This window comes from Empidonax traillii, unplaced genomic scaffold (assembly GCF_003031625.1).
Source record: "Empidonax traillii isolate 1590-97213 ecotype Southwest subspecies unplaced genomic scaffold, ASM303162v1 scaffold284:size1552100, whole genome shotgun sequence".
Lineage (NCBI taxonomy): Eukaryota > Metazoa > Chordata > Aves > Passeriformes > Tyrannidae > Empidonax > Empidonax traillii.
The window spans coordinates 433,037-503,384 of record NW_020955477.1 but is presented as its reverse complement, the minus strand read 5'-3'; the positions used below and the strand labels follow the sequence as shown (position 1 = coordinate 503,384).

At 46.8% G+C, this 70,348-nt stretch overlaps 2 protein-coding genes across 7 annotated transcripts in view; one reads left to right on the top strand and one right to left on the bottom strand.

Annotated features, from left to right (window-relative positions):
• ATIC (5-aminoimidazole-4-carboxamide ribonucleotide formyltransferase/IMP cyclohydrolase) overlaps positions 1 to 7,744 on the top strand; it is a 20,422-nt gene extending 12,678 nt beyond the window's left edge. Inside the window, exons 13-16 of the mRNA XM_027890352.1 lie at positions 817 to 909; positions 5,861 to 6,043; positions 6,800 to 6,955; positions 7,409 to 7,744. Coding sequence (XP_027746153.1) covers positions 817 to 909; positions 5,861 to 6,043; positions 6,800 to 6,955; positions 7,409 to 7,528 — 552 coding nt within the window. The 3' untranslated portion in view covers positions 7,529 to 7,744. The remainder of the gene's footprint in view (positions 1 to 816; positions 910 to 5,860; positions 6,044 to 6,799; positions 6,956 to 7,408) is intronic.
• Positions 7,745 to 9,801: 2,057 nt separating this feature from the next.
• FN1 (fibronectin 1) lies at positions 9,802 to 62,606 on the bottom strand. 6 transcript variants are annotated; one of them, XM_027890360.1, is made up of 46 exons: positions 62,426 to 62,606; positions 62,065 to 62,193; positions 60,444 to 60,581; positions 58,602 to 58,733; positions 58,336 to 58,473; positions 55,906 to 56,064; positions 54,311 to 54,511; positions 53,701 to 53,880; positions 52,037 to 52,213; positions 51,227 to 51,379; positions 49,269 to 49,397; positions 47,538 to 47,681; positions 45,643 to 45,764; positions 44,242 to 44,419; positions 43,950 to 44,126; positions 42,244 to 42,372; positions 42,043 to 42,132; positions 41,310 to 41,504; positions 39,682 to 39,954; positions 36,843 to 37,109; positions 35,182 to 35,276; positions 34,677 to 34,845; positions 34,314 to 34,400; positions 33,381 to 33,572; positions 30,768 to 31,040; positions 29,564 to 29,746; positions 28,194 to 28,283; positions 27,374 to 27,643; positions 26,866 to 26,982; positions 26,327 to 26,491; positions 25,505 to 25,660; positions 24,681 to 24,794; positions 22,738 to 23,007; positions 20,746 to 20,933; positions 19,584 to 19,671; positions 19,242 to 19,418; positions 18,959 to 19,048; positions 18,570 to 18,749; positions 17,935 to 18,024; positions 16,632 to 17,098; positions 15,943 to 16,081; positions 14,440 to 14,604; positions 13,197 to 13,322; positions 12,525 to 12,631; positions 11,871 to 11,981; positions 10,616 to 11,484 (listed from the first exon to the last, which is right to left on the bottom strand). In XM_027890360.1, the coding sequence occupies exons 1-46, from the start codon at positions 62,580 to 62,582 to the stop codon at positions 11,410 to 11,412; spliced, it is 7,452 nt and encodes a 2,483-aa protein (XP_027746161.1). In that variant the 5' UTR covers positions 62,583 to 62,606; the 3' UTR covers positions 10,616 to 11,409. The 6 variants fall into 6 exon arrangements, with proteins under 6 accessions (XP_027746157.1, XP_027746161.1, XP_027746159.1 ...); XM_027890358.1 differs by lacking the exon at positions 30,768 to 31,040 and having other exon boundaries at positions 16,632 to 16,863; positions 16,999 to 17,098; XM_027890356.1 differs by lacking the exons at positions 10,616 to 11,484; positions 30,768 to 31,040 and adding an exon at positions 9,802 to 10,574.
• Between the last annotated feature and the right edge of the window lie 7,742 nt (positions 62,607 to 70,348).

The window sequence follows — 70,348 nt, the reverse complement described above, 5'->3', positions numbered from 1 at the left end:
CTTAAAATATTCCAATGAGATTTGACTGGCTTTTATCAAAAATGCAGTGAACTTCCTGGACCAAGTATACTTGGGTAAATCAGGATAGTTTTCCTTTGTTTTGATCACTTGGATAAATAAGAGGACTTTTCCCATTATTTCAGACTAGCAAAATGTTTGTATTTCTTGTCAATAAGGAGCTACTGTGTGCAGTTTCTTGTGGTGAGGCAGCCATGGGTGATCCATCGTGATCTCTTTCTGACTCACTGTTTACATCACCTTTCACTGTTGTGTAAACTCTGGCCTGGCTGATGTTGCTCATCATTTAGAGTTCAACACCGTCAGAAAGTTTTCAGTTATTTCTTTGTCTCTGATCTCGCTCTCATTAAAAAAACAGATGTTAATGAGTACATGATTAGTCATGGGCTCAGAAGCGAGTTCAGACATTGAGGTAATAAAAGTCGTTTTAATAAATTAGGAATGGAACTTGAAAATAATACTTAATGCAGATTTTGGGAGCTATTCTAATTGCTGTGGTCCTGCTTTTTGCCTGTGAGCACATCTGATGATAGTGAGTAAGGACAGAGGACTTCACAGCCTTAGAGCCAGTGGTCGAGCCCTCCTGACCTGGTGAGATTGAGTCTTACCCCTGAGAGCTGAGATCAGCTGCCAAACCAACCATTTATAGCATTTAATCTAAACCAAATTTGCTGGTAATTGATATTTTTAGCTGCCTCGTTCCCCTCTCTCTGGTTCAGTAGTTGTGGAGGCTGGGGGGTTTAGCATCTGGCTGCTCCTGGCTGTCAGGGTGGTGCTGACAGGGGTGTTCTGTTCCAGCTGCCCGAGGCTGCCATCCGAGACCTGATCGTCGCCAGCATCGCTGTCAAGTACACCCAGTCCAACTCCGTGTGCTACGCCAAGGACGGGCAGGTAACCGAGCCAGTCCCGCCTCCAGCCTGCTCAGGGCAGGCTGGGAAAATCCTCCAGCACTCAGGAGGCTGCTGAACAGGCACAGAGGAGCTGCCCCACACAGAACAGTAGCAAAGTGTTTGTTCTGTGGGGGGCTGGTTCAAAACCATGGTGTCATCTTTTCAGGGCTGGCTCTGTCAGTGATGGGGTTGGAAAAGCTCTTCCCTGCTCCTACGAGTCTGGCCTTGAGTCATTTCTTCAGCTACTCTGTTCGCATCGTTTTTCTGAGGGCATGTACATACGTTGTAGTTCATGTAGAGCCTTAGGAAGTTACAGTAGTTTCAACAGCTAGATTCTGACTGTCCAAATGCTTCTTACTTTTATTTTCAGTTTTTACTTAAGAAGGATGGGATATGTTTGGGGGTTTTTGGGGCATTTTAAATATTCTGTCCTCCCAGATTTTTTTTTTAAAAGCTCATTCTCCTAATGCTGCTGTTTAGCTGGTTGTCTGCTCTCCACGTTAATTTTTCCACAGGCCTGGATTATTTAAAAAAAATACAGAGGAAAAAAAAACAAAGAGTGTTTTTGATCTTGAGCTTTAGCACATCATAAATCAGCCAAGTGGATCAGAGTGAACCCTCCAGACAGAGACTGAGAATGAGCTGCAGTGCTCTCCTCATTGCTTTGGTGCTCATCTGCATTTGCCAGGCTGTTGGTGCAGGCTGGGAACACGGCAGGGCTGTCTCACAGAACTTCCTGGGGTCGTGTGCTGTGTGCTTCTTCACAATGAGTCTCTGGAGATCTGCCATTTCTCTGCTATTCAGCTTCAGGGTTGTTTTGCTTTGAAGTGGTTCTCTGCACTCAGGAGTGTTGGATCTCGTAGCCCCAGAACAAAGGTGTCTCTCTGCTCCTTTTCCCTCATTCCAGCAGCGATTTCCCCGGTGCTTTTTGCAAGTCTGGGCTTAATGTGGTGCTGCAGATGTGCCTGAAATGTGCGTGCTGATGCCTGTTCCATATGGAAGGGACAGGGCAGGAGGGAGGGGTGGGAAGCAGTGTGAGCAAGCAGGGATTCAGAGTGTTTTGCATATTTACAGGTGTCGATTTTAACCAAATACAAACGTGGGTTGTCTTGGTTTGCTGTGTACCTGACTTTGTTAATAGTAAAGAGCAACAGCTCTAACAGTCACCTGCTCAGGGAGGTGGTGATTTCAGCACTGGGGGACTGAAATCAAAGCTCAACATCTTCCTTAAGAAGCTCATTACAGCCCAGGGATGGAAAGCAGAAATCCAGATTAAATACTTTTCCAGGGTTTGACCTGGTTTGGGCTACAGGAGCCCAACCTGGGAAAGTCCTTCTTGCTTTCAGTTCCATTGCTTTTGGTTTTCCAGGGGTTATTTCAGCCTCACAGCATCCCTGTTCCCAGCAAAACTCTTGTGTGTGAGACATCCAAAATGTTTCTGGCAGCTTGACTTTGTTGGGTTCATGAGTGGATCAGCCACTCTAGCAAGGCAGTTGTGTTGGTGAGTTCTAGGGAAGTGTGGAGTGGGAGGAAGCATTTCTGGACCTGAGTGTCACTTAATTTGCAGGAAGGCAGCTGCCACTAATTGCAGTAAACACTTCCACTTGTTCTCTCTGACTTTCAGCCTGTAACATGTTGATCTACACTTGCTTTAATGATACCATCATGTTTTAAATTAGCAATTTAAAAATATTCTTTCTTTATTCTCTGCACAGTAGGATAAAACAAACCTGTTAATTTACCTTACACTTTCCCAGTGACTTCATTGTTTGTTTGTCTTCCCAATTGTCAGGTCCTTCATTAGATTTTTATATTTCCAAATGTATTTAGGGTTTTTGTTTTCACGCATTATCCAGGCTAAATCTGAGCAAACCCAAGCCAATCTGGATCATTTTGCAAGGATCCTTTGGGCATTAATCCATCTCATCCTCTCTGTGCTGTTGCACAGCATCCAGCTATGGAGTATGTTTGACTCTCTTATGAACCAAAATATTTTGGTGAAGTAGTTCTCAATTTTCACCCAAGATTTTTTTTCTATTAAGTGGTTTATTTTTTTTATTTCTACTGACCCTGTATTGCTGTCTCTTTTCACTGCTCACACTTAATAGGCTCTGCTTAAGCACTTTGGGATTCCCAGGAGATGAAACTCTGAAAGAAACGTAATTAATTTTTGTGTAGAAAACAGGGGGAAAGATTGCTTTGTGGAGGGTTTTGAGGTTTCAGCTGTGGGGTAAGGGCAGGCAACCTTGGAGGAAGGGAGAGAAGAGGTGTAGGAAGAAGGATTTTTCACTTCACAGGAAGTGGAAAAGGCAGAGAACAGGTACAGGCCAGTGTGAAGGGACATTCAGGTACAAGATTGCGTTAAGCAGAAGCTCAACCTGCTGATTTCTCTTCTTGAGATCAGAAATTCCAGGCTGGATTGAAGAATCTTCCCCAGCAGTGTTCCACCAAAGCCTGTGGTTTTAACAATGGCTTTAAGCTGACAGAGGGCAGGGCTAGATGGGATATTGGGAAGAAATCCTTCCCTGTGAGGGTGGGGAGGCCCTGGCACAGGTTGCCCAGAGAAGCTGTGGCTGCCCCATCCCTGGAAGTGTTCATGACCAGGTTGGATGGGGCTTGGAGCAACCTGGGATAATGGAAGGCGTCCCTGCCTAAGGCAGGGGTGTGGAACGAGATGAGATTTAAGGTCCTTTCCAACCCAAACTATTCTATGTTCTATGCCCATATTTTTCTATCAAAAAAAAAAAAAAAAAGATTTTTCTTTCCCTGGATCAGCATTTTCCAGTGAAATGCATGTTCTTCCTACCAGCGTGTTCTTCCTGGGCTGTAACTGTGAACTTCCTTCTGGAACAACATGTGCTCCTCAGAGGGAGGCACAGAGAAGCAGCTCTTTTCTTCTCTTGCCTGCTAAGCTGTTGTGATAAAACGAGGTCCATGTGTTGCAGACAACATCTCTGTCGATTCGGGGATGCCTGTAAAGACTTTACAGGATACATCACTTTGATCGGCTGAATTACAAAGTTCCTGCCATTTTGGAGTTGTTGGATACAAGCCAGAGTTCAGTTATGCATCTTTTGACAAAATTTAGGTCACAAAAAATGTGAAATATTCTGAGTGGCTCACAGGAGAAAGGGAAAGGCTCTTTTTGAGCATCTGCTCAGGTACTGACAGGTGGGACAGCACCCTGTTCCATCTCAAAAGTGTGAGGCCACAGGTCACGAGGACGAGAGGAAGATGAGGCATCATTCTGGCTGGGAAAGGGCCCTGGACATCACAGTTTTTAGAAACTTGGGAATGTTTCATGGTATTTTGGCCCCTGCTACTCTCTGGTACCAGTCTGTTACTCTCTACCATCTGCATCCCCAGCTAAAAATTTCTGCTCTAGCCCAGCCTGGCTTGCTAGTCCCCCTCTTAAGGGCTGAGTGGCAGTGAATGGTGTGCTGTGTGACACAGCCAGCCTCTCTTTTGTCCAGGAAGAGAGGGTAACCTCAGTGGATGAGGGAATCCACCAGGGTGCAGCTGGTACCGAGCTGCTTTGAGGTGCAGGGTCCCCTGCAAGCTCAAGGGTTTAACTGGGTGGATGTGAGAGCAGAGGTTGGATATCAGGAGAGTTTGTTGGGAGGAGGGTGCCACTAACCCATAAGAAGCTGTGCATCTGTTCAGTATTTATGGCAGCACCGGCATCCTTGTGGGTTTGTTACTCACTGATGACCTCAGTTATGGCTGAGCAGATTATGTTTGATAGCAGCCCAAGGCTCTCATTTGCTCCTTGGGGGAACTGTGTCCAGCAGCTTGTTTAATGGTTCTGGTAAGAGGTGAAGTCACTGTGTCCTGGTGAATGGGAAGACAAATGATTCATTCCTTTGAGGGCAGCCTTCCACTTACAGCTTTACCATCTGTCCCAGTCTGAGCTGGAAACTCTGAGGTAGCACCAGCAGCCTCAACACCACGTCCCTGGAGCAGCCCCCATGAGAACAGGCTGGTGAACAGTTCAGCTGTGGCTTCACAGGAGCAGGAAATGGAGAGAGACTTGTTTTCTGATTATCTTAGCACTTAAAAAGCCTCTACATATTTTAATCTATACTGTACCTGAGAATACACATCTGATGAGAGAGAACTCCAGAGAAAGTGCCCGATAAAAGCAAACAGAAGCTGAGCAAATAACGTATTTTCATAGCAGCTTCCTTGAGGAAAAAACCACTCTGTGATTTTTGCTTCCTGAAGCAAAGGTCTGTTTGATATCGAGGACAAGTGCTATGAAATAAGGTTGGCAGCAGCTGTTTTAACACTCCTGGACTCTGGCAGGTGGCAGTGTGGGAAATGTGTGGTAGCCCCCAGGCCCTGACAATTCCTGGGCTGTAATGGTGCCACTGACCGGCATTCCTGAGTGAGCAGTGGATTTACTTTCTCATCAGCCTTGACAGACAAATTGCCCCCTCACCAGTGCTCTCTCAGCTGACCTGTTTGAGCTGTGCTTGCCTGGCTAACCAGGAGGGATGGTGGTGTTTGGGTGACCTGGGCTCACACATTAGTGCTCTGACTGAAGTGCCCTTTTCCAGCTCTTGGCAGTCACGTTTGTTTCTGTGACCTTCAGGACTTTGCTGTGCCTTAAAACCATAATTGTCTCACTCTCCTGAGGTTGACAGCATGACTCTGATGGCTGGGGCTGTGTTATTTAGAAGGGTGAAAGAACGTGGTGTTTTGAGAGTGACTGTGAGCTCAGCAGAGTTCTGTAAGTCAGCAGTGCGGGGAGCTGGCCCTGTAACCAAATATACAGGATAAGGGATGCAGGTATTTCCCAAGTTTTCCTCACTAATTACCTACACTGTTTGTCCCCTTTGATGGGGAGCAGCTGATTTGTGGGATGTCTTCCCTAATGGCTTGGCTGGAATGCAGCTCTGAGTGGTGTCTGTGCAGCGAGGTGAGGTTGTGTTTGCATCCCTGTGCTCCAGGTCATCGGGATCGGGGCCGGGCAGCAGTCCCGGATCCACTGCACTCGCCTGGCCGGGGACAAGGCCAACAACTGGTGGCTGCGGCACCACCCGCGCGTGCTCTCCATGAAGTTCAAGGCGGGAGTGAAGAGAGCCGAGATCTCCAACGCCATCGACCAGTACGTCACCGGCACCATCGGAGAGGTGAGGGCCGGCCGAGAGCCTTCCCCGCAGCTCCAGCCTCTGCCAAACAAAGGCTTTTCGCAGGACTTAAGCCTGGCCTGAGTGTCGTAATAGAAGATGGCTCTTCCCAGCAGTGAGGATGGGTTAAACCTTCAGCTGATGTTCCAGCCCTCCCTGATCTGCCAGTGGCACCTTCTCACATGGAGCTGTTTGCTTGTGTGGGATTTTGGATTGTCAGAATCCTTCTGACCTCCCCCTTTACAGGCAACAGTTAGACAAGAAAATAGTATGTCCTTTTTAAGTATCAAAAGCCAAGGCCTGGATTGTGACCTTGTGAATCATCTCTGTGAGCAGTTTAAGGGGGCAAGAACAGGAGCAGTTGCTGTTTCAGAAGGTGAATCATAAACCAAGCTGCCGTTTGCCATGTGTTAAGTCATCTACCAGACCCTGTTTGTGTGTGCTGGCATTTACCATGCTGCTGGCAGGCCAGGCAGAGCATCTTGGAATTAAAGGGGGGAGAAGGAACGCTTCAAGCCCTGATGTGAGGAGGGGGAAGGAAAGGAGTTAAAAGGATGCCAAAAGAGCTGATGGTGGTAAAGTGTTCCCAGTTTGAATTTTAAGCCCCCTGGTGTGAAGTTCCCAGCAGCAGAGCTGTGGAGCAAGAAGTCCAGCTGAGCTGGGTGTCGGGGGATGCCGTGGCTCATCCCCGTGGTGTCCCTGGCAGGGGAATGCCGGGAGCCCCCGGCCCTGGGGCTGAGCTGGGTTTTGTTCCTGCAGGATGAGGACCTGGTGAAGTGGCAGGCCTTGTTTGAGGAGGTGCCCAAGCAGCTGACAGAAGCGGAGAAGAAGCAGTGGATTGCCAAGCTGTCTGCTGTGTCCCTCAGCTCCGATGCCTTCTTCCCTTTCAGGGATAACGTCGACAGGGCTAAGCGGGTAAGTCGTGGCAGGGCTGGGATGTTTTGGGGGGACTCCAGGCAATGGCTTCTCCTTTTCATTTTGTGTGGATTGCTGAGGAAAGTCCTCACAAGTCCCTTTTGTGGGAACTGCTGGAGAAAGTCCTGGACTGCTGACTAGGATAGCACATCCTGGGAAGAGTGTTCCTGGCTTCACATGGACAGTAATTATCCAGCCATTGTCAGTTTGCTCATTTCGGATGAACAGAGGATTAAAGTTTATTAAACCATTTAGGAATATCAAGACAAGGCCTGTCACCCTTTTAGTCTTTATTTCTGAGTGGTGAACGTCCTGCTCCCTTGAGGAGCAGCTTTGGGCGATGGAAGCCTTTGTTTGTTTGGTGGGATGCGGGTGAAGGACTGGGGCTGCCAGCTCCTTCCAAGGGGGATTTTGGTATTCCATCCTCTGACCCTCTCCCCTGTGTGTGTGCAGAGTGGAGTACAGTTCATCGCTGCCCCGTCCGGCTCTGCTGCTGACGACGTTGTGATCGATGCCTGCAACGAGCTGGGGATAACCCTGATCCACACCAACCTGCGGCTGTTCCACCACTGAGCCGGGGCTCAGTCCGCTCTGGTCACACCCTCACCAGCAGCAGGGATGGAATATCAGTGCCTTAACTGGGAAGTACCGGCAGTCTGTGCTTAGCAGGGGTTGGTCAGCTCTGCAGAGAGGTCTCTGCCCATCTTACCAGAGAAGGGAGCACTGGAATTGCCTTCCAACGTAGAAAATTGGTGTCTTTTGCAAATAAACTTACGGTTGTCAGCTGTGTGCAGTGGTCTTGTGCCATCCAAATACTGTGTCCTTGGGAGAAAGGTGTATTTCTGCAGTAGATTATAGCCCAGCCTTTATTAATTCATAGCCTGGCCTGTGGGATGGTGTGAAAGCCTGGCTTCTGCCCAGCTTCTCACTGGGCTGATCAAAACCTGTGTTACACTGAACTGAGGTGGCTTCTTGTTTTTTTTGAGTCAGCAGGTAGTTTTCCCCAGGTGCTTCTAATCCATTATCCCCTTTCCCCGGGAGGAGAGGGGAGCAGGTCTTTGTGTGAGGCAGTCTGGGGCTCCGTGCATATACCAGGAGTTCAGATCAGAGTTCACACAGGACAAGTAGAGGATTCTACCATCTTTTTTATACTTTAGGAGTTGGGTTTGGACTCTTTCTTCCCCAGAGGAGTCAAAACTCTTCCTTACATGCCTTTTCTGTGGTGATGTTTTGGCTGTAGCTGGCACATCCCCTGCTGTGTGGTTCTCTGGGGAATCTCTTAGTCCATTCTTTGCCTGCATCTTCAAAAGCACTGGCTAAAACAGTGACTGGTAATAAGAACCTGGCAGCTCCTGGTCTGTGTATTCCCACTGACTCTTTGTTTGCTGTCCTTAGGGCACTGGTTAATCTACTGATGGGAGTTAATAGGTACTAACCTTCCAGGTGAGATCTCTGCATGAGATAGTAAATGTCTCACTAAGGTGATGTCTCTCTGGGGCCTATCTGAGCATACTTGGCGGGGTGATTTTGCCTCCTGCTGTGCCTGTCATGAGGATAAAGGACATGTAGGAGTTGTCCAAGTGGGGGAATTGCACCCAATTGTCCAATGTCCCAAACCAGTGCCCTTGACGACCCTGCCTCAGTGGTCTGGATGAAGGCTGATAAAAACCTCTGGTCTAGTTCCAGGTGTGAGGTGACTTCCCAGGAATGCCCAGGGAGTGCCCTGTCACTTGAGCTGCAGTGGCAATTTCAACCAGCACAAAGCCTTCCCCTGGAAGGAGAGTTGCCCTGCAGCTCTGAGAGTGGTTCTCTGTAAGAAAGGGCTGTGACGGGCCATAGAGTCCCTTATGAAGCTCCCAAAGCATGGAAGGAAATAGGGGAGCAGGGAGGGATCGTTCTTGCTCTTGGCAGGCAGTAGTAGAAGATTTTTTTTTTCTTATTTATTTTTTCCCTCCAGCCACCCCAGGACTCCTTCCTGGAGTACAGACCCTGACTGTGGTTGTTCCTGGGCTAGTTACCTTGGGGCTCAAGTGGATTGTGGATATAAATCAAGCCTGTTTTAAAGGTTCAGCTGCTGTTCTGTGGCCACTCCATGCAGTAGGGCCTGGGGGAAGGATGGGAACCCTCAAAAACCTTGGTTCCTTGTGCTGCTGGTGGTTTCTAGAAGGAGATGTGTCACTGAGACCTCTGATCTCACAGGTACCACGCCCTCTGTGCTGCACTCTGCTAGTGCTTTTCAAATGGGGCTGAAAACAGATGTAGCTGTGACAAAATACCCAGCACTGCACTACTGAATGTTAAGAATAAATTGTCAGCAATGTAAAAAAAAAAAACCCAGAAATTATCAACAGGGTAAACCTTTGTGTGCTTTAAGACACGGACAAGCCTCTGCAGGGAGCTTGGGTAAATGGGCTGTTTAAATCATTTTATCTTGAAATGGTTCCTGGGGGGAAGGGGAGATGTTTGCTGCTGTTACAAGAGCTGTGACACTGGAGCGCAGAGATGAGGTGGATTATGACTCCTTTTCTGCTGGGCAATTCCTGTGTGTGAATGAATGAATTAGTGACAAAGTGACTATAAAGTTTGCAATTTGTCTCTGGTCCAAAATATGTAGCTCTCACTTGGGAAAACCAAATAGCAATCTAGTTTAATGGGAAAGTATTCTTCTGTGCCTCTCTGTCTAGGCAGTTTTAGATTTCCTGTATTTTAGGGGCTCATTTGGCTCTGGAAGAGTAGTGGGACAGAGCTGATTGCTGCTGCAATCACCACGCTCTGTAAATGTTTGGGTTGTTCTATGAACAGCAATCCCCGAAGGCACCTGGCAGGTGTGTTTCTCATGTCAAGGAGCCAGATTCTCTTTTCACGTGATGCTTTATTCGGTGAATGCAGAGAATCCCCTGCCCTGAGCAGTACAGTGCGTGTGCAGCGGGGCGGGAACGGGGCTGAGCGATCGCGGCAGGACCTTCCCTGCCCCGGCTCTGCGTTTGCAAAGGCTGGACAGGCAGGGGCAGCAGCGGCAGCACAAGCAAAAGGGACTCACTGCTGACTTGGTTTGCTCTAAAGAAGACTGGCTTTGTTTTAAAAAGGGTGTGGAGGGGAGTTTCATTCACCTCCCTCCCCGTCCCATGAGGTAGAAGCACAGGAGATGGGAAAGGAGCCCCCAAGGCACAGGCAGGGACACGGGTGGTGCCTGTCCCCTGCTGGGCTCTGAATCCTTGAACACATCAACGTCACAGGTTGGGACGGTCTCGCTCCTTTTGGCAACTCAACCACTGAAAGCTTATTTAATTCCAGGTATGAAGGTGTCTGGCTGGATTAGGACCATCTCTACCTCAGTTCATGTGCAAAGCAGGGACTGTTTTCCTTTCCCCCCCTTCCCGCTGTTGCCCCAAAGCAAGCCTGGACCTACTCACTGTCTTTGCGCTCTACAGGGGCAGGGGGTGCAGCTGCAAGCCTTTAATTAACGAGCTGCTCTACCAATATTCTCTTGAGGTTTACTTCATGCTTCCTTGGGGCGTTTGTTCCATCTTGTGTCAAGGCACTGTTACTCCAGCTCTGAATAATCCCGCTCAGAATAATCCCGTTCTGCATAATCCCGCTCTGCATAATCATCTTCATCCTAAATTCCATGGTAGCAGAGAGAATCACTTAAACTATATGTCTGGTTTGTAAATCTTTTTATTAAAAGAGTTGTTTTTTTTTCTTTTCCACAGTAGTAAAGCTTTGGCACTTACAGTATAAAAATAATCACTGATCATAATTACACCAAATTCCTCTTTGTCAACTGCATACTAAGTGTCCTCAGTACATTTTATTCCCATATAAAAACACTTGAAGGTCAGGGGAACAAAACTGATAAATAACAGTATGAGATATAAAGATACAGCTAGAAAAATACTAGGATCATCGAGAAAGGATTAGGACTGTGCATATTTTAAATATCACAGTGATTGGATTTGCTGTTCCTATCTTATTGCTGGCTGCACGCTTATGTGAAAGCAGAAGTGTTTGGTGGACTTTCCTATCCCTAAACCTCAGTAATGTTGTACTCAAATGTTCTTTGCATAGCATGGGAACCTTGAATTTCTACACCCTCCCTCATCCTCAATATTTTGATCCCCCACCAAATTCGTGATTTAGCACCTCTCCCCCTCCTTTTTTTTTTTTTTTTTTTTTCCCTCCTTTAAATTTGAAAATATTGACTGGCATTCAACACCTTGGGCAGAACCAAGACAATCGCTATCAATCATGAGAAAAGTCTGAAACACTCCAAGAGTGGCGCTTGGAGAAGCTGTGAGTTGAGCTTAAGCTGGGAAAATGGCTCCAGAGCAGAGGGCCATTCTCAGAAGATGCAGATTTGCTAGCATCCCTCCAGTTTGGGTGGTGACCGTGGCACATGGGTATTTATGCTTTGGTTTGTCTGTTGCCATTGCCGCCGGGAGTGTCGCTCGCTGTTACTTTCCCCGTGGCTGCTGTGTGTCTGCCTGTACATCTAAGGGCATGAAACACTCAATGGGGCAGTTGACGTTCTGTCGGGAGGGAAGGAAATTGGTTAGTGCTCCATCCCGGGAGGACGGACACGGCCCTGCCGCGCTTTGGGCTGGGAATCGTCGCTGTTCGCTTTTCCCAGCGCAAAGCGCGCGGTCGGCTCACGGCAGCAAGGGAAGGCTTGGGAATCTCTCCATGCACTACCACCTCGGAGCATGCAACCGGATCCTGCGCTCAGTGTGTGTGGAGGGGTGGGGGGGGCTCATGCAGATGTGCTGTGCAGTGCTGGCTGGCTCAGTGCCCTCATGCACCCCTGGCCGAGCAGAAGCCGGAGCTGCTCTCACCCTCGGCTCTGCACGGACCCCCCAGAGCTGTGCCAGACACCAGGCTCACGGTAACACAGGGCAGAGAAGGAAAGGGTACTCACGGTGTTCGTGGCCTGGTGGTATCTCTGTGTAAACTGTGTGTAGGTGTGGCCAGCAGAGCCCTCGGGGGCCACCTCCACGCTGGGTCTGCGGCAGTTGTCACAGCGCCAGCCCTGCAAGGACACAACGTACCCGTCAGACCCCACTGGTAGGGGGGCAAGGAGCTGCCAGGACTCAGAGAATCACTGAATGGGTTGGCTTGGAAGGGACCTTAAAGATCATCTCATTCCAAACCCCTGCCACAGGCAGCAACACCTTCCACTATCCCAGGTTGCTCCAAGCCCTGTCCAACCTGGCCTTGAACACTTCCAGGGATGGGGCAGCCCCAGCTTCTCTGGGCAACCTGTGCCAGGGCCTCACAACCCTCTGAGGGAAGAATTCCTTCCTAATATCTAATCTAGATCTACCATCCTTCAGCGTAAAGCTATTAATTCATCCACACTCCTACATGCGCCTACAGAGCCACCAACACCAGTGAGGCTGCTCCCATCTTATACCATGCAGCAAATACTTAAGCTCTCCTATTAATTATTTTTCTTATATAGGCCTGTTTTGGCCCTTTCCATGACCTAAAACCCAGCAGTCTTAGAACTGCACTCCAGCACAGCCTCTCTCTCCATTCCCTACGTTCAGCTTGTCCCATCCCTGCTCCTTACCTGCTGTCCTCCGTAACAAGTGCAGGAGCAGATGGCCCCAAAGTACTCCTTCTGCCACTGCTCTCCAACCTGGTACATCTTCCCATCGTCATAGCACGTGGTCTCATCTGTGGAGGAACAGGCAGAGCTCACTGTGGGGCCTGTGCTTGGCTTTAAGCGTTCTCAGAGCAGTTGGTGATGAGAGGGGAACCCACGGCCAGTGCTCTCATCAGAGGCTCACGGGTGGGCAGGGGAACAGCAGTCCTTTTACAGCTCTTCAGACACTTTTAACTAGAACATGAGGCTATTGCCCTCACAAGAGCAATGCACTTTAAATCCCAGCATGAAGTCCAGAGGAGCTTCAAGCCACAGGCCCTGCAGAGGAGTCCACCTGGGGTGATCCACAGCACTCAGTGCAGTGACGTGTCCCTGGTGGGCAGCTCCAGGGCCACAGGCAGTGTGCCTGTGACCTGAGCTCACAAGAGAAGGGTTTTCTTCTTTTCAAGCTCAGGAATTGGGCTGATTTATTCCTTCAGCCCTAGTGAGAACAGATTGGTGTCACCAGCTCAGCCTGAATCAGACACGCTGATATTGTGCTTGCCCCCACGGCAGGGCCAAAAGTTGATGGGCACAGGCCTGAGATGCTGACATTTCCTGAACAGGAACTCAAATGAACATCACAAAGAGACTTACGAGGTTCACACTTGAATTCTCCTTTTCCATTGCCCAGGCAGGTGCAGCTCATCATCTGCCCGTTCTCCCCTTGCCGGTCCCACTTCTCCCCAATCTTGTAGTTCACTCCATTGTCGTGGCACCACTCTGGGGGAGGCAGAGCAACAAGAGGCAGGAGTTATCCCACCTGCTGCAGTGGCACAGCAGGAGGGAAACAGCTTGGCATTGTCTCATGGGCCAACCAAAGGGCAGGAGAAGGAATCTTTTCACCTCATGTAAGTCCCCAGGAGGAAATGAGTAGGTAGGATGTGACAAAGAGTGGGGAGAGGAGGGTTGGTTAACAGGGAAGGAGGAGAAATGAAAGGGGATTTAACAGACATGGGGCAGGAAGGGATAGAAAAATGTTTTAAATACTCTTTTTATGAGCAAACACCCAGTATAAACTGTATCACAGAGGCTGCAAGACACAGTGGGTAAGCCATGTGTATCAAATAATGAAATATAAATATTAATCCTGTAAAATAAGAGTCTTTCCTGCAGTCACTCCTCTGAGCCTATGCAAATTGCAGAAATATCCTCTTCGCTGAGCTTATCCCACAGCTGAAAAGCCTAATTTCAATTAGTTGGGTATGTGTTGTGTTAAACTGCTTAATCACAGACTTTTGTTCCATTCCCTTACATCAAGTCTGACAATTTTCCATGTAAACCACAGTCCTGCGAAGAATAAAACTTAGTGCCCTGGGCAGAAGCGTTGGAAAATTAGAAAACTGGTTTTTGCAAGATGCTTTGCAAAGGCTGCCTGCAGAGCAAACCAGACTGGCTGTAACACCCACTGACATCCACGCCACTTCTGTCTGGCCCACTGTAACAATGTGTACAGTCAGGAGATGAAGATCCGACCTCAACTTGATATTCAAAGCTGTTGTTTCAAACGGTTACTCAGACACTGTCACTAGGGTGTCTTGCCAGTCTCACTTTTACATATTACCTTGCCTGGCAAGGGTAGGGAAAATAAAACATTTAACTTGGGTGAAAATTAATGTATCAGTACAATATCCATCACTGCTGGTGCAGTGAATGGCAGGTCAGAGACAACCAAAGTTTGCCAGCACTTCCCACGATGCAAAACGCTGCTTGGGTTTAAATACTTCAGATTCCACATTCCTTCACCTCATGTTTGGATCAGGCTGGTTCTGTCAAACATGCCACTAGTGCTCAGGGAGACTGGATTGGAGAGAGGGATGGTTAAGAGCAAGCTACTCACTAGAAGAATCACATCTGAAATGGCCACTGCCAAAGCCTAAACACTGGCACCAGAGCTTAAAGCCGGTTTCGGATAAGCGTTCCCATTCCTCGCCAATGGAATAGAAGGAGCCCGTGTAAGTATCGAAGCAGGTGTCATCAGCTGGCTGGTTTAGTCCTTCAGACACTGCAACAAAAAGAGAAGAAACGCTCATCACACTCAGCAACAGAACTACTGGAACACAGAACGATTTTCACTGAATAGACAATTTTTTTTCTTCTTACAATCCCCTGGCAGTAATGGAGCTGCCCCATGGGCATGCACTTGATGGTTCTGTCAGCAGTCCAGACTCCCTGGGATTCATTTTCTATTTGCATGTGCCACAGCAGTTGAATGATTAAAAAAAAAAAAAAAATTGGCATGAAGGCTATTTTCACTTTCATTTGCCAAGTCTCAAGCAAGTGAGAGTTTCTGCATCTGCTGCTGGAGAGCAACAGTCTGACCCTGCAAATCTGATTCCTGCTTTTACAAGGAATATACTATCAGATGCTGGGGAACAGCAGGGGGTTGGGAGGTGCATGTGCACTTTTTTGGGGCGCTGCAGGTTCCAGCTCTTGGCAAGTGGATGGGAGAAGGAGAGCAGACCATGCTGTTGGACAGTGATTTTTCACCTTAGGTGTGTGCCCTGACTGGCAGGGGGGTGTTTTACAACCACCAGTTCAGTGTGTGATGATGAAGTTAATGGTTTTGGGCAGACTGGGGTGCTGAAAGCAGAAAACCAGCCTTATTTCCAAGGGAGGTGGAGGCAGGAGGAAGCTGCATGGAGTGACTGAATGGATGGAGAAAATAAACTCTTATCTCTTCACTTCCTCTTCTCCTGTCCTCTCCTCCTCTTCTTTTTGACCTCAAAATACACACAGGAGGAGAAGAGGGCTGTTGAGCAGCCCCAGGTCCCACAGGGGGGGTGTGTGGGCTCTGGGTTCTCCAGCTGAGGGAAGTGCTGTCTCAGACCACAAGTACTTGTGGTTGGTCACATGGCTTCTAAATGCTGCCTGTTGGTGCTTAATCAGCATCTGTGTGGGCAGCCTGCCCTGCTGCTAGCCCTGCCTTTGAGATGGTCTACAGGCCTGCTGGATAACAGCAGCAGTGGGAAGTGGCTGACAGGGCAGATAAGCAGCCGGGCAGGAATCTGCGACTCCAGCCACGATCCCAGACGCCCTTCAAGAGCAGCAAATACCAGCTCTCTTAGTCTCTCTCTTAAGGAGTTTGTGGAGCATCAAAGCACATTGTTTGTGATTAGACAGCACATCAGAATAGCTCTGGTCCCACAGTGAGTGCGTCTGTTATCCCAAACCAGTGGACCTCACAAATCACTTGTCCCAGTGTCCTGCTATAAACTCTCCTTACCAGGAAAGGTTTCCTTTCTGAACTCTCAAGCCTGGGCACCAGGTAGGCTGCCTTGGGTAAGGGAAATGAGGCAGGGACAGCACAGGTTCACCCAAACTCTGTAAGGCTTTTCCTTACCGGTATTGCCAACTGTGACCACCTCCTCCAGCACCTTCTGCCTCCGGTGATCCTTCAGGGCTTCCACGATGATGTTGTAGGTGGCCCCCCTTGTAAGACCCGTGAGCGTGGCACTGGAAGAAGTGCCAGGAACCCTGAACTGCAAGAAGAGACAATGCCAGGTCACTGGAAAGGGAGGAGTGAACACTCTTTAGGTGCTGCCTCTCTCACAGGAAAGACAGTGTATAGGCTGAACTGTATGACTGTCTTGGAGCCAGACCATTCCCCTTAGATGTTCTGAGAACTTCATACCAAGTTAAACTTGGCTACTGTGGACTCTAGATCATGAGGGGTATGTTATTACTGCCATTCCAGGGAGACAGAAACCAAGGGACACATAGGAGGAGTCTCTGGCTTGGAGAAGCAGCACCTCAGTCTTTGAAACTCCCACTCAGCTCCCTGACTGCCCTCTTCCCTGGTGAAATGTTGGTGCTGACAGCATTTCAAGGCTTTCTGGTTTAGCAGTTTTGTCCTGTAGCCTTTTCCACGAAGGAGAGGAGGGAGGCATTTATCCTTCCTGGTCTCAGCTATGTGTTAAAACAGACTCTTCGAGCTAATTCCGACTGCCACTGCCTCAGCACAGCCAAGGGACTGCTCTCCTGAGAGAATTCACTGGCCCAGGCGAGGCTCTGCCCAGCCAGCGCAGTTACCTGCAGCGTGTCCTCGTCCTGGCTGACGGGCTGGCAGGAGATGATGTACTCGGAGCTCTCCAGCAGCGGCCTCCAGGAGATGGTGGTCTGAGAGAGAGCTTCCTGGCCGGCGGTGTCGTTGCGCCGGGGCCCGCGGGAGTGAGGGTAGGAGGGCTCCACGATGATGGGCACCTGGTACCCCGGGATCTCGATGGCCTCGTCCACGCTGGGCAGCGGCCGCCTCGACCCCGGCCTGAGGGGAGTGGCTGTGGTGGGCACGGGCCGCCTGTAGCCGTGCTCCTCAAAGAAGACCTGCTGGCCCTGGTGTCCTACTGTCTGCGGGTGCCCAGAGGTGCCTGGAAGTTGGATACCGTTTCCATTGTCATACCTGTTGTTTGTGAGGTAGGGGGTCCCCTCGTCGATGGAAGGCACGTCCAGGATGTCGGGCTGGTTGGGGTGTGGTCTGGTAATCAAGGTGGGGAGGTCATCTGGCCAAAGAAAGGTTGGAGCCGTAAAGCAAAGCGTGCAAATCAACAGTGGCAAATTAAACAGCTGCGGTGGGTGCTGCACACCGCTCCAAGCAGCAAATATTAGCAATCATCCCAGCATGCAACACACTTTTTATGACCTGTAAAGTTAATTTCTCTCTCTATATATATACCATATAAATATATGTACATCTCTCATACATTCAGGCATAAGAAGTGTGTCAGCACGAAATTTTTATACAGCTGAGCAACAGTTTTGAACATTGCAACCCAAAGAAGCCACCACCGCTGCTCAGATTGAGAATAAATTATCACACATGATTACAGATGATAGTCACAGGTTATCAGTTTAAGAGGAATCACTGGTGTGCAGGAAGAAATTAGCTCCTTGGTCACATTTAAATACCTAGCAGGTATTTTGCTCACTACAGACATCTCAGTCTCATACTGTGAAGGTTGCAGAGTAAAGAAATGCAACAGGCAACAAATGAATGGATTCTGCATTTGATGCCATCATGTGGGAGGCAGTAATGTGAGCGTCACCTCTAATTTCATTATCAAGTAGGTACCCAGGCAAGAATCCAGCACCAAGCACATTGTTCTGTTCTTAGTGTTCAAGCACAGCTAAATGCAGTTATTGTAATTTCAGAATCGTTACCTCCTGCATCCTATAAAGAAAAACCTTCTTACAAAGCCTATTTGACTCAACAGAAAAGACATGGCATGGGTGAACAGGATATTTTAAAAACTATTATCATTTCAGTCCTGACATTGCACTCTGCAACTGGAAAACAGCATCTCCCGTTGGCACACAGCAATCCACAGCTTTGTCTTACCTGTTCTTTTTCTGCCAACCAGCGGTTCGCTCTTCTGAGAGTTCTTCACAGCAATGATGTAGATGATGTATTCAGTGCCTGGTTCCAAACCTAGGGAGGGAGGAAGGACATGAAACCATCCTAATCTGAAGAGTTGCTTTTCTCTTATGATTACGTGTGAGATCTGAGGCAGCATGAGAGGTGGGTATGGCTACAGTAGGGTATGTGCATTTTGGATCTGAGGTTTTCAGGGCAGGACAGAGAGCTCAGCCTCCTGGTTCTCAGAGCAAGTTTGAAATCTGACCACATCAGCTGGGATCACAGACCCAAACATAACGAGTCCAGCAGGTGTGACTGGCAGGGTGCCACAGTCAGGGCCTGTTTTCCTTGACAGGATGACAACTGTGGTGACAGTAGAAACGATCATCTGGGTTGTTCAGTCAGGGTGGCTGAATGATCAGTGAAGTGTAATGTGTTTGTAGGACACGTGTGGTCACAAAACCACCGTCTGGCACTGGAAACCACCATAAGGGAACAAAACTGTCTCTTACTATCAGTTGACCACCAAAACATTTTATAATTCTGCCTTCCCCTTCCCTTTCTCTTCAAATTTAGGTGTTCCAGGTGAAGAGCTCCCAGACAAAACAGACACTTACCAGTAATAGTGGCCTCGGTGGTGCCAGGCCGAGGGCGAGGCAGAACCTCCTTGACGGGCGAGCCGGGTTTCTCATATCTGATGATGTAGCCGGTGATCTTGGCTCGGGGAGGCTGCCAGGTAGCCAGGAGGGAGTTGCTTGTGGTTGTAAGGAAGCGCAGGTTAGAAGGAGCATCGATAGCTGGGGGAAAACAAAAGGAAACAAGTCAAGCGCAGCAAAGACCAGCAGATTCTTTACTATCTGCTCGACACCCTTCTCAAACTCAGGAGTAAAATATATCGCTCTAAGTCACAGTAAACACGGAATGTGATCAGATAGAGGCAACTTCTAATAGATCATATGTGGTACTATGTGTTAACATGAGGAGAAAAGTCAGACAAGATCATTACCAGTGGAGGCATCAAGTACTACTGGAGAGCTGCGTGCATTCTCGTTCAGAGTGTAAAGGTAGATCTTGTAGTCGGTGCCAGGCTGCAAGCCTAAAATGAAACATAAATGTTAGCTAATCCATCAGAAGGTCTTTAACAACCTCTTCTTGGAGACTAGTCTTTATAACTCGTATTTTTTCCCTCCTTTTGTTCCTGTAGTATTTCTCCTCAAGGAAATTCAATTACAGTCCAAGAATCTGATATGCCCCTGGTAGGCCCTGCACCTGCAGAAGCCCCCCCTTACCAGTGATAGTGTAACTCCTGACTTCAGGGCTGATGGTCCTTTGGATAGGGTTCTGGCCACCGGCTGGAACAGCTTCAACCAGGAAACCAGTGATGGTCTCAGTCTTGGTTCTCCAGGTAATGGTGATGGTTGTCTCGGTGGCATCTGTCACACGGGGCCTGCGAGGGGGACTAACATCTGCACCAGGAGGAAAACATGTCCTGTCAGTACGGTGGGGACCGTGAATCCTGCCAGCCAAGTGCTTGTGGAGCTTTGTACAGCGCCCACTTCTGACACAGAGCAGGATCCCGGCCTCTGCACCCACACAGGACTAACTGGTCACCGGGGGAGGTCACTACTTACTCTCCAGAGTGGTGACCACGCCCTGGGCTGGCCGGCTGGTCAGGGAGTCCTTCAGGGCATACACACTCACTTCATACTTGGTTGCTACCTGGAATGGACAAGGTTACACAGCGTTGGGAGAAGGACCTGGCACGGTGGAAATGCTCCTGCCCTTCTTCAGGGTTTGGTGGAACCACATTTGTCAGTCACTGAAGCATGAAACCTTAAAGTAACTCAAATCAGGGATGGATTGATGGGATAATTCTAATTATTTCCAGCTGTAATAAAACAGGAGACATGGACCCTGATAGTGCTGTTGGTAATACGAGTAGCACACATGAGCACACTCAGGAGCAGAAGAAATCCCAGAAAAATCTTATTTGTCATCCCTCATCTTGGAATCTGTGCTTCAAAGCTGATTCTTCAGGAAAAAACCCTAATTTCCCTCCTATTTTTCCCAGGGCTAATGGATGCCATTTACGATGATAAGGTGGCTCTTGCTGTGAATAAAAGAATGGTGGAAGTTACAGCGTGGCTTTTTTGTCCTTGACTCCATCAGACCATGAGTCCACTTAGATTAGAATGTTTTTTAAGGCTCATTTTTGAAAATGATTCATAAAACTCCTTAAAAACAGATCAGTAGCTTTTTAAGATTGCAGGAGCCATAAAAGCAGTGATTTTCAACCTTTTCCAGTTCAGGAACTCCTGAAATGTTTCCAGTGGAGAAGATGGCTATATAGCAAATTTAAGCCTACTCACAAAAGACCTGCGTTTTTAACTTACATTTTGCAGATGTCTTAAAAATAGGAAAGAGACTGCCAGAGCTCTCGTATCACAGCTTGAAATCCTCTGCCTCAGATCCCTTTATTTGACCTCTTTTGTGAGAGACGAGTAAAAGCATTTTACTGGGTTACTCTTGATTGTGAACCTGGTAATTTGCATTTGATTAAGGCATCCAGTCTCTCTGTGCTGGGAGATGGGGAAGAATGCAGATCCAGCAGGCCAATTACTCGCCTTTCACAAAACTACAGTGAGGAGTAGTTGCAGTCTGACCAGCCATCAGCTTCAGTCAGACCCTCAGGAGTTGTAACGTTCTGCTCCAACTGAAGTCCCTGACCCAGGAATTGGCAATCGCTTCAAGTTCTCCCAAACCTCCTCCTCCCAACCCAAAGAAAAAAATTACCATCAGTCCAGACACGACTGCAGATGTACTGTCTGGGGAAAGGTTGATTTCTTTCATGGGCCCAGTCTTTTCCTTGGGGTTCACTCTGACTCGGTAGCCAGTGAGGCGAACGTTGGGCGCGTTCCAGTTGACGGTGAGGCTGGTGGGGGTCACCTGAGTGAACCTCAGGTTTGTTGGAGGCGGAATTGCTGCAAAAATCCAGATTGGCACACGGTTAGCTTAAAAAAGACAGCCTTGGAGAAAACAGTCTGCTCTCCTGAACGTGAGACAGGTTTGGGCCGGGAAAGTGGTGTGCCTTCTGCAAGCACAGGCATAAAGCACCGTGGAAGGGGACAGGGTATTCAGGAGGAGATTCTCAAATCTACGTAACACTTTCCAGCAGAAATAAGGAGATATCGATGCCTCAGGCCCCGAAGTTAAGAGAGCAATGACATTTGCTATGATATAACCTCTAGGCTTTGGGAGATGCTTAAATCTACAGTAGGCCAGGCTGGTTTAATTATTCCACCAGTCTCTGCTTCTCAGCCCACAGCTCATAGCTTAGTCCTGCTTCACTTGCCCCTATCTGTTCCTGGTGATTTACAAAAGTAAGTAGGAAGCAGGCTCAGGAATTGCAGAGAGGATATCAAAATACTGCAAATGTAGAGGGGAAGCATTTTACAGCCACTTACACAAGTGTAAATTACTACACAGAGAGCAAGGCAATGGAAAAGCAGAGCTGTGGTGGCCATAAGGCTCATCACACAAGAGCCTGTTCATGAGCTAACACATCTGATATCCTTATAAATAAATGTTTGCATAAAAGAAGGAGCATCCATTGAAGTGTTTTCCTGCCTTACTGTTGGTAATCCATGGGCTGTAAACAGAGGAAACATATCCCTTACCACAGTGCCCACTACACCACATTGCTGTGAAGTTTTCCAGTTTTATAGAGTGGAAATAAAGAACAATTCTCCCTTCTTGCTTTGCTCAGAGCTCTAAAGCCCCCTGAGAGTCAATGCAAAGTCCTGAATGACTTCAAGTATGCTTTTGAACAGCCCACAAAAGGTAAACCACAGCGAGTGGGTTTGAAGAAGTCCTAGATTTGCATTTCTGGCAGGTAGTCAGCCAGCTGTTTCATCAATACAGCACTTTGCTGCAGTTTAGCACAGCAATCTGTACACTGGCAAACACTGCCTTCATTCCACCCCTGGAATTATAGCACCAACTTTTCATCCACAAATGAACAGCAGACCTTTATTACACAGGTGCTACCTGTGTAATAAAGTCGCATCTGGTAATGCTGGAAGCTTAGCAATGGATTCCATATTGCTGGAAGCAATTTTACTGCAAGCAATTAGCTTCCTTTTCCTTTCTCACAAAGGAATTTTTGATGCATTCTCCATGGGCTGGGATCAGTCTGGCACAGAAGGGACTCTCCAGAACGGAGCATGCCCTCTCCTTGTGGAGGTGATGTGAGCACAGGGTGCGGGCGTGCACGTGGGCCATGGTCCTGAGGGCAGTGCCAGTGAAGGAGCTGGAGGCTCTGTGGGACCTGAGGGTTTGGGCACCTTCTAGCTCTCCCTGCTGATCTTTGGTCCCCTCCAACAGCAAGATCCCTGGGGGAGGAAAGCTGCCCTCATCTCTCTGTTGCTGGCAACTACCTCTGACTGCAGGTGCCCCATGTCCCAAAGGCAAGACCAAGAGTGTTGTGAGAGGGCGGGTCACCACGGATTAGGCTCCTTGACAAGGGACAGGACACCACTTGACACACATCCCTCTGTTCTCTGGAGTCTACTCCTTTAATCCTGCTGTCTTTCTTTCCTTCTCCAGTGTGTCTGCAGGCTGACCCTGCTCACAACCAGCTCCCTGGCACCAACTGAGCCACATCTCCAGAGCAATCACACCCCCTGGGCTGCCCAGGAGGTTTCCAGGTGCACATGGAAGCACACATTCCCCAAAGGGGCAGAAGCCCCTGCTGCCATGGCCTGCTGGGGGTAGTGGAAGGTGTACCTGTGGACTGGGTCCCAGTGAGGGGCAGGCTCTCCATGTCATCGTAAATGGCAACGATACTGATAGTGTATTCAGAACCTGGCCTGAGGCCATGCAGCTCAGCAGTGTCTTCTTCGCCCCCTGGGGCCGGCAATAGCTCATGGATTCCATCCTCAGGGCTTGAGTAGGTCACCCTGTACCTGGTGACTTGCCCCTGCGGGCTTTCCCAAGCAATTTTGATGGAATCAACATCCACCTCAGTGAATGTTAGTCCTTTAGGGCGGTCAATGTCTGTTAGGCAAATTAACGGTAAGAGGTTACGTGATAAAAAGCAGGTCGTGTGCGAGCAAAATAAAAAGCATTTCCATCACATGCAAAGCAGTTTTCAGTTTTGCGTGGCAAGGGGGTACTTGATTCTCCTCTGTGCTGCACCTTGCACACGTGCTTACACCCGTGAGGCTGAGTTTGGGGTGTGCCAGACAGCAGGAAGGCGATCCTGGCCTTGCTGAAACCAAAAGGATCTGCATTGCCACCTTCAAAGCAGCCAGGACACCGATCCTTACCTATTTTTGAGTCTCTTTGGCCCCAAAACACCTTTTAGGCAACTCTAACAGCATTAAGCTACCTTAGAGCGGATGGACAAGAGAAAAAGAAAGAAATGGGAATTTTTCAGACCCATTTCTCCCATGGTTGTTAGTGCTGAAGGCAGCCAGAGAGCCCACCTGACTCAGTGAGTTTGGGTTTATGCTGCACTGCTGTAAGCTGCTGTGCAAAGTGCCAGCCCAAGGAGAATCAGCCCCACTGTTTTCTTTCATAAATTAATACCCAATTAACACACTGATCAAGAAATTACTCGGTATATTATATTTTAAAAATCAGTTGGGAACAAATTTTTCAGTTTTGTATTGAGTGCACAGGGAATGTCCACAGGTGCCACTGGGTGCCAGGCACACTTCCCAATTAGACCAATTAATCAGATTTTCCCAGCAAGGTGGGATTTCAGTGCTAGATAGCAGGGTAAGTGAGCCTTGTTCACAGAAGCCTGGAGTGGCTACCACAGAAACATACCCACTTGTTACACAAAATGGAAGGATCTGGTATATTATTTTTATATTGGATCAAAATTATGCTTTTCTACAAGGTTTCAACTTCCTTATTTGCCATAGTATAATAATCTTTGATTTTCTACGTTTTCTAGTCGGCAAAGGTGATTTTTGTCCAGGAGTTTGTTGGTTTGAAATTGATGGGGACTCTCTTCCCATCTCTGCAAGGCTATGGAGTAGCTCCTGTTGCCTTTAGGACAATTCTGTAACATTTGGGGCTGAGTTACAGTTTTGAATACAAGCCTGAGAGAGGGACTAACATGCAGGCAACTCCCTAGCCCAGAGGTGTCCCTAAAAAGGAACTTCACATCAGAGATATCCCTGAGTCACATGTTCCCTCTTGTGTCCTCTGGGGCCAGAGTCCAGGCAGACACAATAATTCCAGGACTGGCCTTCCCTTTCCTCTGCAGTGCCTCATCCCAAGTTCATGACACAACTCCTGTGGTTTCCCTTACTTCTTCACACAGGGCAAGGGCTCCCAAGCCCAGCCCAGTCCCTCAGGAGCAATCACCTTTGCCACCTAGCTCCTCAAAGGAGATCTTTGCACATTTTACCCACTGATTGGCTGATGGCAAACGAAACCCCAAAAGACTTTGTGGCTTTAGTGAAAGAAAATCAGAAGCGCAGCATTTCGAGGGGGCAAGAAATTGCATTTTGCCGGTGCTTGAGGGCAGAGGGACCGTGTTTTGTGCCAGCATCTGCAACTTCAGGTGCACAGTACTTCTCACAGGGCAGACCACCTTGCGTTCTCCTGGAGAGGAGGCCCCTGCCTTTTGCTTTCCCTGGGAATGTGGTGCTGCATGGGAGGTTCAGACATTGACAGACAACACTTGTTTTGCCCCTGTGAAGTGAAATACGTACTGGTGACGGCTGTCTCAACCAAGGGCAGGCTCTCCCCGTTCTGGTTCTGAGCGTAGACACTGACCATGTACTCCACTGTGGGCTGCAGACCTTCAATAGTGACCTGAGTTTGATCTGGCAGGAAAAAAAAAAAAACAGCATTAGAAAGAACAGCAAAGAACTGCCCTCTAAGTAACCTTGAAGGTAAAAGCTGTACCGTGAATAAATGTCATTAAAACAAGATGGGATTGACAAACCGAGTTTGCCTCCAGCTTGCACCCTGCTGCTCTGAAGGGCACAGCAAGGCACCTGCTCAAAGGCCCCAGAGCTGAAAAAGCAGGTTAGCACAGGAGGTACAACACAGCTTTCATCACTGTCTGGGACAAGACAACTCCAGCTGCATCACAAGCATCCTGGAGTGCTAACCTCTGCTGATCCCACAAAATGCACTGTGTTCCCAAGGGCTGACCTGGCAGGTTCCACAGTAACGAGCTCAAGCCTGTAGTGTGTGTAAGTGAGTCCATGCTACGACCAAGGGTCACGTTGTGTGACCTTCAGAAGGATTTCAGAGGAAGCTTTTTGCTGGGTGCTACAAAACCCAATGGCATTTCTTTGAAATGCAGGTGCCTTTCAGAGACACCAAGGTTGCCAAGAATAATCCCTTGCAGCCCAGTGGTGTCAGAGAAATATGAAGCTTTTGGGGCAAAAAAATCTGCCCTAGCTTCTTCTGAACGAGACCCAGCTGAAGGCAGCAGGATGGCAAGAAAAGCTACAAGCAGGAGACAGATTTTAGTGTCCAAGTCTTGCATTCTTACAGATCTGGGGAAGATGACGTGTGCTCTTACCTGCAGGGACGTTTTTAGTTTTTGTGGGCCCGTGTCCTTTCTTGGGGACAGCTGTCACCCGATACCCTGTGACTGGAGATGTTGAAGGCAGCCACCTGATGCTGATGCTGTTGTCCTGGACGTCGGTGACTTGCAGCTGGGATGGTGTGTCTATTTCTAGGCAATAGAAATATTTTTTCTGAATATGTTGGTGAAGGAAACCCTCCCCTCACTGTTGTCTCCTGGCTGAATTTTACTCTGCTCTTCCTTTTCTAGGCTGCACTTCTTAGAAAATACCTGTTTCTACTTATTTGTCCCTCATGCTAGCCCAGACCGTAAAAAGCTTTAACCATGATGTGGGGGTGACTGACCTCGAATCAATGCTAGCTGAGGATTTTTGCTGTTTTAAAGGCTACTAAATGCCTTTATCTGCACCTACAGCAGGAGTAGGATTAGGTTATATCTGAATCAGGAGTGAGATGACAGTCTCAGAGTGAGAAAGTCAGGTCTTATCAGGATCACAGTGCACCAGAAGCACTAGTGTTAGGCCAGCAGTGACTCTACAATGTGAAAGCCCAACAGGAGTAGTCAAATATTGCTTGTATCCCTATTTGGACTCCACAGGACCTCCCTCCTCCAAGCCCACAATCCCTTTCCGTGTCATGTCATTATCATGCTGTGGCACCAAGATCTGTGGCTCCCCTGCAACTGATGGGCCCAAAACACAGCCCGTGACTTCTCAAAGAAACCAGGGATCGGCCACACTCTCGGGGGGATAAGCCAGCACAAAGCTATAGGGTTTTGGGGGTTTTTTGTGTCTTGTTTGGTTCGGTGAGGTCTCACCTGTTTTGTAGGTGACGGTGACTGGCTTGCTGCTGGCAGGGCTGTCTCCACGGCCAGTTACAGCATACATGGTGATGGTGTACTCCACACCAGGTTTGACACCATTGATGGTGGCAGTAGACATGGTGCCAGGCACCGTAAACTCCTGCACAGGGCTGCTTCCACCTAGGAATAGCAGGGTGGAGAGACAAATGCAATGGATCTCTAAAGTACACATTTTAAATCGTTACAGAAAGCAGGACAATCCAGTATGCATCAAATTGAAGGCAGGACCCTGCTGATTTCAATGGTTGTTGGGTCAAAGTCCTTTTCAGAGATCCCAAGGGAAAGAATGAAGTATGTACACAGAACCACCTCTCAAATCACTAGAGTGCTCCAGATGCTTTTTGGTTTTGGTAGACAAAAAATTATTTGCTCTTCTTCAAAAAAGACACCTCTATGTCTGCTACGGCCAAAGTGCCTTTTTTATTTGCTGTGGCTTTCTAAGGCCTCAGGACAGAGTTCCTGGGCTGTGCCTGACTGTAGCCACCTGCCCTCACCTGTTTCACCATACGTGATTCGGTAGTATCTCACTGTCACTGCAGGAGCATCCCAGGAAAGCACGAGGCTGGTCGGGCCGGCAGGGGCGACTTGCAAGTCCCTTGGAACATCAGACACTAGAAAAACAGAGAATTGAAAGGAGAGTTTAAACACACCTCACATCAGCTACATACTCCACCTAGCCTGACGTGCTCCTCTGCTACTCATCTGTGTGTCTTTTGGCGCTGTGCACACACTCACAAGTGATGTATCTGGTGAAAAATCACCTGGCATTGGACAAGATTTAATGGAAATAGTTCTGCTAACTATTGGTCTGACTTGGTCTGAAAGTGTCATGGGTCCTCCTGCCTTTTTATAAACCATGCCCTACCTCAGCATCCCATGTGCTTCCTCATGAGTGCAGTTTCACCAGTGGGTAGGAAGGACCTGGTTTAACAGCGACTCCTTCACCAGAGGACACTCAGAACCCTCACTGTAAGTTTTCAGGCAGCATTCTGTCAAGCTCACCCGTGGTTTGCTGGCCCACCAGGGGCATGCTCTCCTCCCGGCCGCTGATGGCGATGACGCTGACCACGTACTCGGTGCCCGGCAGCAGGTTGGTGAGGGTGATGGAGTTCCGGGAGGGGGGCACTCGGTCCTCCTTGGGCCTGCCCCCGCCCTGCTCCGGCTGGTACCGGATCCTGTAGCCTGTGATGGTGGCACGTGGAGCAATCCAGTGCACGGTGAAGGAGTTGGCAGTTATATCCGAGAAGTCAAGGCCGGTGGGGGAATCGAGACCTGGGTGTTGCAAAGAGACAAGAGACTCATCATAATAACTGCCGTGTTTCCTTAAGCTCCGTACCGTGACGCTGCCAGGTAAGAAACCAAATGCTACTGAGCTGTGGAACTCAACAAATACCCGTGCAGGATCCAAGTGAGATAAATAAGAGCTGGAATGAGACAGCAGGAAAAGTGGCACACACAGAGAGCACTGTGAGAAACAATGCACAGGACCAGCAAACTCTGCTACAGAGTTACGGAACAAGACAGGCTCAGTGACAGATACAACACGCTCTGCCTGGCTTGTTCTCAGGGTACATTCACACCAGGGTCTACAATTTAAAAACAGTGTTTTCTCAGACAAAAAACACAGAATTCCCTAGTGTCCCCCAAGATGTGCATCTGCACTGCCGTTGATGATTATCACTTGATGATCATCTAGCTGATGATGTTTTTGTGTGTGTTGCCACCATCAGTGAGGTGGCAACACACAAAATATAGTTAAGACGTCCCATTAATGAATTCTAAAAGGATGGCATTAAGGATGTCTTGGGATGCATCCAATTACCTGTTTTCTGGATTCCATAAAGAGGTGCACTCTCATGTTGCTCAGAAACACTGTAGACTTTCACCAGATATTCAGTACCAGGGAGCAGGTCTGTGGAGTTTAAGAACAGGGATTTAGACATATTTCTTTGCCAACAGCTACAAGTTGTTCAACCTACACCATTTTAACTGTATTTCTTAAGAGAGGCAATCAGGTTTTGCTTGATGAAAGACCTGAGCCTCCAGGACAGTCAAAACTTTAAGCCTGTTATTTTATTAGTATTACAGTTGCCTGCAATGCTTTAGCCTGAAGGAGCATGGAATTCTGTATCATTGCTTCATCAGTTTGTGGAGACTGACTGGAAGCAATTTTTTTTCTACAAGGTCCCATCTAGTTATCTCGTAGTTTAGTTATGCACCAGGCCAAAGCTTCAGCTGATATAAACTGGAACAGGGCCAAGGATTTCCAACACAGCTATTGGATCTCAGATAAGCCCCAGATTTGGTTTCTTATCCTGAAAGTGGGTATTGTCTCTCACTCAACCAACCTGATTCCACGGTAGAGGAAAAAAAGAAAAAGGTCCAACTTTAAATACAACACAGCTTTTGCACCAAAAATTAATGTCAACTTTTTTAAAATGCCCCCATTTTGCTGACGTGTCCTGTTAGGTTCCAAACAATATGTATTTTCTGGTCTGAGCATACAAAGCCAAAAGGAGCAACGACCTTTTGCACATTCTGATCATCTCCCTGAACCTCTGCACTGCAAGTCCTTGGCAAACCAGGTGAATAATATGTATTTACTCTTAATACCTAACCAGGCTGCAAATCAATGCAATTGCCCAAGAGCCTGATTCATCATTGTCCTTGGATTGAGAGGAAAAAGCTTTCCTGTGGTTTGGCTTTAACCTGGGTAAAGCAAGAGGCCAAAGCCCATTCAGTGTGAGTTTGTATGATGCTACTCGAGACATCAGCTTAGACCAGCTGAGAATTTAGAGTAAGCAACTTTTCTTTTGCCTCCTCTTGTGTCATGTGGACCTTCAATCTCTACAAGTACTTGAAGGGAGGGGGTAGCAAGGTGGGGGTTGGTCTCTTCTCCCAGGTAACAAGTTACAGACAAGAAGAAAAGGCCTCAAGTCACGCCAGGGGAGGTCAAGGTTGGATATTAGGAAAAATTTCTTTACAGAAAGGCTGGTCAGGTGTGGAGTCACCATCCTGGAAGTGTTCAGAGGGTGTGTGGATGTGGCACTTGGGGGCACGGCATGGTGGGGAGCAATGTGGTGCTGGGTTCATGGTTTGACTCAATGAGGTCCTTCCCAACCTTAAAAATTTTATGATTTTACGATAAGGGGCCTCTTATATTTGCTTGACTTCCATCAGTAACCCACTTACTTGTTAAGATCACCATGCTGTCTGAGGGTGAAACTGTCACCTCCGCAACGTCGTCCTCCTTCTTGGCGGGGGAGTAACGCACCAGGAAACTGCTCAGCACGATGGAAGTCGGGGCAGTCCACGTCACTCTCATGGTATCGGGCCCCACGTTAGTGAAGCGGAGATCAGTGGGAGGAGGCACAGCTACACAGCAGAGACCAAACCTAGCTCAGTCCTCTGATTTATAACAGTCGGGCAAGGTGCACATTCAGGGAATCACCACAGAAAGTATCTCATGCACAACAGGCTACTGACTACTGCACCAGACTCATGCAAACAGACTTCTAGACTACACTTGGTTCCACTACTGTTAAGAGAAAAATGTGTCTGTACTACTGTCAGGCTGCTTTAACCTCTTGGCAATTCCTGATACCTTAAATGTACCCCGTGGGGCTAATTTGAAAACAAGGTAGCAAGTTTCAGTAATGCACTTCTAGCAGCTGGATTTCATATCACAGGTGTGGTGCCAAGAGAGGTTTAAAGTTGCCACACAGCAGCTTACAGATGGAAAAGTAATCTCATCTAGAATCCATACATGCACACACAGGAGAGGAGAGGGTATATCACTAATTTCCTATGACTCTACTTCTACTCACGTCGAAGGATTTACAGCCTCAGGAATTTCAAACACATCAGGATTTCATGCAAGAACCAGTTTCCAGCTTGCCCTCTGCTCATGCACTATAGAGACCCTCGACAGTGTGGCATGGCTGTCACTGGCATGTCCTCAGGGAGTGGTGTCCATCTGCACCCCTTGGGGCATTGTGGAAAGAGTGAGGCCACTACAGAAATGGACTGCTGGAAGCTCAGACAGCTGGAGGGCGTGTCTGCCCTTCGGTACTCTTATTTTGGGGAATCACGGTTTTAAAGGCTGGTGAACACACAGGCTCGATTCCAGCTGGATCTGGGAAATCTGAAGAGCAGAAGGTGAATGAGCCTGGCAAGTCTGCAGCCATTCACGGTATTGAAATGCCTCCAATTCAGAAAGTGAGCAGCACATATCCATCCCCAGCTGCCATTCGGAGAAAGCGGCCAGCTGGGTCTGTCTGGCGTGCCCACACCGAGTGGCTCAGTGCCTCTTTGGACAAAGCCCCATCATCCCAACAGCCAGTGCCAGCATGGAACACCGCCCACGTCCCAAAACACGGAAGTTTTCAAGATTCACCCGTTTGCTGTGTCAGAGTGGTGGGGGCGCTCTCTCCGCCATTAATGAGTGTGATTACACTGATGTCGTAATCAATGCCCGGCTCCAGGCCTGTCACTGTGTAGTATCCTACTGAGGAGTCCACAAAATCTTCAAAAATAGGGACACTCTCTCCTGCTGCAACTACTGTGATGCGGTACCCGATAATGGTGGAGGCATTTAACGGGGTCCACCTCAGGCCGATGCTCGAGTCAGTTATGTCAACAAAGCTTAGGTCAGTGAGTTGGGGCACCTCTAATGAGTTAAAGAGCAAATGGGAAAGGCAGAGACACACAGAGGCAAAGAAAGACAAGGGAGAAAAAAGCAGTGTTCATCACTATTAACATTGACAGACCTTTGGGAGCAATTGAGGTGATATGCAGAATTTCTCTTGGGGGCCGGGGGGAAAGGAGGGTTTCTGGTGGGTTTTTTAGGTTTTGGTTGTTTTGCTTTTTCCTTTTTTTTTTTTTTTTTTTCATTTTGTCTTTTAATATTTATCCTGCAATGCAGTCTCCAGCTGCTTCCCCAGGCAAACAGAAGCTCAAACCCTCAGATAATGTGTTTCCACTTTATAGAGATAACAATTTTCAAAAAGCCCTACGAGAGGCACTTAACTTGCAACAAATCTACTCTGAGCAATGATGAGCCATAAAGACCCAGCATTTTCTGATGAAAATAAAAACAGAAAAAACATAGCCCCCTTTATTTTTTTTTAATAGGTAGACTACAAGAGATCCAAGTCTATTAATGTATAAATAAAACAACAACTGTGAAATAACAGTTGACTGACCCTCTAGAATTCTTGTCTTTTTCCAATGGTGAGTCTAACTTTTATCACTGGGATCATAAAAATATAAACTCATTTGAAGGGGCTAAATCAGACTAGACCTTCAGCTAGGGAGAGCCATCAAAGTTTCAGGGTAGATCATCCACTGTCTGAACCACTTATACTGGACTAGGGAAAGAAAAGCCTCAAACCCCTGTAATGGCTTGAGGATCTGGCCCAGAACTCCTCAAGTTCTACTTACCACTACCTGCTGCAATATCTGTGCTAAAAACAGATGATAGTGAACAGTGAGTAATAAAATACTTTCTTGGAAAGATGGTAAATGGTTAAAAACGACCTTCAGGTGATAAGAATCCTGTCAGAGTGACAACGTCCCCATATTCAGAGGTTATGGCCAGCACATGCTGTGGCCAAGAGCCTGATATTGTTGGCTAAATTGTTGAAAATCTCAGATCTGAGCCACTGAATGACCTTCCAGATACTGCCTAAATTTCTGTAGGGAAAACAAGCACAGCTGTGACTGTTTCCTCTATTGATATTATTATTATTAAAGGTGCTCATTTCCTGCGTGTTAGGACCAACAGAACTGAGCAGGGAATTGGGCAGATGCATCTTTAATTGACAGTGGCCCAACCCTCAGTTGCTCAAGTCAGTGCATGGGTATTGATTTAAGCCACAGGATTTGGCTGTGGAACTTCAGCAGGGTGATCCTGAAGTCAAGTGGGAACTAATGGATGCTTTTCCTCACTCAGGATCAGACACCAGTAGGTGAGTCAAAGATGCAGGACTTGGTATCCATTCTGTTGGATCGTTTCAAGTTAGCTTGAAAAGGAATTACGGGACACAAATATTGTTTTAATAGTATTGGTTATGTTCTATTTTAATGCCTTTCAAGGAAAATACTTATTTTACGGAATTGATGCAAAAAAAAAAATGCCAGTTTTCTGTAAGATTATGGTTTATCCACTTGGAATGCATGTACCATATCACCTTTCAAGAGTGCTAAAAGCCAGAGACACACATTCTTAGCTTTCCCCCCACCAGAAGATGGCAGAGGGCTAAAACTATTACTGCTTTAATTATGAAGTATCACAGTATTAGTTCCCCCCTGGGGAGCACACAGCACTTCAGTGAAGCGTGGAAATTTTAAAGCAGTGTTATAAGAGCAAGCAAACACAGTAGCTGCCATCATTTCAGGGCTGAGCACAAACAAAAACACACAAAGCCCCTCACACAGGAAAATGAAATGAAACCATTGTGGGAGATGCACATTGATTTTGCTACTGTGGTGGCTACAAAGGTGGTTTCTGCAGTCATCTCAGCACACCATGTGAGGTGGTACACACCCATCTGTGTCCCAGAACTGCTATGGTGACAGCCCTTTCAATCCTGGCTTTCCTCTCCACTGTGCTCAAGTGATCTTCTGTCACTGTTGCTGCCAGAATTTCTCCTGTGCTCGCTTCCCACTCTGCTCACCTCCTTCCTGTTCTCACCAGCTGTGCTCCAGATGATGGGGCACCTCAGGGCTAAGCCAAGTCTCTGCTGCTCTCTTGCTCAGCGTGAGGATAAACCAGATCCTCCTCTTTGCCACCACCCTGTGAGAGACAGCATAGCTGCCCACGCAGAGTACAGGCGTGTAAGAACTGCTCTGTCACACGCTGGTGCTTGGCTATTCTGCTTCTTGAGGCTCAATGTAAAGCCTAAGCCCTCTGTCATCAGACTAGGAGGAGTTGTGCAATGCAGAGCTCTTGGGCTCAGCCACTGGACTTTGAGTAGCTAAACCTGCTGCTCATCCTTTCCTTACTTACCTGGAGTGATGGTTTCAGAGATGGGGACACTCTCCTGGTCATCCTTGACTGAGTAGACGCTGACATTGTACTCCACACCAGGGTTCAGGTTTTCAAAGGTGCAGGTGGTCTGATCTGCCCCCACGACCTCCTCCAAGGTAGAGCCCTGCTGCCCGTTGGTGGGGGTGGTGGTCACACGGTACCCGCTGATGCCTGAAATACAGAGAGGCCATGTCAGTGACCTCCTGCTGAGCTCGTTTACATCGGGGCTCAGCACAACAACTGAGGCAAACACGTGATATTTTGCAAGTGATTTTGCCACCCCGAGCCCAGCAGGCAAGAGGTTGCTTTGTCAGGCACCCCAAAATGAGCTTCCCCGGAGGCAGCCGTGCCATTCTCACAGCGTTTCAACTCCTCACCAAACTGAAAGTCTCGTGACTTGTCAAGAAGAGATTCAGCTACAGACAGAGATGGGTTTGAAAAAGCATTCAATCCTCCATTTATGGAAATCAATTGTACAGCTCCCATCAGCTACCGTGGGAGAAGATTTCACCCTGAACACTGTCAGAACTTCCATACTTACTCTCAACAACACAAACTCATCTGTCACTTCCAAAATGTTTGTGGTGCATTTTGCTTCCCTCCCCTGGACTATTTTTAAATCACTATTTTTTTAAATCCTTCAAATTCTTAAAACTGCTGAAATATTTGAACACGTTCAAACTCCAAAATAATAAGTTACCTTCAGTGTTAAATGCTAAGAGTGCTATGGCAAACTGTTGTTAATTGTTAATTATATCCTTGAATATATCTAGAAATATGAACATTTTTTCTTAAATTCCTCAACAACAAGTTTTCCATCGAAGCCTCCTTACTGAACAGCAAGGCACCAGAGAACAAACATCAGCATTCTGCTACAACAGGTTTGAGCACAGCGTGAGTTCACACAGTTACCTGGAGATGTGCTTCTATCCCAGGAGACAATCAGGATCCCAGTGTCAGGACTGGACTTGAGGCGCAGGCGGGTCGGTGGAGCCAGTGCTGCAAGCGTCCAGACAAACAGGTCAGTGGTGGCACTGGGAATCCTGCCAGCTCAGCACCCCTTCTCCCCCCATTACACCCTCACCCTTGGGGATTAGCTACAAGTATTCTCCTGAAGTTGAGGCCCTGCACTACAGGGGACAGTGCTACTGCCACTGATGTATCAAACGAACCACAGCTGGAGGACAGGGCTGCCGTGAGACAGCACGGGGAGCGCAGGGGGAGCAAGTGAGAGAGGGAGCAATCGTGGAAAAGCAAGTAGCAAGTGTGCCGTACGTGTGGTCACCCTGCGGACGATGGGGGTCTCCCTCTCCTGGCCGTCCATCAGCACTGTCAGGCTGTAGGTGTACTCCACGCCGGGGGTCAGCCCGGAGATGACGATGCTGCCGGAGTCCGAGATCACCTCCCGCGGAGCCTCCCCGCCCTGGCTCGGCCGCACCCCCAGCTGCAGGGAAGACACGTTTGCTTTTCAGTCTCAAACGCTCCTATCCCAGCTAACCATCAGCATCCTGATTTATCATCCCACATGAGCATTGTGGGCCCTAAAGCCACACACCAGCTGTTAAACCTGTAGCCTGTGTTTCAGATGAACTTCACCTGAAGCCCCACGACTGCACTGACCTCTGCCACCTAAACCCACCCCCTGTAAGCAGCAGGTCTTTTGAACCCCTTCCCCTTGTGCTCCAATCTTCACTGCAGACTGTAAGAAACCACCTTAATCTGCCCTCCCTGCCACGATGAAGCAAGAGGAAAAGGAAATACGAGCCTTGATTTCTCCTACCTTGAAACCAATCCTTGGGGCAGGTGTCCAGGTGATGACTATGGAAGTCTCAGTCACTTCCGTGTTAAAAGGAGGAACAGAGCCAGCAGGCTGATCTGGGAAGGGAATTGGCAGAGTTGGAGTCCAGCTGCTGTGATGGCTCACAGCAGTTAGAAAACCTGACCTACAGCAGTCCAAGGAGCCATGCAATGATTGCTGAACTACAACACTTCTGAAAATCCAGGGATTTGGGAAGGATCTGACAGATTATTTTTGTCTGCTGCTGGGCTTGACAGACATGGTATGCAAGTGGTCTGATCACAGGGACTGCTTTTGTTCCTGAGGAAAACGAAAATACTGAACTGGTTCTCACGATTCTCTATGCATCCAACCCCAAGAATTTGGGGATTATTGTTTTTTTTGGCACACTACATAAAGTGTTCCTAAAAAAAATAGCCTTTTTTTTCCTTCACCCACCATATGCCTTCCAATCAGCAGAACACTACACCCTTGTCTGTCATCCAGCTGTCCCAGCAAGGACCATCTTAACCCTCACCAACATCTCCAACTCTTTTGAAGTCAGCAGAAAGGGAGCTCAAAGTCAGGCTGAGGCATCTGTGGTCTCATTGATATCTGTCAGGAACATCACACAGAAGCCAAAGCCTTCATGTATCCCAGAATCAGCCTAAATAACATCACTGAGTTTAATCTGAAATGACCTCGTTATTTATGTTAAGACTTGGTTGATTAATCTATAGTCTTGAATTGGACTGATTTCATTCAGACAAGCCAGAATTTGAAGACAATTTTAATCTAAGATACCAAATTGTATCCTAATTGAGAAGTAACTATAGATAAGACTGTCTGTCAGCAAAAAGTACCTTGCCAATGTCAACAGTGTTATTCTGATTGAAAGTTTGAACCCTTATTTTTAGTTTCACATTGTTCTAAAAGAAACCACATTCTCTTTTGAAAAGAGGATGTGGTTCTGGGTTTGGATGGCTTTGAATTTTGTTAGTTTATATGATGGCATCATCATTATTTAAACATTGAATCTATTTGTTCTTTCTAGAAGCATGTGTGGGTTCTTACAGGACTCCCTTTCCTCCTTGAATTTGCTTAATATTTCTTCCAAGCCAGCAGCACATGTACAGATGACTGAAATTTTAAAAAAATAATAAAAAAAAGATAACGGCATAGAATGCCATGTTTGTGTCAGTTTGGGTAACTGCAGTTGAGCTGCCTCAGACAGTGTGGTTGGGCTTGAGAAATGATTGCCTTCAGCTTTATACAAGTGACAGGCTAATTCTTCCTTGCCCATTTTAAGGGAGCTGTATGCTTTCCTTACCTCATCATGCCAAAAATCAAACAATTAGAAAGATCAAGTAAAATTCAATTTCTTTGACATTCAGCTAAACAAAAACTGAGGGAACAGTAGTAAGCGTTCCTTTTTTTTTATATATATAATCAGGAAAGCTGAAATGTATTTTACTAAAAGCTTTTTGATGCAAATAACTCTTTTTTCCTGCCAACCAGTTCAGAAAGAAGAACAAGGAATATTTCCCCAGCTGTTCTGCTGGAACGCTACTTCAAAAGGCTGCTTTTGTAAACCAATTCACAATAGCCACTTTGAGCACAGGCTTTGCAGAGGGGCCGGGGCATTCTGGGCGTGTTTCACTCACAAGTTGTGAAGACTCCGGTCTCTCTGTTGCTTTGCAGGTCATCTTTCACTGCCACGAGGTACACGGTGTACTCGGTGCCAGGCTGCAGGTTCCTCAGGAGGTACTTGCTGGCAGAGGGTCCCACGTTGTAGGTGCGTGGCTGCCCTCCCCTGGTGGGCCCTGCCGTCAGCCGGTACCCCGTGATCACCGCCCGGGGCCGCGTCCACAGCACCAACACCGAGTGCTCCGTGGTGTTCAGGAACCTCAGGTTGGTGGGGGCATCAAGCTCTGGGGAAGGGAAAAGAGGAACATCCCTCAGCTTTCCAGCTGAATCTCTACTTCACCGCCGCTTCCAAGGCACGTCCATACCCACGCACAAAAGACGGGCGAGCTTGTGTTTGTGACTCGTTGTGGGAGGGCAACAGCAGGGAATGGAGAAGGTGGGGATGATGGGGGAGCTGGAAATGGAAGTGAAAGAACTCTATCCATGCCTCGGTGCCATCCAGTAACTCAGAGGGCCAGGCAGACCTGAGCATTTTGGGCTGCACTGATTTGGGTCGCTGCCATCCATGGCATCCCGTGGGGAAGGCAGGCTGAGGAAAGACAGATGAACCCAAGCACACTCAGGAATTTCAGTAGTTTCTCATGAATGCTGAGCATTTTTTTAAAAAATCAGCTCAGTTTAGACTTGTCAGCATAAGCACAGAAACCTAACTTTAGCCCTTTTCCATGAAAAAGATTTATTCTTTTAAATCCTTGCCCAGTCCTCTCAAAATCCCTTCCCAAAATAAACCACCCCTACTTTGTCATTTGAACGTCAAAATAAGTAATAGTCAGCGACTTCTTGCAGAAAACCAGTTCCTAGATCTACACAAACACAATCATCCCGTGGAAATGACCATACAACAATTCCAAGCATGCTCATCTCTCCCGTGGGACTCAGGGAACAGCTCTCACCAGGCTTCCTCCCCTTTTTAGTGTCCACATGGCAAGTTTCTCCACCTTTTCTACGTTATAATCATATGTTGGAATTAAGAGCAGCGAGAAGAGGTTTCATCAGTGCTCTTTTTTGGTGGCAAGTGCTTTTTTCTCTTCCTGAAGAGATAACATTTTGGTGATAAAAATTCATGTTTTCATCACACTCTCAGTGGAGAGCAGCTTTTGTCCTTCTTGTTTTCTCCAGGGAGGGCAAAGGAAGAGAGGGCTTTTTTCTTCCACTATTTGAAAAAGCAAGGGAGACAGTTCTAGAAGAGCAAGACGAGTGTGATACTCCTTAGGCCCATCTCTAGGTACTTAGATCTGTGCTGGGCCTCATCTATCAAGGATTGTAACTTCCCTCGATGTGCAGCCTGAAGCCAGTTGCTTTCTGCACAGTTTAATTTGCCAGCTCTATCAGGCTTTTATCACTTCCTCTCCCCACAGTAAAGGAAAACGAGGAAGATTAAAAAGCCACACACACACACTCCGAGGTTATTTGTAGACTTTTTTTAACGGAAGGCCAAAAAGAGAATCGCATTTACACCGTGGGAAGAGACTTTTGGTGCAGGGTTTTCCTTGGGAACCCTGAATGATTTCTGTTTCCCAGGACTTTCGATTACAGGATGCGCTTTATGTGAATACTTTCTGAGCTGTGGTTTCGGCAAAGCCGTTGAGCGGATGATCACGGCCTGTGGAAAATGATCCCAGGCATTTGTAACTAGCCCTGTGCTGTCTGAATGAAATGTCTCCCAGGTATACACCTCTGTGTGGACTTTCAGAGGGGCTCTACATATAGCCAAGGCTCCTCAAAACAACCACAAAAAAAATTACAGATCCAACTGGGAACTGAGCCCTTCTTGTTCTAAACACTTGAAGGGAGTTCACGTTCTTAAGTCCAATCCTTGCTTCTGAAAGCCTTGCTTGAAAGAGGAGGGAGAGTGTTCACACCCTCCATGTTGCACTCAAATTAGATACCTATGTCAAAGGACAAACACAAGGATCCCTTTCTCCCTGCATAGCCAAGGGAGAGGGACTGTTCATGGCTCATAATTTTATGGCTATAAGTAAGGATACTTTTCACACAGCATGGCTATATTCACAGATTATCCCATTTCCTTCCCTTCCCTCTCATCCTTGGAAGTTCAGGCTAGGTCCTCCAAACTTTCATTTATTGAAAAGTCTCAGAACAGCAGCTGAATTTTGGTTCTTTGAATAAAGCAGTCCAGTCAAAGAACACCACAAATACTGAGTCACCCTTCTACTGCCCAATAAATCCCATCTGTTCAAATGAACCTTGGCCCGGGTTCTGTCTGATCTGCTTCTTCTGGATCAAACAGGGAGATAACCACCCAAACCCAGACTAAACTCTCTCTTCCATCTGAAAATCTCCATCTTCCTTGCCTGTGCAGGCAGAAGTGCTACTGCTGACAGTGGAGTCAGGTAGGCTACGTAGCTGTCAGAAGGAAGGTAGGGATTTTCAGAGCAGTCTCAGCAAGGCTCCTAAGTCATGCTGAAATCCGCCCTAAGGTATCCACACACAGAAAAAAATAAAATTATAAAAATCACAGGCTGTGATCTGTGCTGTAAAAGAACTGCAGGGCCCATCAATTCTCAGTCAGTAATAAAAAAGTTGAATTCCAGCCATACGAAATTGTTTTAAAGCACCATGAGAGTTAAACTCCATTGGAAAGCCCTGGAGGAGGATAAATCTGCTGAAGAGATCATTGTTACACTGAATGAATTCCCAGCCCTGTCATCCTACTTCTGGGATACCTCCTGGGCTATAACTGTTGCACTTCAAGTGCTCTGTTTATACATTTCTCTAAGCGACAGACAAATACGCACTTCAAAAGGCTGAAAAAAAAAAAAAAAAGACACTTACTGGTGGTTTGCTCTCCAGTCAGAGGTTTGCTCTCCCTGCCCTGGCTCACAGCGAAGATCTTAAAGAGATAAGTGGTTCCTGGGAGCAGGTCGATGACTTCAGCAAAAGAGCTCCTGGTGATGGGCAGCCTCTGGCCGTGCTGGCCGGGCCGATTGACAGGGATCACCTCCACGCGGTAGCCGGACACCTGGCTCTGCGGGGGGGTCCACATGATGGTGATCTTGATGTCAGAAACCTCCACAAACTGCAGGTCTCTGGGTGCAGGAACCTCATCTGAAGAGAGAGGGATGGAACAGTGTCAGAGGGAGTCAGTCCTTGGCCGTTGGCGGGAGAGGCTGCAGGTTTCCATGGAAGGCAGAAAAGTTAATTTTGACTGAACAGTGGCTAGCCTAAAAACATTTACCAAACTGAGAAGTCATGGTAACCTTACTGTAAACATGTCTACACATATTCCCATGTGCTTGACAATATTCGAGCAGATGACAATTGCAAGTGTCACTACCTAGTTGTCAGTATTTTATGCCTTCACTCACAGAATGTACCTGTGACAGAAAGGGGAGTGAAAGGCCAGATGTAATATGCTACAGAACTTCAAGTATATGCAGAACCAAAGCTTGAAGGGGGAAAAAAAAAATACTTCAGGGACTGGAAACAGTTACCTCCTTTTCAAATTAAAAGAGAGGGTTTTCAAAACCCACAGCATGTTCTGAGTGTCTATAATTAACTTAAAATCCATCTTTTATAATTTAACAAATACAGGGGCTGATCTGGCCTTCCTGTAGTCAAAGACAAAAAGCAGTTCCCTCTGTGCTGGTCCCCAGTACTGCACCCTTGAATTCCTCTGTTTAGATTAAGTTTCTTCAGATTAGGACTGATACTGCTCTAAGGTTAACCAGTGCACATTTTCGGAAGATACAGATGCCAAACCATAAAATCATTGAGCTGAGTTCATTCCTGGTAAATTCCCATTTGAAAACACACGCTTCCAACTTGCAGGACCATCAAATTCCACTGCTTACCACATCAGATCCCATTCTTGCACTATTCTTGCTTTTGGTTTGGCGCTTCAGTCCAGCTGGATACTTAGAGAACCCTGAAACCACTACTTTTTGAAATAGTGAGTGCCTGCAGTTGAGATTCTATGGTGTTGTTTTGGCACATCACTCAGTGCTGAGGAATCTCCCACCCCCACTGACTGCAATGGAAAATAATGGATAGGACTGGAAAGGAGAGGGAGAAGTCAGGTGAATGATTAGAATTTGTGTTGTGGTGTCCAAGTACATCACCTTGAACATCTGCAGCCAAATACTGAGGCAAAATGATACCCCAGGCTCTTCAGATGATCTCTTGGCAGAATCCCCCTAAGATAACTTGGGAAAAACTGATCTCTTTTCTGCAGACAATGCAAGACCCACCTGCAGTCCAATCCCTAGGAATTACAACCCTACTGATGCAGAGTAGTGGCCCATGTCAATAAGGAGTATGAATTTACTATAGAGTTTCAATACCAGTGGAATTTACAATTAAAAAAACACGATGAGGGACAAACACATAATTGAGTTCACGTAAGCATTCATTTAGCTACTCACAGAAAGCTCAGTGGCTGATCTCCAGAACACAGCCATTACCTGTGCGTGGGACGCCAGTGGTTTCCTGCTGGATGAAGATGGGAGTACTCTCCTGGTTCTCCTCCACGGCATAGATGCTGATGTTGTACTGAACTCCCGGCATCAGGTCACTGAGCGTTACAGAGGTTGCAGTGTCGGGCAGGTTGAGCTCTGTGCTGCTGCCTTCCACAGAGGGGGTGTAGATAATTCTGTAGCCTAAGGCAAGAGAAATTGCAGTCCTCAGCACAATCAGTAAGCCGGCACAAAGAGTGCTGGAAATGAGGGCTACACTGATCTCCCTACTGAGGTTCGATAAAAACAGTCCTCAACTTCAGCAGGGCCTGTGGCTTGTCCACGTTCACATCCCATCTACAGACCATACACTCATAATGCCTTCCAAAGCAAAATCTGACCTGGCTTAGAATATTTCTGAAGTTTGACACGTGGATTTAGGTCTGTACAGTTCTCACGCTGGTTATGGGAGGGTCTGGATGACAGGTACAAATAAAAGGTCGTGGTGTTTGTTTTTATTCAACACAAATCCAGAAGGAGCTGTGTTGTATTCAGCCTCCTGAATTGCTCGGTTCAGACACTGAAACCCAGCAAATGCTAAACCGCCTGTGTGCTTTCCAGCTGGTCTCAGACTGGGCAGAATTCTGCACTAGCCCTTTCTCCCAGAGGTCCACTTTAGTTTCTTTTTTCACCTCCACTTCAGGTTCTACCAGTAATGGAGGTGCACTCCGGCGGGACCAACCTGTGATGGGAGCCTGTGGTCTGCTCCAGCTGATGACAATTGATGTGTCATCCACACTTTCCACTGTGTGATCGGGAGGTGCATCAGGAGCTGTTTAAGGCAATAAACAGAGAACAGCAAATGTCAGGATAAAAGGTAATGAAACATCACTGAGCAAACAAAACCAGCTTTCTAAGTGCAGCAAGAGCCACCCACACATACCTGTAGTCTGTGAAGTAGACAGGATCAGATTCTGCTCTCCTTCTTCAGAGATCTGATAGACATTAACAATGTACTTGCGACCAGGAAGCAAGTCAGGGATGTTGACAGAAGTGGCTGTGCTTGGAAGATCTAAGGAAGGCAGGAAAGAAAAATTTGTCTCAGCAATTCCATCTTCTTGCTTTCTCTCCAAATTAAATAATTGAGACCTCTGTTCTAATCGGGGCTGAATCACTGTCTTCCTGCAATAAAACAGCAGTTGTTCTGCGCTGTGTCTTTGGGCCACCTCAGAAAAGCTGTGTGGAGAGCTGGGACAAGTCTCCTTACTCAGCAAGCTGCCACCACCTAGGACAGCAAGGCTTGATGTGTGACATGGCAGGGCAACTGGAGCAGCAGCCCCCTGCACACCGCTGGCACGCAGCCATCTCAGCTGAGTACTTACCTCATACCCTGCCTGGTGGATTTTCAGTAGAGAAATGTATGGAAAAACTTTCACAGGAATAGGTTATGTGGAAAAACTGACTCATGAGTGAAGAAGAATGATATTATGGGGGCTGGTGAACTTCTCTCCCCACTCCCTTCTCCCAGATGTCCACCTACGTGCCAGATGTAAAAATTCCCCATGAAGCGGCTCCTCACTGGCCAAGCATCTTAAGGGAAACTGGGAATTGCCTTTCAATTTGCCTGTAAACCTCTGTCTGTAGACAGATGAGCTCAGGAGCTGCTCCACAGCACAGCTCAGCTGTCTGGGCGGACAAGAAAGGTGGTGACAGTGCTGGCAGTCCCCACGTGAGCCAGTTCTACTCAGGAGTTCAAGCCTGAGACTTCAGGGGAGCAACAGTCCAGGGAGAATTTTTAGGTCAGGGGATTACTGTTCTTTTTCTCACATTGCCCTTCTGTCTCACTCATATCCCTTGTAGCCACTATAACCTCAAATCCTTGTGAGATACTGCTACTAGCATTGTTAAGACAGGAAATCAGGAGAAAGAAGTTAAGACGAAATTCCATATGTTGACACAGCCTCCACAGTAGATACTGGAAAAAGGGTTTCCTAGGTCTGAGTCCAGTGACTATAACCACCTTCCCAGCTCAGCTACACTGTCACGTTATCAAAGATGAGGAAGATCAATCCAAAGAAAACAACTGATAGAGCAGACTGGAACAGACATCCATGAGACAACAAGCAGCCAAGAGGAGGTATCTGGGAAAGATTTCTCTGACCATTCCGGTGGAAGGACAAAGGTATGGCAAAGGAAATTATCCAGGAGGCAGGTTCAGAAAACAGATATGGTTCTCTTCTCATCTGCACTGCTGCTCACCTCAGGATGCTGTGGGAGCCAGTAACTCTACGTGATTTCAAAATGGAAAAAGACTGGACAAATTCATGGAGCTGAAAGGAATAAATATATCTACCCACAGTTATTGCAAATCCACCTATCCTGGCTCAGGGAGTTTTCCTTTGCAGGATCCTGGCATGGTATTCTGAGGGGCATTGCTATATACTTGCCTCGTCCTCTTACAGCCATTGATGGAGTGAGGACAATGAACTGAGTTTTTAATCTGAGCTGGTGCTGCCGCTGCCCCATCCTAACAGAACCATTGGAAAGACAGCGAGATGCTGTTTACCCCAGCTGCACTGGCTGTCACAAACCAGGGGTGTGATGCACTGTCAGCAATACTTTGGTCTGGCAGACTCAGCAGTGTCTCACCAAGGTACTGTGGCTCGTCACCCTCCTCGCTCAGCTCGTACTCAACACGGAACCCAGAAACTGTGTCGGAAGCAGAAACCCAGGAGACAACAAAGCTGTTGGCTGTGATTTCAGTGACGGACTCAGAAGTAGCAACCACGGGAGGAAGAAGGGTTGTCTCTCCTGAAACAGTGTTGCCTGCAAGAGAGAAGGGAAGTTTAATTAACCATTGCTGCTTCTGTGTTAATGGGGACACACTGAGCAAGGACTTGAGTGAAGGAGATCCTGGACGGCCCCTCTGTTAAAAACTCACTTGTCACTGCTGTGGTGCTGGTTGTGGTGAAATCGAAGCGGGTGACTTCTTTGTGGCCATACTGCTGAACACTGATGAGCTGTCCTTCATAGATCACACCGGGCTTCAGGCCTGAGATGGTGTAGGAGTTCTGGTAGCCAGGGATGGTGGCTTCCTTCCACTGCCTTCCAGAGTTTTTCTGCAGGGAAAGGGACACTGAAGTAGTGGGAGACTCCCTAGCCAGCAAGCAGGGGAATCTAGTGGCCTAATGTGCTGCACAGTTACTAACCACTGTAATATTTAAACACAGGTATGACTTGAAGGGTTTAATGCACAGACAGAATCAAGTGAAAAGGAGATGAGAGAAGTGTCCCAGGAAGCAGGGCTAATGGCATTTTGGGGGTTAGGTATTACAATGGTAAACTAAAAAGCAACCTAGCTTTGAACTATTTCCTTTAAAAAGAGCATTATTTGTAATATATAAAAAATTAACTCATTCCTTTATCGAAAGTGCAGTAAGGGATGAAGGAATGGCTGGAAAAATATATATTTGAAGGCTGTTCACAATAACAGTCTAAGCCATCATCTGAAAACAATATACAAAAAAAGTTCTTCCCTTCTACCCTGTATTTGAACTCTATGGGAAGCCCTAAAATAATGCTCCATCCTCTGAGGTCTGTGTGCTTTAAAGCCCATTTCATTCAGGCCTTCATCCAAGATACACTGAAGGCAGTAAAGAGTCTTGAGTGCCTTGAATGGCTTTGGATCAGGGCCTTCATTGTTCTCTTAATAACAGGCAGCATGGAGGTATTAATGTTCTTAATCATTAAGTGGTCTTTTGTGAAGCTGCGCTCGGGGGAACTGTAACACAACTCATCTACATTGGTTAAACTGACTCATTCCTCAGATAGCAATGAAACACCAAGCAATGGTTAACCAGCTTTGGCTTACACTGTACAGGAGATGGGAGAGGACTGTTTATTTAATCCTACCCTAGCTGTTTATGTCTTCATATCCTACTCATCTTTACCTCCTCATTAATAGGATAAAATGTATTCCAGCTGTCTCTGGATATGCACATTACTAAAGCAGTGTTTCTTAGGATAAAGAAGCTTCCACAAGGGTTTACATTTCTTAAGGTGAGGAAGAACGTAAACTTGTCTGCTTGTTGTCCTAGTGCTTTGTTTAATAAGATACTTAATGAACACAGTGACCAGTAAAGTTTGGGCAGGAAAACATTAAATGTTTATACAGCACTGGCTGTCTTTGATGCTCTAGAGTAGCTGTTGACCTTGACAGGATAAGGACACGGAATTAGCAAATCGAGTTTGCTGGAATTGTGTCACTCGCTATTTTCAGACACCAGAAAAAAGCCAAATACAGTACTTTTGATCCACAAATGAGGACAAACGTGGCACTCACCGGTCTCCAGCGCAAGATGTACTTGGTGATGTGAGATCGCTCGGGGGCATTCCACTGGATGGGGTGGGAGTTGGGCTGATTTGCACTCTCTGTGATGATCACCTGAACGGGCCCACTTGAACCTGGAAGGAAGAACTGCAGGTTTTAACATACTGGGGATGTTCTTCTTCTGCCTTTGTTGTGGAGTCACGAGAAAGCAAGAAAGTTGCATGGCTATAGTATATATATAGCAAATCATGTGAAATACACTGTCTTTGTATCCTTAATGCTTCACTGTTCCTTAGAAAAAACGGTGAATTAGAAGATATTCTGGGGGGGAGTTTAACACGCCCTGTTTGACTTAATTTCCTGTGAGTTATCAATGAAATAGAAAATGAGAGGTCTAGTGTAGAAAAAGTCTGCAAAGACGAAGTCACATTGTTCAAAGAGAGGGAGGGAATTGCTTTTATCAGTTAATATCTCCTGCAATGGGAGCAGGGAAGCTGATGAGCAATGTCTGCCAAACCTAAATCTAATCTTGCAGCATGATAAGGGAAAAATTCCTGATCTGACATTGAAATACAACCTGAGAAGAAGAACTAGTCTTTTACTATTTTATTAAATTTCTATATCAGTTGATTTGAAACACTAATTTTGTGACTTTGTGGAGCACTCCACAGACAGTGAGGCTGGTCTTCTGCACACAAACCCCACCAGAAGGGTTGGTGGAAGTCTTGAGGCAAGTCAGGCCCATGAACTCATGAAAATACAAGTTCAGCAGTGCTCTAATGCTATTTTAGCTAGACCAGGCTCAGGCATATTTTCTCCACAAAGCTCTCCAGTGGAGAAGGAAAGATTTAATGATCCCAAGGCTCTCCTTTCAGTCCCTCCCAGCCCTGCTGGGGAGGTTTCACTGAACACTCAGCAGCACTGTCCTCCGGCTAGTTCTCAGAAAATCCCAGCAAAGAGATCCCTGGAATCTGGGGAAAACTGTTTTAGTCATTAAATACCTTCACCCTCACCTCATTCCTGACATTTCTAATAATAATTTATTTGGACAACCATGTAACATACATACCTGCTCCATATTTAACAGGGCTCCTAGGCAAACAAAACTGTGACCACAGGCAGAACATTTCAAAGCTCACCTAACCCCCAAGCCTACGCTCAGAAACATTAGATTTGGGTTATTTACACATTTTCAGTCCCTCTTGTGTCTAAAGCAGCCCAAAGCCCTGGTCTCCAGGTTGGAGGCACGCATATTTCACATAGCTCAGGCAGATGTTTGTTTAAGCAGTCTGACAGGAGTCAATGAAGCTCAGCAAGCCTTAATATTTCACCTTATTGAGAGGAAGACAGTGGCAGCTGCAACCTTAAACGGGAAAGTAGAGAGGTTCCCCTTATCATGTTCTGTTCAGGGAACTGAAGCTGAACAACCAACAAACAGGCATTGCCCATCCCTATGAAGAGTTCCTGGAATTGCCTGGACAAACAAGAGTTCAAATATTTAATTTCTTCGGGGCACTGATCAGGCAAAACGTTTCATTCCGTGATGGATTCTGCTTCTGTAGTGAGTGGCAGAGGAAGGACCACACATGTACGATTTTTAAGCAATATCAACTGAAGACCACACGTGTGATGTCACTAAATACCAGGAGGCAACCCAAGCTGCTGTGTGAACTGATAGTGACTCTCTACACTGACCCTGGCCTCAGGAATAGCTGCAAATAGCCTGCTCCTCTCCTTATAATCATCACACCTGCTTGTGTCTGCCAGGGGATGGGGGGAAACTGGCTCTGTTTGAAAAGGAAACTGAAAAGTATAATGTGCAGAAACCTGAAGTGGTGAGGGGTGCCAAGTTTGCTTTCCTCACATCTCACTGAGCAGAAGAGTTGATCATCTGTTGGGTTCCTTACCTGGGTAGGTCTGCAGAGGCTGGCAGTGCCATTCCCCAATCCCACGCCCGTAGCAATAGCACTGGTATCTGACCCCATGGACGTACTTCTCCCAGGAATCTCCAATTTGGTAGAAGGTCCGGGTTTCTGAATCCTGGCACTGGTCTAAAGGCACAAAAGAGACAGTTCTCCCTTCATCTTACAGCAGCTACAGTGAAAAATCCAAGCTGAACACAGAAGAGTAAGTGACAAGAGACCTGCATGCACAGAAACGCAACACCAACGTTTATTTGCAAATATAGTTAAGTAAAGAGAAAGCAGCCACAGAAATTAAATCTCAAATCAAGGTTCTTGGTATATCACTCCATGTACTCAGTTAGAGGTTAGGGGGCTCACTCAGCTGTGATGCATATCTTAAGATACTGTTAAAGCCCAGGCTATTCCCCTGGCAAGCTTCCCAGGCAAGTCAATGGGGTGTTCCTTCAAGAAAGGATTTTATCTTCTGTGGATCCCAATTCTGCTCTGGCCAGCCAAGTTCATCTCTCATCCAAAGCAAAACCATGCTGCTCTCAAGGAGATGAATGGCAAAATTCCTCCTGGCTTCAGCAGAATTTAGTTAAACTTTAGAAGTCCCATGAACTTTCAGCAAAATCTTTAGAGATTTGCCATTGTATAAATTAAAGGAGGACAGATCAGATCCTGAAATCAGCTTAACTAGTGTAAATACAACACAGCATCAGCACTGCAGTACACCTTGTAGTCTGGCAACTGCCTGTGTTCCTGGCCCAATGGAAATTTTCAGTAAGAACTAGCATTATGCTTGCTTGGATAAATGGGAGCCTTATTTAGAGAGCCAACAAAATTAAAGCTTTGATTGTACCTTTACGGACAGCTGAACTTCCCCCTCCCTTTCTTTCAAACTAGTAATTTTCAGGAGCTTTACAATCTAAGTTCCTTGAGTAAACATGGACAGGTATTACTGTAAATAAAGCAGAACTTCACCACTAGTAATTTCTAATAGATTTTCTTGGCAATGCTTTGAAGCTCTCTTGGATTTAGTAATTGCAAACCAAACTACCAGGTCTTATCTTCCGATCAAGGAAGGAGGGGTGGCAGAAGAGATGAAATCTCATTCCTGCAGAGAACCAGGATGGTTTTGGAAACCTCCAGAGCGCTATTAACACGTGTTCTCATCCTGAGCTTTCTCTCTCTGCCAGAACAAAGGGCAGCCAAAAAAATCAATTCAGTCCAAGGTAAGTTAATATACACTGGTGTTCCTTCCTCAGTTCACTGAGAAAGCTCCTAAAGATTTTAGGATAAAGGAAAGAAAACTGATCTTAGCATCAGTGCAAGTTGTTTGCCAGTGTTCAGCCTCAGAGCCCTGTAAACTAAGCTGACAGCTCGGGTACCAAAGCTCAGCCAAATCACCACACCCGGGGGCTAAACCTGCCCCACTACCACAAGCTGCTACATTTTAAGACACATGTTGCCCCAATCTATTACTACTGCATCCCTAACTTCCTCTGTGGCATGTGTGATAACCCAAGCTTATATCCTTAAAATTCCAAATGCCCTTCCCGCTTACCCTCCAGCAAAATCCAATATTAATTCTAATTTTTTCTGCAGTTGCGGAATTCAGGACAAAGCGGGCAAAGACTGGGCCCAAATTCACGCACCAGTTTCACCATCCCACATTCAGACTGTACACAGCCCCGGAGCGTGCTTGGCAAGTGGGAAGAGCTGGTGACTTACCAACAGGGTCGCACTTCCATCTGCCCCGGCCCTGGCCGAAGCACGTGCAGTTCAGCATGTGCCCCTCGTCGTGACGCTTGTGGAAGGTCTGGTTCACGTCATAGGTGATGCCGTCCACGATGCACTGGTCTGTGGGAGAGACAGCAGAGTTTGTCAGCAAGGGTTTTAAGTGTTGGGACAGAATCCTTCTGCTTGTCATGTGGTTCCCTCTGCTTGATCAGTGCACAGAGACTGACCATGACAAGCTCCACTGAAGCAAAAGGCCAGCACTCCTGAAATCTGTGGCTGCCACAGGTCAGTGCTGCATCCACATCACTGCTCCTGAGTTCAGTTATCAGCAGTGTGCAAATAAGCAGCGCCTGCAGAAAAGAGGTCTGTGGGATGCAATCTGAAGTACTCCAACTACAGAATTGCCTTGTTCTTTTTCACAGATTCCACATGTGGATGACAATCTAAGCCAGCACACTGACTCTCCAACTACCTTCTCTGGGGAAGGTCTCGACTGAAACACCTCAGATCATTGGAACTGCACAAAGAGAACACGGCTTCTCCCAATTCATGAAGGCAGCATGAAGAAGTACAAGCATTCTTGTGATGTTATTCTGTTGGGTATCTTTGCTCCACTTTGTAGCAATCAGAAGGCAGGAGCAGATCTATTACACGCACAAGATGCTACTGCTGTCTATTACTCTGCTCTTCCTTCAAAATACAGGAACCAGACCCCCTGTTTAAGTACAATGGTATCAGTCTGTGAGATTCAATGTCAGTGTGGGATCTGGCCCAGAATTCCTAATGCCAGTCTAATCACAGCAGGAGCAGAAAGACAAAGCAAACATGCAAACCACCCCAGAAGCATGTTGTTTTGTTAACAGGGACCCAAGAGACCCAAGTTCAGTTCCGGAGTCAATCCCAGACCATCTGACCCCGGGGATGCGAGTCCAGGCTTTTTCATTCCCCACCACACTTTCCCACACCATGGGCACAGCCTCAGGATAAACCAAAGAGTGCTCAGACTCTCCTGTGGGCGCCAAGGTCTGGTTGCTGTGTTTAAACAGCTCTACTTAGATAACCTTTGCCTCTTGAAAAAACAAAGCATCTCTACTCTCCTCATCAAGAAAGACCCCTTTAATTCCAGAAGGAAACTGCAGAGAACCAGCTGTGTAAGTGGAAAAAGGAGTTCCACGGAGCAGAACTTTGAGCAGTGCCTTTCCGACTGTTCTGAAGGAAACACATTTAAAAAATCCCTTCCAAAGCCCTTGGGTGAGCCTTTCCCTATAAATTATATCCCATTTCAGCAGTGGTGTTAAGAGTCCTTTCTTGGCTGCTTGACAGCAACCCCCCTGCCTTTTCCAGACACGAAGCCAATGCTGTGAGCTAGCTGTAGGATGATCAAATGTCTGTGCTTTTAAGTCTTCTTTTTTTGGTATTGCTTAAGCACTTCTCCACTTGGACCACTCATACAAATAAGTAAATAAATAAGAGCAATCTCAGTGCTTTGCTGCCAACTTTTCATACAGATTAGCCAGCAAAGGGCTAATCCAGCACAAAGGAATTGAAAATTTCAGAGCAGAACAATAAAACAGAAAGGTTCTGCATTCAGACTTCAGACTAGTCTGGAGTTTTGTCTGCTCTTGAGGGGGGAAGGTGCTTCTACTGAGCTCTCCATTAAGTCACAGCAATGCCAATTCCTTAAGGTAGAAAAAAGAAGGGAGAGATATCTACTGATCAAGCTAATCAAGGTTTGCCTCTGCTTGTTAGTTTGCAAAGATTGGAATACACTTTCCCAACACAAACACGGCAGGAACTTCACAGCTCCTCTAATTCCCTTCTCACAAGAAAAGCTTGATAATACACAGCTCTTGAGCAAGGGCTCAAACTCAGAACGATGGAAAAGAATACCCCTTTGTCCCACTGCTCCCCTTAGACTAAAGTGGTCATATCAACATGCAAATCAGTACCTCTGAGCTGGGAATAGGCAATGCAGGTCCACTCTCCACGGCCATTTCCAACACAAGTACATCTCATCATGTGGCCCATGTCGTGCTGCTTGTCCCACTGGTCCCCAACACGGTACATGACGCCGTCGTTGGTTGTGCAGATTTCTTCATGGGCTGGGTGGGTGGAAAGCAACAGGATATTTTACATGGCAAGGATTAACAAGATCTTGAGGGCTGAGACCATCTGCAATGCCCCTTCACACCATGCAGTGGTTTCTGATCTTAACCAGGAAGCTTTAGGTATTCCCTCAACTTGGAATAGTATTTTTGCTGGGTAATGACATTCTCTAAGTGCAGATCCCCTGCAGGGCCTGATTCATTTTAATTCTCATTTGAAAGCTACTAGAAATAGTTCCTGTACCATGTCCAAGGGGTGCCATGTGAAAGAATCAGTTCTTGTTCCACACATGCCTTCCTATGAACTCGGCCATTTGAAGAACTCTGTGTTCCACAAGCTGTTTAGGGACTCAGATTCTACATTACCATCAGTTAACCAAGGGCCTTTCATTTCAGAACTGGGAGTCACATTCCATCCCACATGTCCCCTGCTGACACCAGAGAGATGAGCACTGAGGGTCAGAATGGACCACAGTCTTTTATTACCATTTTCAGGGTTAACACACTGATATCATAATTCCAGACTTACTCCTAACCACAGGTCAGCCAGGAGGAAACGATGAGCTATGAGGGAAAAGCTTTGGCAGGTGCCAGATAAAAACCTCACGTGCACAGAGCACTTCAGTCCAATCCCCTTGTGGCTCTCAGCCTTACCAGCCATGGGGCAGAACCCAAACTTCTGGTCGGCGTCGTAGTTCTCGGTGGTCCCGCACCACTTCATGTTGTCCCTCCGGCCCTCAGACGTGCAGTCAGTGTAGTTGCGGTTGTTGTACAGGAAGGGGAAGTGGCACAGAGCACCATTGGAGTTGCCACCCCGTGTCTGCACCAAAACTGTACAAAAGTGAAAAGAAAACAGCTGCAGATGAAGCCTGCACTCTCCCCTAGCAGGCATGGGAGAGCTTGGGAAAAAAAAAAAAGCCACTAGCACTATTTTTTCCCCATGTGCACCCTGTGTGTTATGCACAGGCCTCTTTTCTTGGCTTTAGTTAATTCAGATCTGGAAACATAAGCCTTGCACAAGGTCAGTTCAGTTCAAGCATTGCTTCAGAAGGAGCTGCAGAGTCAGCCATGGGAATTCCTGGGGACCAGGGAAAACCAAAGCTGACTGTGTTTGGGATGTAGCTTTGCAGACCCTTTGTCCCAAGGCCTAGGGAATGAAATGCACTCACAGTTCCCAGCATACCTGTATCACCTCACTGGGGCTATTTCCCTTGGGCCCTGAGGAAAACCTCTGCCCTCAGGGAAGGGTTACAGCTCAGTTATGTACAACAGGACGAGCCAAAACCTCTCTGCAGGCTGGAAGCTTCATGTTTTGCAAGCAGCAGTGGAAAGAGGTCTGTAATCTACCTGAACTAATCACCTCTTGAGCAACCCTGCTTTACAAATAACGGGAAACAAGGAGGCATTTACTGAGGTTTTTTTTATATTAACATTTCTCTTTTCCCACAGTGTATCACAAGTAGCCTCACTAAAACAAGAATGTGTGTGTGGACAGAGACAGTGTTTTTGGGGTTTTCTTTGTTTGTTTATTTTTTTAAAAAAGGAAAGAATATTATATGTGCTGCAGAGAAAGGCTTGACTTTTTCAGGAAAAAAACAACTGAAGTAGAACAGAATTTTTAACCAAGGTCTGTGCAGTATAAGCAGTGGCATTTTCGTGTGGCAACATGAAAAATTCTCTGCAGGGTCAGACCCCAGAGAAGCTGCCTGGATACTGTTCCATGGATGCCTGACAGGCTTTCCAGGAAATGCAACCACACAGGTAGATCCGTGCTGGGAAGGGAATGCTGACCATGCACAGACAAGAGGGAATGCTGCTGCATTAGTCATGCCCCAGCCCTTGATCAGAGACCACAAATCACATTAAGATCACTGCTATATATGGCAGCCTGGCTAGATAGCCAGGATGGAGGGAGCGACAGGACTGCACAAACTGTACTCCATGGATATCCTCCTCTTCACAGCCTAATATGGGCATTGCCCTAAGCAAGTCATCCAAACAAAGCCAAAGTCCAAGCATCCTTTAGATCAAAGCTCCACCCTGACCAGGTACTCCCTTTCTAAGGACAGCTCAGAGGAGAGAGAACAGGACTCAAAGGGTATACCTGCAGCACCCTGAGCACCCTCCAAAGATGCCAAGAGCACACAAGGGCTTTGTCACCAGGCAGCCCTCCATTCCTAGCACTGCCCTGCTGTGAGGCAAGCTCAGAGTCCCTCCAGACTGCTGGAACTGGTCAGGCAGTCTGTTCCTATTTTCTCTGCTCCTCCATCTCTACACAAGGGTCACGTGGATGTGAAGATCCCCTGAGAAGCACTCACCATTCTGCTCGGTACAGAAGGAGTATCTCCTGTCCTGCTCGAAGTTGGAAGTGGTGCTGCACCAGAGGTGCCCATCTGTGCGGCCCTCGGTGGTGCAGGAATAGAAGGTCCTTCCGTCGTAGGTGAAGGGCAGAACACAGGGCTCTCCATCAGAATTGCCACCGTACGTCTGGGTCACAGCTTTAAAACAAGCAAATCACAGCATTAGACTCTGGTTTAAAGTAATCCCCCAAATCTCAGGGCTCTAAAACAGCAACAGCCCCTCTGGGCCAAGTCGCTGGCTGCTGGGAACCCACACTGACTGCCATGGACCCGGGCCAACACACACCAACAGACGACTTGACTCCACAGCTGTGTCATTCTTTTACATTCTTTTCTGAACATACATTATTGCAGCTCCATTCGAATAAAGTTATTAATGCTGCTCCCCGAGGGCTCTGTTTTCCCTCACAAAGTTATATATAACTCAATGGGAAACATTACAGCCCCAGAGAAGCAGGCTTTAGATAACCAAACCAACCACTTCTCCAGCATTTCTTCAGATGACACACGGGGGCACGAGTCCTAAAGCCCTCACTGGGCTGGACAGGCTCCCAACACAAAGTCATACCTATCTCCTGGCAGCTGACTCCGTTGCCCAGGCAGGTGCAGAGCATTTGCTGGCTGCCTTGTGTCTTGAGCCACTGCATGCCCACAGAGTAGACCACGCCGTTGTCAGTGATGCACTGCCCGTAGGGCTGAGGCTGCGGCTGCTGGGGCTGGGGCTGGTACAGCGCGGTCTGCACGTTGGTGAAGCTGGGAGAGCCGGATCCTGCAGGGCAGGGGAGAGAAGGGAGAGGGTGGGATGTGAAGCGGAGGAGCAGAATGCCTCAGTTAAATGCTGGGATAAAAATAAAAAAAACCCTCAGGTGCTCCCTCAGATGGAAGGCACAACCCTCTTGGCGTCCCGAGACACGTTTTAATTATTCCACTTTGCAAACTTCAAAATTAGAAGAACGACTCCCCTTTCTGTTAATGATAGCCTCTAATTTCCAACACTGTGGAGTGGCCTTAGAGAGGATTTAGAAATTGCTTTTCACAGTGATTGTTTAGAAGCCATTTATTTGGAAAAAGTAAAAAAAATTGAGTTGAAGGAAATGTAAAATAGAAAAACCAAAATCAGTGACAAGGCAATGAAAAATTACCATGGAATTAGGAAGGTAAGGCAAAAAGGATTAATGTTGAATTTTTTATTGAAAAAAACCCCAAACTACAAATGTATTCGTTTACTCTGGAATTTTTAAGCTTTTTCTCTCACTATTGTTACAAATAACATGCCAAAAACTTTGAGTCAGAGGCCTGTTGTCTACATCATGTAAATTTTTGTTAATGATTCCCACAGGAACCTCCACAAATTCAGCTCTGCTGAAATAGGCAAAATAATAATGGAAACAAAACACTGGCACCCTCGAAGTGTTGTGCATTGTGAAGTTTAGACCATATGAGAGCTTGAAGTTAACCTGCTGGTACCAAACAGCCAAAGGTCATTTACCAAGAGAAATTTACTGCAGGTACTGCAGGAAAAGACAAGTTTTACATTGCACTCACTGATAAGAAATCTAGATACTTAAAATGACAAAAAAAGAATTTAGAAGCTGAGCGCTTAAACCTTGGGCACGAAAAATATGCTATCTATAAACCAGGTAATATTTCATACCAGAATTACAAACTATCTCATGTACATGTATCAAATAGCACTGTATACATTCCTTGACATTTTTTGGTTTTTAAAGCTCAGCCATTAGTAGGTGTATTTATCATGTCAAAGAAACCAGATGGTCCTGGGGGATTTAAATTAAGGACATTTCAGGAGAGTTACCCTGAGGCGAATACATAAAGTTCAAACATTAACTTGGGAGTGCCATGCCTCCAAGACAAAGATAATTCCTATGGATGCAGGGCCCTAGCTGTGATTTACTGCATTGTGAGTGTGCAAGGAATCCCATCTGCATGTGCAAGCCCCATTTGTGCACAAAACCAAGGTATGAACTAATCTTGTCTCCACACACACAAACAAGGAGCATCTCCTGAACTCTGACCCTCTTTGTTCCTGACCTTTCCCAGACAATTACCTACCTAAATTAGGATGGAACAACTCAACCCCAGGTCCTAGCCATTCAAAAGGTGTCCCTTTCCCTACATTTGGTGCCACGGTGTCCCACTCACCAGTGCTGGTGGTGTGCAGGGACGTGTGTCTCTCGCATTTCCACTCCCCTCTGCCGTTGCCGGTGCAGACGCACTGAAGGAGGTTCCCACGGTTATCCTTCTTGCTCCAGTTGTCTCCAATTCTGTACGAGGTCTTGGTGTCGTGGTCGTTGCACCGATCTGTGTAAGGAACGTGCCTGTTAGCTCTGTCTGCACAGGACTGTCTTCACCTGGCAGTTTCTAGCACTGAACCACCATCTATCACACAAGTGGGAGTTTATTGAAACTCACTGCATTTTCTGTAGCCATCTGTTACAAGCCCTAGATGCACTAAAGCCTGCACTAAACTGCACAGGCTGAGAGCACCTGAAAGTCCTGGTGCTTTGGCCTATGGGAAATTTCCCATTTATTTCCAGAACTGCACTTTCACTTTGGAGCCATTGCCAAAATGAGCATCATAACATTCCCAGTGAGAACATGGTAAGCTGTGTTCCAAATCGATGTGAAAAACCATGCTCTATATTGAAAACATTCCAGGTAGTTGTTTAAAAGCCATTTTAAACCCATTCTGTCTATCATAGACCTTTACAGCTTAAAACTTGTTTTCATGTCCTTCTATTCCTTCTTTTAGTGGTGTTGTTTTTGAAAATAGAAGTCTTTTAGCTGGGTCATTTCATACTACACACAGTTCAGGGCTCTCTTTCAGCTGGAAGAAACCAAAACCTGTTTGAGGGCAGTAAGTTAAATTCCATTTCTTCCAACAGAAGTATGCATGAAGCTGCAGTAAGGTTGATATAAGCTGCTCATGCCACACCAGAACACTGGACTTTCTAAATCTCCCTGTTGTCTCTAGTAACCCACAGCCCCCAACGAATTGAGTAAATGGGTTCAAAGGACAGCACAACAAACTACTTTTGTCTGGATGCCAGATCCACGTGGATTAACCAGCTCTTCTTCCATTACAACGTTTTTACCTACTTGTTCAAGGGAAACTTGATACAGTGGCTCAAATATAATCATGGATCAATGAACATGGATTTATGAAGAACTATGGAAGGACATACACATTAAGCCAGATTGCTGAGAGAGCACATGGGACAGAATATGAATGTAGAAAATATGTTAGTAATTTGCAGTGCTAAAGCGACCAAAAAATTTAGTATTTGCCAGAAGAATGGTAAATTGGTGATGTATTCCTCACTAATTTCATTTATTCAGGTTTTCCTCATCATGTCATTTAGCAAATGTGTAAAAAACCTGTCTTAAGGACACTTTTCTCAAGTTAGACAACAAAAAGCTGAAATGTCTCCCAAGAAACCAGCTGTGATTCTGGAAAATCCTGGCTGTAAAAGATAAACAACATCAGCACACACTGAAGTGTAATGCCACTTCATGGGCTACAGGTATCATTTTATATGTATAAATTTGAATTTCCCTATTTGATTGCAATTGGAAAACAAAATGAAAAATGAACAGGTCATTATATTGCAATTTCCCCTACAATACAACAGGGTAGACTGAGTTATGGCAAGAAAGCTACTGCCAAATACATTTTATTAGTAATAATAACTCCTCCAAAATTCACAAACAACACACTCTGTTTTATTCATTCCCATTTGACAGTTAATGATTTTTTTCCCCATGTGTTTTTAACAGATTTAACATTGTCAAGGCTGGTTTGACTTTTATTGCTTATTTCTTGACCAAGTCTCTCCAGATCTTCAGTATTAATCCCAACCCTCCTCAGTGTTTCAGTTCTTTACAGGTCTGCTGTTTATATCAGCAGAAAACCATTATTTGTGTACCTTGAGGCAACTGAATATGAGGCAATTGAAAGGCTCCAGAGGAGTTTCTCAAACTTTGCATAACCAAAGTATAAGGTACAAAGTTAAATTTTCTTGAGACAACTGGTATAAAACAGAGATAGCTCCACCACAGAGCTTGCTCCTAACAGAACTGGAACAGAAGGTCAATAAACCAGCAAGATTTTGGATTTTAAAAGCCCTGTTTGCTTTGCAAATACAAATATAATGGAATATTTACGGTAATGTCCCTCAGTGATGCAAAAACCTAGGGGGGGGGAAAAAATCACCTGTGCTGCAAACAGGGGAGGGAGGAGAACTGACAGGTGAAAGGGTAGAGCAGACAAAACAAACCCTGGTTTAGCTAATACAAATCAAACAGTAATAGAGGAAAAAAATACACTATTTTAATCCGGCAGATCGTGCTGATGGAATAGGAATGGAATCTTTAAAAGCACCTAACTGTCCCTCAGGAGGCTCCTTAAAAACACAGAAGTGGAGCTACTAGGTAAACTCTCTGCCATTTTGTGGACCAAACAAAAAAAACTACTGTCCTTTGCACAGGGCAGACGAAGCAATAAATAAGAAAAATCAATGAAAAATAAACAAATAAAACGGAGTAGCTGGCAGTTGCCAGGCTGGCACTTACTTCTGGAGGTGCAGGTGATGCGGCCGCTGCCCTCACCCAGGCAGGTGCAGTCCACCATCATCCAGCCCTGGTATGGCTTCTCCCAGGTCTCTCCCACCACATAGGACGTCCCGGCCGTGTTGTCGTAGCATCGCTCAGCTGTGAGAGGGAAGGGGATCAGAGCCCACCCAGGGCATTCCCACATGGGGATGCCTCAGGAGAGACAAGGAGGAAGGGGCCACGCACCCTTGACTGTGCTGAGGGAGAAGGAGGGAACAGCCACTTACCCACAGGCTTGCAGGTCCACTCGCCCTTCCCGTTGCCCAGGCACACACACTCCAGCATGTACCCGCCCGTCTCGTGAGGCCTGCGCCAGGTGTCGCCGATCTTGTAGGACTGGCCGCCCTCATGGCAGCGATCTGTGGAGGGAGAGAGGGGAGCTCAGGTGAGGGACACACCGGGGACAGCATGGCGGGGACCAGGTAAGGGCCACCTGGCCAGGGGCAGCTGGGCAGGAGGGAGGCAAGGAGAAGGAGGCGGACAGGCTGTGGCCGCCTCCTGTATCACCCTGTCAAACAGCACTCGCCATTTTTTCCCCTGGCACCGCCATTTTCTTTGCCTCCCAGGCCCTGTTCTCTCCTTTCAGCTAACCCCCTCCACGTTCCAAACCACATCTGAAACCTGGCTGGTGAAATGGGAATGTCGGGACCTGAGGAGGTGCTGTTTCTCCCTCACACCCCTCTCCCAGGCTGAGGGCTGGTGAGGAAGGGTTTGCCTCCATTTTATTAGCGGTGATGCCACTCGGGCTTCTCTGTGGCCATCCATGAGGGGCACGGTGGCCAGGCCATCATGGGGAGTATAAGGAGGTGCTTGGTGTGAGGGAGGGAAACACAGTGAGGGCCGTTTGCAAACAGAGGGTCTTCTTCCACGGGAAAAAAACAAACAAACAAACCAAACAAAAACCCAAAAACAAACAAACAAAACCCCCATAACTTTATTAGGAGCCACTAAAATGTTTTGTGGGCTCATTTATGAAAGCAGGGAATCTAGGAGCTCCGAAGATTGATTCAAAGCCAGTTGCAGTCAGTGAGACTCTCCAGTGAGCTCTAAACCAGGCTGATGATGAGGAAACGAGACTGCTCCTTTGTTTGCAATTTCCTGACTCTTTCTTTTCTTACAACACTTATCATCCCTGCCCAATAACACACCATTAAATTCAGAAGGGCTCCAGCTCTACTTGTTAGATTCAATGCATTATTTTTTTCCCATGCTGCAATGATGGCTGGTTTTTCAAGTCCTCTGTGGCAACACTACTATAGGATCAGCATGTGTGTCTTAAACAAGAAACTGGACACTTACAAGAACAAGACTTTTCTCAAAAGGTGCCTCAGAGACTTTGAAATCTCAGCCTAGAAATCCTGACACAGTGATCTTCATCTGTGCTCATAGAAAGTGTAATTATGAACTGAAGGGAAATTGTGAACAATCCAGTGACTCAATAAGGAAAGGATTTCCAGACAGAGACGTGAAAGGGGATCTGGGGAGAAAGGACCAAGGGAAGTAAGGGAAGATCAAAAGGAAAGTATGGCTCAGGGTAGTGAAAAAGGAATTGCAGAAACACATTAGGCTGCTGTCTGGATATCCAATCCCAGTTCCCTTATGGACAAGTGTTGGATGACATTTCTGGAGGATGGAGGACTGACCCTCGGGTGGCATTTATTTATTATCATTTATTCTGAGTAGTCCCATTAATGCTGATGGTGTATCAGCAGCTGCAGAGCAGACCCTCATTCTTTTTTCCAGTCAGAAAAACTACTTTCAAAGGTGTGCCTGTGAAGATGTAACACGCTCTTGTACGTAGTAAATGCACTAACCTGTGTGGCTGGACACTAACAGTAATATTTGGCCTATGTTTTTACACATAGCACTTGACCTCTTAAAAGAGGAATTTGCTTGTGCAAGTGTGTGTACATGGGGCAAGGACTTTCAGCTCCAAAATCCTGACAGGCTTTGGATCAACCTCCCCTGCAACTCTCTAGCTAATAGGCACTGGGAATATTGTGCATATTGCTCTGGAAAATATGACACCAAGGAACAATAGCTCTAGTAATAGGCTTTTAGTTACATACTGGCAATGGTGCAGCTGATTCTCCCACGTCCAGCTCCAATGCAAGTACAGTCCCAGATCATGGAGTCCTTGGGGCGCTCGTAGGTCTCCCCTACTCGGTAAGTGGATCCCGTGTATTTGTCAAAGCAAGTCTCTTCAGCTGTGAGGGGGGGGAAAAAAAAACAACCAAAAAATCAGCTTCATGTAACCACACCAGTAACATGTACAGTCAAGAGCAACACACATTCCTCGCCTCCAAGCACAGATACTCCTTTTTTTTCCTGTGGAAAAACACCTATCAGTCTCCTTTTTCTTCCTGGGATAAAGCAGCACAGAGGAAGTTGGGTGAAATTTGCCTTCTCAAGGTCCCCCTGATGCTGAATAACCTTTTCTTCCCTCCCCCAGTGAGCCAGAAGTTGCTGCATGGCACTTCACAGGAATGCCTGTGAAAAGGATCAATCCCAGCTGCTTGAAGCCAACAGCACAGAAGACAGGAGGGAACAAACATCCCCTGGAAGCTGTGTGCTTTGTCATGCTAATCCTCTTTGTTCTGACCTGGCAAAAAATGAGTGTATTAATCCCAAATTCTGCAGCAGTCCCACCAAAGTCAACAGCAAAGTTCACTAATTGTGAATTGTTCACACTTGTGCATGAGTAAGTGACTACAGAATGCCAGTGCTGCCACTGGACTCAAGATCTGCAACAGCACAACTTTCTTCACTACTGGACAGATAAAGTTCACTGTGTCATAAAGAAAAACTTGCTATTGGACTTTGAAACTCTAAAACTTGGGAATCTCTGCAGTGGAAGTAAAGTTATACTGAACCCTCTTTTATGGAGGACTGAGTACTCCTTAAAACACTCCAGCCCTGAGGCAGGCAGCACACGAGCCCTGCAAAACAGATGGCTGGGACGCTCCCATCTGTCTTACATGAACACTATCAGCCAGGAACCAGTTTTTCTCTCTTCTACCTCCATAGCAGCATAAAGAAATTATGGCAAACCAGTGGCTTCAGACCAATAAATACAGATAGATTGCATCTGATAGTCTGAACTACACCGTATCCTGGAGAGACGCATCCTCCAGCAGACCTCGCATTTCAACTTCTTTCTGTTACCTAAACTTTTTCTGCACAGACTAAACAATCTCATTTTACACTCAATTATAGAAAGCTCACAGCACGGCCGGGGGGCTGTGGAAAGTTGTAAGCTGAAATATTTTTAAACAAGCTGACGACACCGCACAGCTATGAAAAGTTGGGGTGAAGCAATCAAACAGCGCAGAGCCAGAGCTGCAAAGTGACTCCAGATTTGAACTTCCCCGTGCGAGTCCAGGAGTCAGTTCAGTTCATTATAAAGAAGAGGTTTGGCTCCAAAATTAATGTTTAGATCCAATCCTCCAGAGAGATGAGTGATGTTTGGCTCAGGATTCTGGTGGCAGGCCCATCACTAATGAAAAGCATTTCTTAAAATCCCAAGCCAGATCTTCAGTGTAATTGAGTGTAGATCCCATTACTGACCCTAAGCACCGAACTTCAGCAGAAAACCCAGGCTGCCAGCTCTAACTCGTACAAGGCTTAGCTTACTCGGCACCAAAAGCCATGCCGGGGTCTCGACGCAGACAAAAGGGGCCACCAACTTACGTTCGGGCTTGCTCTCGCAGTTGAACCCTCGGCTCCCACCGTAGCAGGTACAGACCAGCGTGTTTCCCAGGTAGATGCGCTCCCACTGCTGGTTTATCTGATAGTACCTTCCATTGTCATAGCAAGTCTCTGGGGGGAGAGGAGGAGGAGGAGGGGGATGCAGAGGGGGAAGAGAAGGCAAAGTTCGGTGTTACCGCGGGCGGCAGCCGGGAGGGAAGGGGCGCGGAGCGCACACGTGTGCGGGTCCCGCCGAGCCGAGGGCGAGCGCGGGGGGGCACACGAAGCCTCCCGGGGCCACCGGAGCTCCCGCGGCACGGCCCGCGCCCTGCCCTGCCCTGCCCTGCCCGCGGGCGGTACTCACGCTTGCCCTGCGCGGGGGTGCCCTGCGGCACCGACGTGGTTTGGGTCTGCGCCTGCCGCCGGCTCTTGCCGCCGGCTCCGCGGCGAGGTCCCCCCGCCGCCGCGGCCCCCAGGCAGAGGGCGAGCAGCGCCAGCCGCCACACGGTGCGGCCCGGCATCCTGGCACGGCTGGGCTCGGCACGGCTCGGCTCGGCACGGACAGCCCGACGGACGGGACGGCGGCGCCGCCCGGGCGCTATATAGGGCGGGCTGGGCGGGGGGAGGCGGCCGCCGCCGCCCCGCCGCCCATTGGCCTCGGAGCCGCCGGGGGCCGGGCGGGGGCCGCCACCGCCCCGCCGGGCCCGCCGGGGTGGGAGGCCCGTCCCCCCTCGAGCGGAGCGGCCGTGCCATTTTGTACAACATCTGGATGAACAAAATGGCCTTTTTTTGGGGGGGGGGGAAGGAGAGGCAAACTTTTCTTTTTTCCTCCGAGTAGCGCTGCCTGTAAGCGGATACTGCTCCGTTCAGGAGGAATAATGTTCTGCACAGGGGGGAAGGTGAGGTGTAACATACGGGTTGGACAGAGGAGCCCTGAGTGATGTTTTATCTACTGCTGGGGACTCAAGGTTAAAAGCTTTCACACCTCACTTGGAAAGAACGGTGCAATTGCATTCCATTCAAGATGAATTTAATACCCTCTTTCTCTTACTTTATTTCTTGCTGTCCAAAATAAACTCTGAGAACAAAAGAAAAGTGAAAAAAGAAATGGTAGGTGTTGAACCTTTATTAAGTAGAAAGGTTCTTCAGTGTGTTGACCTAGTGTAACCCTGCTGTACAAAAATTTTGTTAACCTCTTCCATCTGTCTTCTTCCCACATCCATCTCTGCTGCTTTGGGGGGGGGGGCTCTCTTCTCCCCAAGTTGGAGGGAATACTACAAAGCAGAGAGTGTGCACAGTAATTGGGGCTCTCAAGCTGCTCCTGAGCAAAGCACAGGGCACACCCCATTCTGGTGCAGCACCTGGACCAGCACTAAGTTCAGATTATACAGGAAGGTTGTGTTGCTGACCATTTTCATGCCTCTCTAGAACCCTCTGTCTTGGCAAAGGGATTATTAATCTGAAAACTCTGGTGTGGTTCCTGATGTATTAAAGCAACTCTTCAGAAAAACCCAAGTAGTTGACTGTATGTCCAGACATCTTAAGCTGACCTGCCAAAGGTCTCCATAAGAGTTCTTCAGCACCAACATGTTGTTGCACTTACAGCAAACCCACTTTACTGGAATGCAAGCAGTAGTATCTCACGGGGGATGAAGACACTTACAGCAGGCAGAGTGCGGATCCAGCGCGAGCTCTGTTCCAGGAAAGCACAGAGTTGTGACGTCAGGTGTCTGTTTGCAAAGAAATTTCTTTTCCTCTGTGTGAGGAGTGCCCACAGGTACATTAACACAAGCTTCCCTGCTGAAAACTTACTGGAAATTGAAACCTGACCTGGCAATTGAGGTGAGCTGTGGTGAGCTAATTCCCGCCTTTCCTAATTTTTATTTTTAGATCCACTGTGCTGCCTTTTTTTTTTTTTATTTTTTTTCTGGGTTACTGGACACACATTATCCCTCAAAATAATCACGCAACTAAGGTGGCCACAGCAAGAGAGAGCATTAGCTTTTGAGGCGGGACGTGTCATCACAAACTAGCAAATATCCAGTTTCTTGAAATGAGAACCGGCTTTCAGAAAGTGTTCCTGCTTTTCTGAGACCTGAGATATGAAGTGTCAGCCTGAAATTCCAGCTCACGACATAGCTGGAATTCTCTGATAAAAGCCAGGTGAAAAGCACATTGTCAGAAAATGTTTCTGTGTGACCGCTGGATGTACTTTACCTTGCCTGCTCCAAAGGAAGCCTTACTGCGTGGAAATCATTGGAAAAGAAGAGTTTTCCTTCCAGGAAAGGTATATGTGCAATGAGGAGGCAATTTGAGGTCGTTTTTCCAGTGATTGTGTAGAGATCTAGTGAGTGTGTGAACAGGTCCTACAGCTGCTACTGGCTGCTAATTGAGCTCAGTTGATGTGGAAAAGGAAAGGATAATGAGAAGCCTTCAAGAACAAGAGGATTAGGATACATCAAATTTGCCAGGGAAAACCTGCTTAAACGTAAGTGCTAAGTACAGGTAATCCATAAGGAACAGGCTGCATTTAAAAGGTTCGTATCCCAGGTGTAGCCCCCATGAAGGTTAAATTATCAACAATGACCTCATTTCTGTCTGCTTTAAGTCCAGCTCATGTCATTTTGCATTGCACTTAGGTTCTTCAAGGGCAGTATAAGTATTTACACAAAACTGAAAATGGAATTCAGTCTGCAAACCGAATGAGAAAAGACAGTGTTAGCAAGCGTTGTGACTGTGTCTAATTCTCTCCACAACATTAGTTACATGGACACAGGGACAAATGTAAGATTCTTGTTTAAGAAAGCATTACTGGAAGCACACAAAAAAATTTACAATTCTCAATGATGCTCAAATTAGTTTCTTGCACAGCCATCATTTATTAGCAACCAGAAATAGTCTTAGGAGTCATATTTCAAGACAATTTGGAGCAGCCTGGTTTCACTTCTAAAGGAATCTCTGACAGTAATTATGACCCAAACAGGCAGTAATTTTTCTATTGCATGCTGTTAGCCTTTGTGAGATGTCTCTTATTTATTTTGGGAAATGGATGGAACTCCTGGTCTGCCCTGCTGTCAGTGCATCCCTCGAGCCAACAGGAAATGAAAGGAAGAGTCACCTGAAGTCTTCCTTCGGATGACATCAGTTTGAATTCATAAACCACCCATCCATGGTTTCCTCATCCAAATAAGGATTAGGAATGTCCCAGGCCTCTGCTTTAGCCATGGCTATTCTGATTCATATTCTTGGTCTATTCAGATTTTTTTCCTACTGAAATCCTACCTTTTCTACTCTTGGCTAGGAAAGGCACATGCCCTTATAAGGTTCTCCTGCCTTTTGTTGCTCCATTGAATTGCTCTGCAGATAAACCTCTCCACTGGGTCAGCCTGATTTCCTTTATTGCACATGCTCATGGGGAGCCACATCTATGACTGGCAGCACAGTCTGTCCCCATAGCCATTCCTCTGCAAATTCCAACAGCAAAGAGGGAAGATGAATCAGTACAGAAAGGACCACGCCAGGTCACTTGTTATTCTAGAAGGAACCTCAGAAAAAAGGCCACGTGGGCTTAATCATCTCCTTCTAAAATTATCACTTATCAGGAACAAGAATCGGAAAGAGAAGAGGTCAGGATTCCTCTCCTTGACAAAGGGAGACCATCAAACGCTTCCTGCAGTTCCCAAATATTTTGCAAGAACTCCTGTTGCGAGCTGAAAATTTCTGAATCATCACAATTTCAAGCCTGTGGTTTTTGTTAGGTCACACACAGCAAAACTCACTTCGAGGCTAGTGAGGCTCTGCTGCACAGTGCTCCATTCACTGCTGAGTGTCTCGTCCAGGAATCCGGAACATCGGTCTTTAAAGGAAATTCATTCCTTCTGCTGGTGAACTGCAGCTCCAGTGAGATGTAACTTTGTGCCGGCTCTCAGAGTAGGGATGAATTTCATCGGGTGTAAATGCTTCGTGACAGGGCACTAATTAAACCTTTGGCACTCTCAGTGGAAATTCCCTTCTCTTCTCCCTCCTCCCCAGAACTTCCTATCAAAATGTTCAGTGTCATCGGTGCAGAAAAGCACATTTCTTTGCTCCAGCTGTCCGTGGATTCTGATATTTAGTTTGGTCTACCTGAACTGTCGTGGTTTGCCAGTGATGGGAAGTTCACAGCCACAGCTCTTGTTTGGCATTAGGGTCTGCAGTCCTGTTTAACCCTCGTGAGCCACTCCCTGCAAAACTGGGGGGGGGGAAATCAGCTTTGGAAAGCAAGGGGGAAGACCTTTCCATTCTGATCCAGGTAGAGAAGCTCTTTTGGGGCTTTCGAGTTGTTTGCTTGTTTTCCTGATTTGTAAGGAGGTGTTTACATTGCATACAAGTGATTTAAGAATGGAAACTGAACCCCTGCCCTGCTCCCTGTTGCCAGCTTGTCAAGAAAAATGAGAACCCTCATGAGACCCATGACAATGGGAATTGGCAGGCAAGTGGCATGGGACAGTCCTTTGTTCCCAGGAGAAGCTTCTGGATGGGCAGCACCAGCTTGAAATAGCTGAAAACCTCTTCTTCATCACATTTTGAGATGTTTCACAGATGCCTGAATCCTGTTCGTGTTGCCCTAAGCCCTTTGGAACTCCCACCCTGATGCCCTGCGGGGAAGTTCTGAGGCGCTTCTGGGAACTTGTCTGGGCAGCTCTGGGAGTGGATCGGTGTTTCAGGATGTGTCATGAGCACCACTGAAAAGGGACTGTGGGACCTGGCTCTGAACACCAAGCACGGTGGGGACAGCTCTCCAAAGATGTTATTTTAGGCAGAGCTGGAACCAGTTTGTCCTGAGGGCTGTTCTCCCAGGCTGATGTCTGCCCTGCTCAGATTCTGGTGGCTGTTTTTATTTAGTCATTATGGGTTTCTAACAATAATTTGACTTTTGAGTAATAGAGGGTTTTTTCTTTTAATGAAAGGACAACAGTTAGTTATGTCCATGTGAGGATCACTTGCATCTCCCTCAAAGCCCTGAAACAGAGTTGAAACCCTCCCTTTTTCCACAGCAGTTTTAAAAGTACTAAAGTAAAGTGAAATAATGGTGATATCACCACCAGCAGCATGAGGTGAACTTGGCCACAAACTCTGGTGTTTCAGTGCAATTCCTTTTATTCTCTCCCAGTGAATATGGCAAACCACACTGAGTTGTGTTTGATTTTAGGCAGGCCTGGTTTAAATCCAGGAATAAATGTTAGTGCTGGGTTGAGCTTGGCTTGCTGAGAGGAAGCCGAATACACTGAGCAAGCAAACAGCCATTTATTATGATTATTATGGTGGACTGCGTAATGGGTTGAAATTGAGAGTCACAAAGGGCTGAACTAAGCCAGGAGCATCCAGAAGGAAAATATTTTGGCTCCAAGCTGCAGTTCGTCCTGTTTCCTTCTTACCCCTTCCACCCAGCATTACATGGAGCCAAGGAGTGTGGATAGTTCTTTTCTGCCAATCTGGAAGGGTTTGCCTTTTGCTTTTTTCTGTCTTCTTCTTTTACAGTTAGTAACCTGATTTTTTGGCTGCACTCTCAGAGATGAGAGAAGCTCTCACTTTCACTTGTTTTTCAGCCCTGCCCAGACATTCTCATTGGCCTCCTGTTTTACTTTCCAGCTTCTGGGGAAGAACTTGGGTCTTCTCCCTGTCTGTATTCTCACTTTCTTCTTCCTCCTCTTCCACCCTCTGCCTTCTGGTGGCCCAGCTCTCCTGGCCAACATGATGTTCCTTGGTTTCTGATGTATTTATTTTAACTTGGCTGTTGCTACAGCCCAGCAATAGTGTCACTTCTCCTGTGGGACTTTCACAACTCTTTCTCTTCTGTGGGTGGGAATCCAGCCCAGAGAGAGGCCCAGAAAAAGGCAGAAGGGCTGTTTCTGAGTTATTCAAACCCCTTGTGGAAGATGAGCTTCTAGCTAGAAGTTTTAGTAAGGCAGGCAGGAGTTTCATTCTGTGTCAATCTGTCAGCTCATATTTACTCTGAAGTCAGGGCTCCTTAAAGGTATGATCTTTATAGGTGGAGCTTTGCCAAGGGAGAGTTTTGGTTCTGCATAGGTTTTGTTAAGATTTTTCAGCTCCCAAGTCACTTCCATTGGAAACCTCCCACTAGAATCAGGCTGAGAACTGGAGCTACCTTGGTCCTATGGCTCATTGCTTAACTGTTGGTGGTGTGGCTGCATGTTACATCCTACTTGTACTTTGATTCGTTTTTGGATGAAAGCAGGACCTCATAGCAAAGGACTTTCTATACTGACCCAGAGAACTTCTGCTCTGCCATTAATCCTTTGAATTAATTCTTTACTTTCAGCTGTTGATTATAGTGGGTCAGACTTTTTGGGTTTTTTTCTTGGCACTCAAAACTGATAATAATCCATATATGGATTGTTTTTGATTCTATTCCTTGTTCTGGTTTGGGGGTTTCTTTGCATCTTGGCCTGCCTTGGAGCTTGTATTTTTATCTGGCCATAAAATCTTGCAGATTTGGAGCTGATGCTTTTCTAACAGCCATCACTTACCTCATTTACCTTTCTGACAATATTTATGGAGTTTGCAGTGTCCTCAATCTTGAGATGACAAACTATTGTAGTAAAAGAAACTATACATGCTTTTCACTGACCATTTTACATAATGCCTTCTGCCATCTACCCCAATACAGCCACACCAGAGGAGTTTCTTGTGCAAATGGAAGTTTTATCACTGATAGGATTTAGCCATGACGTCTGTACGGTTGGCTGAGCCGGAGATGCTGCAGCAGGTTTTCCACAGGGACATCACAAGTGAAAACAAGTCAGTTTGCCCAGAGCAAGGAGCCGTGCCCATATTCCAGGAATCCCATTTCACCACTTCCAAGCGCTCACACGCTGATTTAAAGCTTCAAAGTGTTTTTTGCAGGAAAGCTGGTGGTTCAGACGCTTCTCTTCTCCTGCAGAATTCACCTCTCCAGGCCAGCCAGCACCTTTGACAGCTGGTCAAAGGGTAGTTTAATCTACACTTGCTTGGCTATAGCTCTCCTTTAATGACACAGGAGCAGTGGCCAGGCAGGCATTCAGGAGTGTAATGGATGGAAAACCAAATCCCTTACCTTACAATAAGGTGATTGCAGTCCAACCTGTTGAACTGAACAATAAAATTCACATTTTTCTTAAATGGAGCAGGATTTAGCCCTGTTAGCAGGTTGATCTAAGGTAATGATTAGCACTTCCATAGACAGGGAGACAGAGGGTGAAAAAAGGCTCTTTCAAAGATAAAAAAAAAAAAAAAAAGCCTAAATAGTTTGACACAATCTGGAGGGGAAAGTTTCTCATTATGTTGTCCAGGATAGCTTCTGGCAACACCAAAAAAGCTGAGCATCATTTTTAAGTGAAGTAGGAAGGTTTTCAAAGATGCATCATATCTTGTGGTCATACGCTAAAAACAAATATCCCAAAGCTCTTGATGATGCATCTGGTGTTTGTGCTGATTGAACATGTCCCAAGTCAGCCCTATTTATTGGAGGCACATTTTTACTGAGCTGGGTCATGCTCAGAAATTGAAGTAAACACAACCTAAATATGTCTCATCAAATCAGGGCATTAATCTGGCTGCATTAGTACAAACCCACTTTCTGTCCATTATACATCTGAAAGATTTATAGGTGAAAGTAGAAGCTTCAGAGTCTGGAGATATACGTTGCTTCTGCATTTGATTATACTCTCCAGATTTATACACAATGCTGGAAGAGATCATAACAAACTTTCCAGGAACAGCATTCACATTTTCCATGGAGCGCATTGGTGGAAAATGAAGATTACATTCACGTAAAATGAAGGGCAAGGTTTTGACAGTAGGTTGCTTCAATGAACTCATAATCAGCAATTTCAAGTGTAATATTGAAAATAAGTGTTCCACGTGGCATTTCTCTCCTGACAGACGGTTCCTTCTCCCTGTTTTCCAGCTCTGTTTCAGGGGGGCACAGGGACGTGGAAATGGAAGGCTGCAAAGGGCCCGTATAAATCTCATGTCTTTAGAGAACATTTTCCTGAAATATACCTTCTAAAAATTACTCTTTTTCCCTCTATCAAATAAAATAGCCCAAGACATTTCTTGTATGGAAAAAAAAAAAAAAAAGGGGGAAGAGAGAGACAAATCTTTGATAGGCCTTTTTTTTATAGAAGATGGATAATCTGTGCATGGGAAAGAAATATTTAAGATCAGAGAATTCTGAGGGTCACAGGAAAATCGGTATTATTATTTTACCAACGTTGTTGTAAGGTGGCTCTGTGGCAGTGCTTTG

Coding starts and splice junctions, on each gene's coding strand:
- FN1 (XM_027890360.1), bottom strand. CDS start 62,582: ATGCCGGGCCGCACCGTGTGGCGGCTGGCGCTGCTCGCCCTCTGCCTG. Junction 34,401..34,676: donor CGTCCGCAGGGTGACCACAC/GTACGGCACACT, acceptor GGACGCTTGCAG/CACTGGCTCCACCGACCCGC. Junction 19,419..19,583: donor CGTGGTCACCACTCTGGAGA/GTAAGTAGTGAC, acceptor CTCCTGGTGCAG/ATGTTAGTCCCCCTCGCAGG.